Source organism: Ochotona curzoniae, unplaced genomic scaffold, assembly GCF_017591425.1.
Source record: "Ochotona curzoniae isolate NIBS_2020 unplaced genomic scaffold, NIBS_Ocur_1.0 patch35, whole genome shotgun sequence".
Taxonomy (NCBI): Eukaryota; Metazoa; Chordata; class Mammalia; order Lagomorpha; family Ochotonidae; genus Ochotona; species Ochotona curzoniae.
The window spans coordinates 726,233-796,719 of record NW_024466917.1 but is presented as its reverse complement, the minus strand read 5'-3'; the positions used below and the strand labels follow the sequence as shown (position 1 = coordinate 796,719).

Sequence of the window (70,487 nt, the reverse complement as noted above, 5' to 3'; positions counted from 1 at the left end):
AGGAGTTGCAGCCTAGCATGGGAGTTCCCCAGGTTCCCTTACCAGGCCTGCTCCCACCTATGGATTTTGTGTATGCAGGTGGCTACCACGATCCAGTCCTGGCATTCACTGGCTGGCCTCACCTGACTGGCCTGCACTCATTCTGGCTCTCACCAGTGAGTACTACATCCTAGCTGAGCCTAGCCCATCTCCTGACCAGCTCTCATGTGAACTGACAGGTACCGTAGCCTAGCCCAGCCTAGCCCACACCAATTTTGGCTCTTGTGAGCATCAGCAGGTGCTAAAACCTAGCCCAGTCTGGCCCACCCCCAGACCCAGCCCACATGCCTAGCAACAGGTGTTGCAGTTTTGATCATCCCTGGCTTTTACACTCACCAGTGGGAGTTGCAGCCTAGCAGGGGAGTCCCCAAAGTTCTTCTACCAGGCCCATTCATAGCCCCAATTCGTATGCATGCTAGTGGGTGCTTCAACCCAGCCTGGTGTGGCTCACTGTGGTCTCAGCCCTTGCTGGCAGGTGAAGCCTAACCCAGCTGAGTGCAGCCCACCGTGTCATAGCTCTTGTGTGTGTGCCAGTGGGTGCTGTGGTCTGTCCCAGCCCAGCCTGCCCTGAGACCCGTCCCATACAAATGCTGAGGAATGCTGCCTTGCCTGGTCTGCCTATCCCACCGACTCCACCCAACTTCCAGCTCCAGCTATTGTGCTCCTCTGTTGTATAGCAGGGCACTTTCCCAAATTCCCCTACCAGGCCTGGTATCTTAAGTGTACCGGCAGGTGCCACAGCCTTACTTGGTGTGATCTATCTTCTACCCTGGCCTTTGCAATGTACCAATAGGTACTGGTAGCCTGGCTCAGCCTAGCTTTCTCCAAGCCTCAGATCCCACAAGTGGCAGGTGAATTCCACAGTCCAGCCTGGCTCCAGCTCTCTATAAATTGGCTGGTGCTACAGGCTCACAGAAGGAAGCCCACCCCCGCCTTTTCCCCCCCACAATCTGCCCTTAGATCTGGTTCTTTCATGTTCCAGTGGCTGCTGTGGCCCAGCCTGATGTGGCCCATCCCCTGTTCTGACACACATGGGTGGGTACTGTGGCCTAGCCCAGCCAGGCATGCCCCTAGCCCCAGCTTTTGTGTATGCCAGCGGGCAGTGGGTAATGCTGTTTAGCCCAGCCCAGGTCTCTGATGCCTTGACTTGGCTTGATATGCCCTCTAATTTCGCCCCTGTAACTGCTCTGTCTCAGCTCCCTTGCCTACCTGTGAGTGCAGTGGATAGTTTGTGGAAGCTTCTAGAAGTCATTCTTCCCCTGTCGAACATGCCCTCAGCTGCTTCTACTCCAACACGTCCCAGACTGCCTTCCCTGGGCAATTGACAGCCCTCCTGCTTGAAGGCTCCAGTAGCCTGGCCTCGTCTCGTGCTCCCCACCTTCCACATATATCCTTATATTTTTTTTATAAAAAAATATTTATTTATTTTTATTATAAAGGAAGATTTGTCTTCCTTTATAGCAAAAGAAAAAAAATGTCTATTCTATTTTTTCTTTTTTAAAAGATACTGGGATGGGAGGGCCTGGCATGATAACTCAGTGGTTAAATCCTTGGTTTGTAAGCTCTGGGATCCCGTATGGGACCTGGTTCATGTCCCAGCTGCTCCACTTCCCATCCAGCTCCCTGCTTCTGGCCTGGGAAAGCAGCGGACGATGGCTGAAGCTCTTGGTGCCTTGCACCCATGTGGGAGACCAGGAAGAAGCTCCTGCTTTCAGATTGACTCAGCTCCAGTGATGATGGCCATTGGGGTGTGAACCAGGGGATGAAAGATCTTTCTCTTTGTCTCGCCTTCTTTCTAAATTGCCTTTCCAATAAGAATAAGTAAATCTTAAAAAAAAAAAAAATTAAGGGAGAAGGGCCAGCACTGTGGCAAAGCAGGGATAGCTGTCTATGGCACTGGCATCCCATATGGGTACTAGTTTGAGTTCTGACCTGGGAAAGCCCCAGTGGATGGCCAAATTGCTTAGGCCTCTGCACCTAAGTGGGAGGCCCAGAAGAAGCTTCTGACTTTGGACCGGCCCAGGTCCTGCTGGCCATTGCAGACTTTGGGGAATAAACAGGTGGATGGAAGACCTCTCCATCTCTTTTTCTCTCTCTGTAACTCTGCCTTTCGAGTAAAATAGATGTTAAAGTTGAGGGAGTAGGTGAAATGGACAATGTAAAAAAGGAAAAGTTGCAATTCAGAAGGTGGTGGAAAGAATTTTAGAAATGAATTTTAGAAAATTTTAAAAAATCGGTCTGTCTTCCTTCCTTCCCTCCCTCCCTCTCTTCCTTCCTTCCTTCCTTCACTCCCTCCTGTTCCTTGGAAGAGGTCCTGTGGCACCCACTGGGATGGGGCCTAGAGCCTAGGGCATGGGGCTGTGCGATCAGGGGACAGGTAATGAGGACAGGATAGGGGACACAGCCATTGGCATGTCTGGAAATTTCTGGCTTATGAGAAGGACCTACTAGATAAGATAGGGAGAGAGTTCCAAACTGGGGATAGGTCAGACCTCCATCCCTAATCAGCAAGAAGTAGCTGTGATGAATATTCGTTTTTCAGCAACCCTTAAGATGAAGGGGGAGAATGAAATGGCAGAGGTAAGTAGCTAATTTAGGGTTATGACTTAGAAGCCACGCCTCTTCTGTCGTAATTAAATAACCCCGTCTCCAGGATGTATTTTGCCTAACCTGGGGGTGGTTCCAGGTAACTATTCCCTTTCCAGACTTGTAAAAGGGGAGGGGTGCTTCTCCCACAGACACCGTTTATGGAACATGGAATCAAACCAGGATAAGTTTATATGAGACTGGTCCAACAGGCTGCAATGGCTCAGCTCTGCAAGACTGTACTGCAGTAGAAACAGCAAAAGATGAGTCAAGGACCTGGGCCCCTGCCACCCACATGGGAGACCCAGAAGAAGCTCCTGGCTCCTGGCTTCTGCCTGGCCCATCCCTGGTTGTAGCAACCATCCGTAGTGGCCGTAGTGGCCGTAGTGGCTGGATCTGGGTGGATCCAAAGCCAAGAGCCAGGCGCTTCTTTCAGGTCTCCCATGTGGGTGCAGGGGCCCAAGCATTTCAGCCAACCTCTGTTGCTTTTCTGGGTGCTTTAGCAGGAAAATGGCTCAGAAGTGGAGCTATCGGGACTCAAACCAATGCAAATATGGGATGTTGACACCACAGGTGGAGACTTGGCTTAGCTTGCTATGCCACAACACTGGCCTCCCTCCCCTGCTCCCACTCCCTCATTTTGTTTGTTTGTTTTAAATTAAAGCAGCTTACTTATCAACGTTTTATTTAAGTGATGTGAACCAGTAAGCCTTTGGGTCCATCTGACTTTTGTGCACCACTCATCTGGATAGAGTCCACTGTTTTTCTGTAGGGACTCACTTTGACATGGTGGCATATAAGCTTGCACACAGGAATTCCTCTGAGCTTTCCTTTCAGAGCTGTAGCTAGAAACCCACTGAGTGTCTGCTCCTCATTTGGGACCAGGGAGGGCTGTTGGCTAAACTGTATGATAGCAAAATATATATATTTTCTTTACTGAAAAAAAATTTTATCAAATATACCCCAGGGGATGCAAGAATAGAGCTGTGCTGACCCGTTTCTGTTTATTGTCAGACTTAGCAACCAAGAAGCAGGTTTGAAAAAATTGTTCTCGGTTCTTCCCTGAGCTGCCCACCTGATCTGTCAGGTGTACTATCTTCATTCCACTTGGCTGGAAAAAAAAAGGCCAGAAACAAGTCCATCAGGTTACAGAGCAGTCTTGCAGGGCCACGATCCCCTTGGCTCCAACAAGTGTCAGTCTCTTTAAACCAGGGCCAGTCACACCCGAGCCAAGAACTCTTCCCTGGGGACCCTCATGAGCATATAGCTAGCAAAAGTATCTCCATATTTCAAGCCATATTCAAATTCAGTGCTGTTTTCACCACGCTCCAAAAAGGGCCTTGAACCAGTGACGCTTGGTCCACAGGTGCCTGAGGCTAACAGGTGTGACCGTGGCTTGGGAGTTGGGGTGCCACTGGTGAGACGTCCCCTGGGGACCACAGTTCCATCGTGGTCAGCAGTTTGTTGTAGAGCTCTCCAAAACATGAGTCTGCTGACCCAACACGCAGCAAGCCAATCACTGGCATTGGAGTGGTGGAAGAAAGTGGGCATTTACTGCAGCAAAGGGCAGAGCAAGGAGCCGGATGGCTGTTCCTTAATGTCCAGGCTCCCTGAGGAGTTTAGGGTAGGGGATCTTGTGTGCCAAAGCTGGGATGGGGGCAGGGAGGGGGCAGTACACGTCCAGCCTGTGCTCTGGTCGCTGGTTGGTCCAGAGGTCTTATGGCCCTTCTTTGATTGGTTAGTGGTTTTATGTTCTTTCGGGAATTGTGATAATGGCAAAAATGGGCTTCGTTGAGAAGGGGGTTACTTCTTGTTGGGGCCTGACATCCCTGGGAAAACTCTCAAGGTTGAAAAAGAAAGTGTTATTGGAGGATGAAGGATCCTGTGGGGCTGGCTGCACCACATCTCAGGGTAATGAGAGAGCTTTAGTAAGAGATGGATTCGCACAGAAACTGTAAGGGAGGGCTGCTGAGGGACTGTGGGAGAGGAGAGCTTGATCGTGCTTAGCGTCTGCATTAAAACCTCATGTAAGGGTCTGGCATGGTAGCCCAGTGGCTAAAGTCCTCACCTCACATGCACCCAGGTTCCCATTTGGGCATCGGTTCTAATCCTGGCAGCTCCAATTTCCATCCAGCTCTCTGCTTGTGGCCTGGGAAAGCAGTCAAGGACCGCCCAAAGCCTTGGGATTCTGCACCCACGTGGGAGACCCGGAAGAGGCTTCAGGCTCCTGGCTTCAGATCGGTGCAGCTTCAGTCAGTTCAGCCACTTGGGGAGTGAATCATCGAACAGAAGATCTTACTCTCTGGCTCTCCTCCTCTCTGTATATCTGATTTTCCAATAAAAAAATGAAATAAATCTTAAAGAAAAACATGTAAGGGCTTTGTTTCAAAGGTGCCTAACAGGACCCTGGTGTGGTAGTTCAACTGGCTACCCTTCAAGTGCCCTGATCTCATATGGGCACCGGTTCATGTCCTGGTTGCTCTATTTCCCATCCAGCCCCCTGCTTGTGGCCTAGGAAAACAGTAGAGCATGGCCCAAAGCCTCGGTACCCTGCACCCATGTGGGAGATCTAGAAGAAATTCCTGGCTCCTGGCTTCAGATTGGTTCAGCTCCAGCCATTGCAACCATCTGGAGAGATGGAAGATCTTTCTCTTTGTTTCTCCTTCTCTCTGTTAATCTACCTTTCCAATAAAAATAAATAAATCCTTTTTAAAATTTGTAAAAAAAATTTTCACAGTTGCAATGAATAAAATATTAAATGCTCATAAAGGCTTCACTGTGAACATTCTTTCCACCCCAAATTATGATTTCTTATTACTGAATGTCTTTTTAAAGAGAAAGAGACGCGCACATTTAACCTTCTGAAATGGCAGCTAACTGCATCTCAATTAGACGAACACTTCGTCCAGAGGTGAGTATTAAAGAAGTAATAAATTTTCCTCCTGGAACAAGCTATCCTCTTAACTAAAAAGCAAAGCCTCTGTTATCTATTCCTTTAAGAAAAAAAAAAAAAAGACAGAGATGTTTCCTATCTTTGCAGGCTTCTGAAAAAAATATTAAGTTTCCATAGAGAGAGTTGAAATCTACCTCCCAGCCTCTGAATGTAGTTGAGTTGAAATGATTTGAATTAAAAGTAGGTAGCCAGTGCCGTGGCGTAGTAAGCTAAGTCTCTCCCTGTGGCACCAACTTCCCATATGGACGCCAGTTTGAATCCTAGCTGTCCCGCTTGTGATTCACCTGCCGTCTGTGGTCTGGGAAGGCAGTGGAAGATGGTTCAGGTAGGAGACTTGAAGGAGGTTCCTGGCTCCTGGCTTTGGATGGGCTCAGCTCTGGCCACTGCAGCCATTTGGGAAGTGGACCAGCAGAGTGTGATACAATTACTCATTGGCAGATCTGGTATCCTCGTTTTCTTTAAAGATTAATTGTTATTTTTATTGGAAAGCCAAAAGAGGCATATGGAGTGTTCCAGCCCTGCAGTACCTGCATCTCCTCCATGGCACTAAGGTATGGCTTTGAGTCTGTGAAGCTAGAATGGTCTACAGACCCTGGAAAGCTGCAATGGGGATATGTCCTACCTGGCAAGCCAGAGGATCTCAGAGAACAGAAAAAAAATGAACCCTTTGACTCCAGTGACCGGGCAAGTCCTGTCTGATGGAAAGCTTAGCCTGCTGCCCGGATGAGAGCTGCCCTGAGGCCCACAGAGGGGTGAAGGCCTCAAGCTGGGGCTTGGGGACTTCTTTTCTTTGCCCACTGAGCATCCTGGAGGTGCCAGATTGGGTCACGTGTTCTTCTCAGTATGTGAACCTGGGGGACCCTTGCTAGGACTACCTCTTTCCAAAGGCGAGACCCAGAGGGATGGCAGAGAAGTCCCTCTGTTTAGCTAGCCATTATTCTGCAATTGTGGGCAGGTTGTTTAACCTGTTTTCTCTTTTTAGAAAAGAGGATGTGGATACGGAACTATTGTGAAATTTAGGTGAGATAATGTCCCTGCAAATCACCAGGGACAAACTCGGGGCATAATCCGTGCTCTGTGTTTAGAAACAGCAGCCCTGGCCTGCAGGGCTACGCCTTCCCTCCATGGAAACCCAGGACAATGGAACATTGCAGACACACCTGTCCAGCCATTTGAGCCCAAGGAGAAGGATTCTAGGGGGTCAGTAGGTACTTTCCTTGACCTGTGCCTGTTGCTTTCCAGTTTCTGGAGTTTGGGCAGAACCCTTGACAGCTCATGGAAAAGCCTAGCTGAAGCATGAATGTTTGGTCTGAGTTTGAGAGTGGGTCAAGAACCCAACAAGGTCCTTTCATTCTGGTTTATGCCCAGAGCAGCAGAGGACAGCTCAAAGATTAAAAAAAAAGAGAGAGAGAGAGACAAGGGTGCACCTGCGGGTGGAGGTGAGGTGGTGATTCTTCTCCATGTTCTCTGTGTTGATGCAGAGAGATGCATTTCTGGAAGCTTGCCAATGCTGGCATTCCCGGGGCAGCAAGATGCCAGCCAGGCTGCAGGAACACAGCCCTGGTACTTCACCACCTTCCTGCCCCGGCTATACCACACCTTAGGAACAACAAAACACCTCACACGTAGTCATTCTACTCCTTGAGCCATGTCACCAGGTCCAAAGTCCAGGCCTTGAAGTGCCTGCCTGGAAGTAGTCATGCTTTATCGCTGCCCGTGCTGTAGGCAGGGCAGTTGTGAGCCCACAGCAGCACTGGGGACACTCATATTTTTTATTCCCCCCCCCTTTTTTTTTAAAGTCAAAGAGACAGAGATCTTCCATCTATTGGTTCACCTCCCAAATGCACCCCCGCAACAGTCAGATACACACTCCATGCCACAACAGGACTGGACCAGGACAGACCGAAACCAGGAACAAGGAACTCCATCCAGTTTGCTCACATGGATGTCAGGGACCCAAGAACTTGAGTGATGATCTGCTGCTTGCCAGAGTACACGTGGGCAGGCAGCAGGAACTGAGCGGAAAGGTGACTCAAACCACACAGCCTGATAGGAGATGCAGGTGTTCCAGGTAGAATCTTCATTTTTTTTTTAAAGAGTTATTTATTTTTTATCGCAAAGTCAGATATACAGAGAGGAGGAGAAACAGAGAGGAAGATCTTTCACTCGTTGATTCACTTCCAGGTGGCCACAACGGCCGGAGCTGAGCCGATCCGAAGCCAGGAGCCTGGAGCTCTTCTGGGTCTCCCATGCAGGTGCAGGATCCCAAGGCTTTGGGCCGTCCTCCACTACTTTCCCAGACCACAAGCAGGGAGCTGGATGGGAAGCAGGGCTGCCAGGATTAGAACCAGCATCCATATAGTATTCTGGTGCGTGTAAGGCGAGAACTTTATCTGCTAGGCTACCACGCTGGGCCCCATTTAAAAAAATTTATTGATTTTTATTTGAAAGATTTTTAAAAATATATTTTTATTGCAAAGGCAGATTTTACAGAGAGAAGGAGAGACAGAAAGATCTGCCATCTGCTGGTTCACTCTCAAATGACTACAACGGCCAGAACTGAGTCGATTTGAAGCCAGGAGGTGCCTTCAGGTCTCCCATGTGAGTGCAGGGTCCCAAGGCTTTGGGCTGTCCTCAACTGCTCTCCCAGGCCACAAGAGGGAACTGGATGGGAAGTGGAACAGCCAGGACATTTACTGATGCCCATAAGGCATCCAGGTGTTTGCAAAGTGAGAATTAGCCATTAAGCCATCACGCTGGGCCCTGAAAGGCAGATTTTACAGAGAAAGGAGAGACAGAGTGAGAAGGTCTTCTAACCACTGATTCACTCCTCAAATGGCTACAACAGCCAGAGCTGAACTGATCTGAAGCCAGGAGCCAGGAGTTCCCTCTGGGTTTCCTTCATAGGTGCAGGTCTCAAGGCCCTGGGCCATCTTCCATTGCTTTCCCAGGCCACAATCAGAGAACTGAATTGGAAGTGGAGCAGCTGAGCACTGCAAGGAGAAGGATTAGCGTGCTGTACCACTGTGCCAACAATGCTCCACCCCTCCCCAGCACCAGGTAGCATCTTAACTGCTATCCACATGTTGGCCTTTACTGTGGTCATTGTTAAGAGGCATCATTGGGACCCAGTGTGATGGCTCAGTGGCTACATCCTCACCTTGCAAGCACCAGGATCCCATATGGGCACCAATTTATGTCCTGGCTGCCCCATCTCTCATCCAGCTCCCTACTTGTGGTCTGGGAAAGCAGTAGGGGATGGCTCAAAGCCTTGGGACCCTGCATCTGCATGGGAGACCCAGAAGAAGCTCCTGGTTTCTGCCTTTGGATCGGCTCAGTTCCATTCTGGCCATTGTGGCCAGTTCAGGAATGAGCCAGCAGATGGAAGATCTCTTTGTCTTTCCTCCCCTTTGTAAATTTGCCTTTTCAATAAAAATGATAAATAAATCTAAGGGGTAAAAAACGAGGCACCGTTACCTCTGGGCACATGCAGGACCTAGAAATGAAGAAAGACTTTTCTGTGCTTGGAAGCCAAATTCCTGCAGTGTGTGACTGGTACGATCACATGGCACAGCTCTGCCATGGGCCTTGGCATTCTCGTTTCTGGCACAGCGATCTCTACCTGAGGATAGGCAAGGCAAGCAGTTCTGCCCAGGGGGAAGCATGACTTACAGGCTATTGTAGGATTCTTACTATGTGGTTCCTATTGCTTCTGCTAGCTGCTCCCAGGAGCAGATGCAAATGTGGTCCCAGGAGCTATAGGAAGGAGTGGGAGTTGTGGGTTGTCCAAAGTTGCCATTCTGGGGAAATGGACCCTGACCAAGTGCTGGACAGACTGGAGCATTGGACCACACACAGGAATGGACAGGGGTGGGGACAGGCCCAGCCAAGAGTCCAGAACCTACAGATTTTTGCATCTAATGTCTTTTGTTCTTAGTCCATGTGGTTTAGATGGGGCTTTCTCGCTTCCCCAGTGCCAGTGAGGATCCTATGACACCTTGATCTCAGGGACTGGGGTGAGAGGGTGGACCAACATCACCCTGGTGGGGCACTCAAGAATGTTCTTGAAGTCATTTCCTGAAACAAGAAAGAAAGAAAGAAAGAAAGAAAGAAAGAAAGAAAGAAAGAAAGAAAGAAAGAAAGAAAGAAAGAAAGAAAGAAAGAAAGAAAGAAAGAAAGAAAGAAAGAAAGAGAAAGAAAGAGAGAAAGAAAGAAAGAGAAAGAAAGAAAAAGAAAGAAAGAGAGAAAGAAAAAAAGAGAGAAGAAAGAAAAAGAAAGAAAGAAAGAAAGAAAGAAGGAAAGAAGGAAAGGAAAGAAGGAAGAATGAAAGGAAAGAAAAGAAAGAAAAGAAAAAGATAAGGCCTGGTGCGGTAGTCTAGTGGCTAGGGTCCTCACCTTGCATGTGCTAGGATCCCATATGGGCGCCGGTTCTAATCCGAGCATCCTGCTTCCCATCCAGCTCCCCGTTTGTGGCCTGGGAAAGCAGTTGAGGACGGCCCAAAGCCTTGGGACCCTGCACCTGCATGGGAGACCCAGAAGAAGCCCCTGGCTTCAGATCAGCTCAGTACCGGCCACTGCGGTCACTTGGGGAGTAAATCATCGGATGGAAGATTTTCCTCTGTGTCTCTCCTCTCTGTATATCTGACTTTCCAATAAAAATACATAATTGAACTCTTGCTCCTACCTGCGTTATCCCACTCCATGGCAAGCACCAATGGAACGGCCACCTGGAGGTGATGGACTATTGCACGAGGAAGGAGAGTTGGCCTGGGAGATGGCAGAGAAGGCAACGAGTTTGGGGACCCCAGTGACATCCTTTGCATGCCTGGACCTGGTTACTCCTGAAGTTATTGATTCCTGGATGCCTCCCCTCCCACTCTGTGCCTTATTTTACTTGAAATGTATCTGAGAATGTTGTCATTTCAACCGAAAGTGTCTGGCTAACTAACAAAATCCACTGAGTTGACTCACTGCTCCAGGAGAGTCGGTGAGGGAAGTCCTTGTTCCCTTACTTTTGGATCTGGCAGGAGCGGGCAAGTAGAGAGAAACTACCAGGAAGAGCTAAGATCTCCCAAGAGCTGAGCAAGGAAGTTGGGAGGTGGTTCACCCTGGGGAGGTGGGGATCGACCCCTCGGAGCTGGAAGCACCCCTGTGTCTTTCTAGGTTTTGTCCTGACATGTGTCCTTCAACATGGTGGGGTGTGGCATGGGGGAGGGGAGGATGTCTTGGAGGTGGAGGAGAGATCTGAGAACTGTAGGAATACCCTTGGGAGAGGGACTCCAAGAATACAGAGAGGTGGGAGGCAAGGCCAGCATCTGGCCCCTCTGGGCAGCACTGTACCTCATCCCCTCCAGGCACTGGCGAGACCACCGCATCAGGTACACCCACAGGCACAGGCCTGCAACCTGCTATGGCTAACACATCCCTTAGCTTTGCACTGGAGACATTGCTCCCCGATTCTGCCATGAAATAGCCCTGGATCTACCGGTGTATACCCATGCAAACATGGAGCTGCTGTAAAACCCATTGCTATGCAGCTGCAACCATTGTTTTCTCAAGAAGTGGATCTTTCTGGGCCAAAGGCTACAAACCTTATTGAGGCTTTTGATTCATGGTTATCCCTTAGCCAAAAAAAAAAAAAAAAGACGTAGAAATTTCCAACCGAGAGCAGGCTGATGGCCGAGTCAGTGCTGGAGGTGACCTGTGTCTTGGGAAAGCAGAGCCATGTTGCAATATCTATAATGAATTCAATTAAGACCCTCACATGTGGTGTTGGTGCAGTGTGCCAGGTGGCATTAAACAGATTTGGCCGTCTGGCTCCCTGCAGACACACAGGACACAAAGGCACCAAATAGATGACATAATGGGGGTTATCAGGGTGCTTCCTGGCAGGCACCCGAGGGGAGCAAGTGTGGCCATTGTCACAGATGAAGAGTGGTGGCAGTGCAAGTCTTCAGCGCCTGTATTCTATTGCTGGAATCTTCCTCTCAGGGGTTTGGAACCACAGGCGTTGCAAGCTGGCTTGCTGCTAGAGGCAGGGATGGCATCCATCCTGGGGAGACAAGAAAGAGGGGAGAGTGTGGCTGCGGGTGCCAAGCCCCAGGCACAGGAGCAGGCCCTCGCCCTGCAGCCGCATGGTGGGGAGAGCACTTGGAGTGAGGAGTCTTCTCCAGAAGGCCGATGGAACTGAAACACCTGCATGAGGGCTGCCAGTCTCCCTGGGGTGCTGTGGAGGAAAGCACCAGGAAGACAAAGCACTCAGCAGGACTCTGAAGTCCCCTTAGGGGACAGGAGAAAATTCAACTGACATATAGACAGGTTTTAAGATCCCGGTAATGGTAATGGCATCAGTCTTTGTCTCCTCCCCTGGGCAAAACGGATCATCTTTGCAGGTGTTCAGTGCTGAGTTTTTTTTTTCCCCCTCTGCTGGCCATCTTTCAGCCCTGGTTGTTTTTTGGCAGATCTGACGAAGACTCGGATTTTCTGTTGGTTTGTGGAAAGGACCAGAAAAACTAGGTCTTCTTCAAAGAGGAAGCTGACCTTCTTAATCTGACAGCAGGGTAGAGACAGAGCAAGGTGCACAAGGGAAAGAGCCTTATGTTCCCTGTCTCCTCCCATTAGCCCCCAGCCCGAGGGCCTGCGTGGGCCTCTCTTCTTTTTTATTAGTGGTAAAATCAAAGGCCTCCAGGGAGGAACGGGCGAAAGCCAGAGCAGCTTGGATTATTTATTACCTGTGTCAGAGAAGCGTGTGTCTAGAGATAAGCAGCAGAAACAGTTATTTCCCAGACATCATGGGCGTTTGCTTGGTCTGCTAATGAAGGGGTATCACTTGCAAGCTTTCCAAAGTGAAAATTATAGGAAACTCTTCTCCGATGGGAAAGGGTAGTGGAGGAGGAGCCCTGAGATTTTTGGTGTGGAGGGCCCGGCGGGTTAGAGACACATTTTCTGTGTCCTATGAAAGCCAAATCAGGATTCTCTCTCTCTGGGAAGCCACATCATGGAGTAGAGAACTTGGGCAGTTCTTCCTCCAGCTCCACTTACTAACAGGCCCAGGCAAGACCCAGCCACCCCTTGCTCAGCTGCTTTCTAGCAACCGAAGACCAATGAGATGATTAGGTGTAGAACAACACACACATAACCAGCCACCCACGACACCTTACAGCTACTCCAGGCCAACTGGTTGAAGGTGAAGTCTGCGCTTTCCTTACTTGTTTGTGACAAGCTCAGGCAGTCTTAATCCCTAGGCAGATAAGAAAGTAGAATGAAACCATTTTCATCGGGCTTTATTTCTAAGCAGGGCTAGGTGCGGTTAGAAACTGATTAGATAAATATATTTAATCCGAAAGTGTTCAGATCTGGCGTCAGGGCTTGGCAAGTGGTTCTCGCTTCACACCTGCATCTCTCCAGTTCCTGAATGGCATCTCAGTGGCAGCTGGGCTACCCAGAGCGTCTTTTATTTAAATAAATAAATAAATATTTATTTAAATGTTTATTTAAATCAATACGCGAGAGAGAGAGAGAGAGAGAGAGAGAGACATATCTTCTATCTCCTGGTTCACTCCCCCAAATGACCACACAATAACGAGGTTTGGAACAAGTAGAAGCCGGAGCTTCACCTTGGTCTCTCATGTGGTTGTAGGAACCCAAGCACTTGGACCGTCCTCCACTGCTTTCCCAGGCACAGTAGCAGGAGCTTGATTATTAGAAATGGAGAAGCTGGGACTGGAACCAGTGTCCACACGGGATGCTAGCACTCAAGGTGGCGGCTGAGCTACAGCACCAGTCTCAGTTCAAACATCTTCATTGTGATTCCAAAGAGGGGAGAGAAGGGGCCTGCCATCGGACCCATCTTCTGCCTCGGAGCCTCACTTGCTCCGGAGCCAGGTGTGGCCAGGCACCATGTCACCAACTTCTATGGATGATGATGACGACAACAAAAGGAGGGGACTTGGCTTTCGTGGCGCTTCAGCCTTCCTCCCTGTAATGGGAGGCGTTCCAGGCTAGCAGCATGCTGCTGTGAACAAAAAAAAAAAAAAAATTGTCTTCCTTGGTCTCCTTAGATAAGCCATAACTTGGCAAGGCTGAAAGCAAACCACACACCGGCAGAACCTTTTTGGCGGGACCCCCTTTTGCCTTCCTTCCATAGGAGGCACTCCCAAACTCCAGTGCAAACAAGTCCTCAGTAAGCTCGCTCTCGGACATAACACCTTTTTCCTCCAACTTTCTCTTGGATAGAGTAGTAAGTAGAGGGACGTGAAGAAACAAAACCAGGTGTAAGGTGAAGCTGCAAACTGGGAACTACGTTGTGCTCAGTAGGTAACAGCCACTGCTTGCCACGCTGTTAACCCACATCGGAGTGCCAGTTCAAGTCTGGCTGCCTTGTTTCTGGTCCAGCTTCCTGCTAATGCACCTGCCGGGCTGGCTGAAGATGGCTCGAGTAGTTGGGCCCCTGCCACCAGTGGGAGAGCCCAGGTTAAAATTTTTGGCTCCTGGATCTGGTACAACAGTTCAATTGAGTAATTATCTACCTACAAGCAGCTGGGATCCCATATGGGCACTGGTTCTAATCCTGGCAGTCCACTTCCCATCCAGCTCCCTGCTTGTGGTCTGAGAAAGCAGTTGAGGACGGCCCAAGGCCTTGAGACCCTGCACCCATGTGGGAGACCCAGAAGAGTCTACTGGCTGCTGGCTTTGGATTGGCTCAGCTCTGACCAGTGTAGCCATTTAAGGGAGTGAATCAATCAGCAGATAGAGGATCTTTCTGTCTTTCCTTCTTTTCATAAATCTACCTTTCAAAAAAAAAAAAAAGTAAAAAATCAAAAATTGTTCCTGGCTTCAGTTTGGTCCAAAACTGGTTGTTGGAGCTTTTTGCAGAAGTGGATCAGTAGGCGGAAGACCATTCCTTCTCTGAAACTCTGCCTTTCAAATGAATAAGCAAACTTTTCTAAAAAGGGAGCTAGTTAAAGGCAGGTAAAGATTAGGACCCCTCTCCTGTGTGGCTATTTTCAGACAGTTTATTTTTGTAAGATTTATTTATTTTTAAAAGGTTTATTTATTTTTTTATTTGAAAGGCAGACTTATATAGAGGGAAGGAGACATAGAGGCTGGCTCACTCCCCAAATGGCTGCAATGGCTGGAGCTGAACCAATCTGAAACCAGGAGCCAGGAGCCTCTTCCGGGTCTCCCACACTGATGCAGAGTCCCAAGGACCCAAGCCTTCCTCTGCCACTTTCCCGTTGGAGCTGGATTGGAAGTGGAGCAGCTGGGACTATAAATGGTGTCCATATGGGATCGTGGCACTGCAAGGCAGAGGATTAGTCTGTTGAGCCACCGTGCTGGCCCTCGGTTCTTTTGACAGTTTAAACAGAGCCAGGGACATGGCACATTGTTGGAGGAGTTAGGATGCTCTTAATGGAAATGTTTGCAATTACATGGGAACATTTTCTTAGATGTTTTGAATTTCTCACATTTATACTTTTTAAAGCAGTCATCACTCTTCATGAGGACTTCCGGTCAGTGATGGAGGTGTCCGGTAATATGCTCTCACCCAGCCTGCTGGAGTTTCTAAACATGCTCCCTGAGGGCCGTGTTTCTCAGCACACATTCCTGCCTTCAGCGACTGGTGGACTGGCTGTGCGACATTCTGGGTGCTGTTGAGAAGCCAGTGCAGAGATTTCATGATCTCTTCCGGGGGTTCAATACCAGTCTCCTTCCCCAAGGTGTGGAGAGCAAGATGCACAGGGGGATTCATTTGGCTGCAGAAGGGTGTGGTCTATGAAAGTTGGAGGAGGGTGGAATCCCCAGGCAGCTGCAGGGGTGGAGGCAGCAGGGTGATCAGACTCATGCACTGTGGACTGACACACATCTGAGCTCAGAGCCCAGCCTCTCCATTTACCCATGCTGGGGGAGGGGGATGTATGGCTTTAAACTTCAGTTTTCTCCTCTGTAAGAATGGGATGCTAGGACTTACCCAATGGCTTCTTTGTTGATCTGATGGCGATAATGATGTGTGGCCACTGTTTCTTTACATCTATTTTACATTTTCTTGCCCATTTTATGTCTTCTCCCAGGCCCCAGACATTTCTGAGTTCTGTCTGGTTATTTGATTGTCCTGGCTTCTTTAGAAAAAGAAATCAATGCACTTGACTGAAGACTTGGCTTCTCAAGGCCTCTTTGTTGACCCAGTGGAGAGCCAGGCATTTGCACTTCTTCACTTTTCCACCCTGGGTAGGGGGCAGCAGACTGTAGGGGCCTACCATCTGAGAGGCCGCTCCAGGACTTGGAAGACAGGGGCCATAGAGGATGCGTGCTGTGGCCCACCTTCCTTTTGTAATTTGCACAACAGGCCAGAAGATGGGGCTCTTGGTCCTGGAGTCTGGGGCCAGAGGCTCCGACTCTATCCACGAGGGACACTGTAGGAGTATCATGCCCATCAGAGCTTCAGGAATAAGCTCTCCCTCCTCGTCCCTTTTTAGTATATGTGCTGCCAAAGCAAACACTCCCTCCTCGTCCTTGCCCCTACCTTGCCCATTTCACCTGGACCTCGGCCAGGTCTGGTCACTGGGGGAATGGAGAGGGTGGGCACATATCCCCTTTGGCCATCATCCTTGACCCCTCAGCCATCCTGCTCCCAAGGTAGATTTTGATAGCACAGAGAGGCGTTGTGGCCATGAACTCAGGACTCAGGTCCACTGGGGCTGGACTCACCTCCCTAGTTACTCAATAGGAACAACCCTAACGTGGACTGTGCCATTGACTCACTTGTTTATTGTCTCCACACTGCACTTTAAGGCTCAATTCAAGGCAAGCACACCTTGGTGCTTGGTGATGGAGCCCCAAAGAAATGTGTTTCGAAGTAACAAATGTTTGAATTCCAGCTTTAATTGGTTGTCTGACCTTGAGAAACTGGCTTAACTTTCTCCGTGTTTCAGTTTTTTGGATTAAAAAAAAAAATATGTGAAAGGGAGAGAGATCTTTCATCCACTGACTCACTCTCCAAACCAGGCAGCAGCTAGGAGCTCCATTTGGATCACTCATTTGGGTGGCAGGGACCAAATACCCAGCTCATCACCTGCTACCTCCCACCGTGCACATCGCAGGGAACTGGAATTACCAATGGACCAAGGCCTTGAACTCAGGCATTCTGATACGGGATGCAGGTGTTCCGTGTGGCATCTTACCTGCCCTATGTTGTATTTCAGGATTTGTCTATGCCTTAAGTGTTCTTTGGGCCTGAACATAGTTGATATTCAAAAAATTTTTAATCTAAGTATTTAGATGAAAGCCAGGGTCACGGAGGCAGGGGGAGTGGGTGGAGGGAGAAATAAAAAGAGAGAAATCTTGCATATGCTGGTTGACTCCCCAGATGGTTGCACTGGCCAGGACTTAGTGGCCAGCTGGAAACTAGAAGCCTGAAACTTCATTAGGGTCTCCCACATGGGTGGCAGGGACCCAAGTGCTTGGGCCATGCTCTGCTGCCTTCCCAGCCACATTAATAAGGAACTGGATCAGAAGTGGAGCGGCTGAGACTCAAACTGGAGCCTGTAAGGGGTACTGGCATCACAGGTAGCAGTTTAACCTGCGGCACCACCATACCAGCCACCACGATCAAAACATTTTTATTAGATTGTGTTGAAAGCACCCAAAGGGACTCCAAAAAGCTTGCAGAAAATGCAATTAAAAATGTTTATTGTTGCATAAAAACTTTGAATATTTTTTCCTAGTATGCACTTCACAGCCTCTTTGAAGACCCCTCTTATATTTGCTAACCACTTTCCATGAGTTCAGCATTCTTCAGGGTTCTGTGACGTAACACTCCAAATCACAGGGCCCTTGTTTGAGCCCTACCCCTCTGTTCCGATCCTGCTTCCTGCTATTGTGTGCCTGGGAGGCAGCAGATGATGGCTCAAGTACCTGGGTCCCTGGGTGGAGTTCTGGGATCCTGACTTGGATCCGGTCCAGTCTTTGTCCATTGCAGCCCTTTGGGGGATAAATCAGCATATACAACATCTCTGTCTTTTTCTGCCTTTCCTACAAAGAATGAAACTTAACCTTAAAAACCAGTGCCTCCAGGGCCTGGCGCCGTGGCCTAGCGGCTAAAGTCCTCGCCTTGAACGTGCCAGGATCCCATATGGGCACTGGTTCTAATCCCAGCAGCTCCACTTCCCATCCAGCTCCCTGCTTGTGGCCTGGGAAAGCAGTCGAGGACGGCCCAAAGCCTTGGGACCCTGCACCCACATGGGAGACCTGGAAGAGGTTCCTGGCTTCGGATCAGCGCAGCTTTGGCCATTGTGGCCACTTGGGGAGTGAATCATTGGAGGGAAGATCTTCCTCTCTGTCTCTCCTCTTCTCTGTATATCTGAATTTGCAATAAAAACAAATGAATCTTGAAAAAAAAAAAAAGCAATGCCTTCAGATACTTGTATGGCTACAGCCCAGTAACCACTGTTAAGAAAGGTACAAAGGATTCAAGGAAGAGACTAGAAGGATGGTAAACATTAGGAATGAGGGAATTAGCGATGAGATGGACGGGGAGTGTGGCTATACACTTTAAAAATCTGGTTCTGTTCAGAAACGCTGACGTTCGGCCTTGGTATTTACCCATCTCATGGCCAAGGTCAGCAACAGCATGCGGGAAGCAGAACTTGCACAGGTGATAATGTGTCCCTACAGGAGTGAGCTGCCTGGATTCCCTTTCCGAGAGGGGCTGGCTGGCTGGCTGTCTTTGCGCCACCTTTTCTGTAGTTGTATGCGGTTAAGCAATATTTTCTAACCTGGCCCTGGCTCAGCGGTTCTGTGGACCAACCGTGACCGGCTTTCGGCCATTTTTCCGGAAAAGTTGGAAGTGCTTGGGTGCAGTTAGTTCCACCGGTCCTCCGGAGCTGGAGTCTAGCTGCGGAGGAGTCAGGTGGCGGAGCCGCCAAGCTACAGCTTGCAGGCAGCTCCTTGATGTTCATTCTTCTGGTGGCCGGCTTGGGGCTTTACCAAGGCCCTCTCTGGCTCCCTCCATCCCCTCTGGCTTCCCACCTAAGAGGGACGCTGCCTCCCTGTCCCTCGTCCAGAAGTTCAAAGCTCTTTTTGCAAGGATTACAATGAAAAGAGGCAGCCAACACCTTCAGCAGCTTGCAAGCGTCAGGTGCAGCCGCCAGCAGCAGCAGCAGCAGCAGCAGCAGCAGCAGCAGCACCCAGAGCTGCCCAGGGCCAGCCAGAGGCGGCCAAGGACCTTCCAGCCCTGAGGCCCCTGAGGGGAGGGAGGCGGTTTCCACGGCAACCGGGCCCGGGCGGTAGCTCCGCCCCCATCTCCTGTGGTAACCCGGGGTACCGCCGGACGGCGTCCTCCGGTGCTCTGCGCCCTGATTGGCTGGCCGGGCTGCTCGCTGACTGGCTGCGGCGGACGCCTCGCGGGCCCGTGGCGATGGAGTCGGCGGCGGTCGAGGGGTGACCGCGGGCTCCGGGACGCGGGGGTCGCCGTCCGGGTGCTCCGCTCACACCCGAAGCGAGCGCGCCGCGGGCCGCTCGGCCTGGGGCGGCTGGCGAGCTCGGCGCCGCCATGCCGGCCGGCAGCAGCGAGGCGGACGGCGTCCTCAGCTATCAGGTAGGGCCCCGCCTCCCGCCCCTCCCCGGGGTTCGGCCTCCCGGTCGTCGGGCCCACCCCTCGTTGCTTCAGCCCGGGAGCCGGGGCTTGCCGGGCCACTCCCTGAGGGCGACCCGGGAGGGCCGGTCCGCGACGTCGGGGGGGCGCAGTGAGAGGGTGACCTTGGGCCGCACCGGGAGCCTGCTCCGTCTGTGCCGCATCCCTGGGTGCCGCCGAGCTGCCCTGAGGGCCGGCGGGCGGTGACCTCGTCCTTCCCGGCTCTTAACCGGCCAGGAGAGGCCACCATGCCTACCCGGCACGCGGGGGCCAAAGAAAGGGTAGACAGGGACCTCGCTCCGGTGGGGGCAGTCTGGTCTTTGTTTTGTTTTGATTTGATTTTCCCTTGGGTGCTTCCACAGAGGAGCAAGTGGAAGGCGGCCGAGGCTGGGACTCGCATTGCCCCAGAGAATGCAGACCAGGACAGGTGCCGGGGAGGGGAGCGCGGATGGGGCAGGAACAGGTGTTTATTTAGGGAGTAAGAGTCGGATTTCAGTATCTGGTAGGTAATGCAAGGGGGAGGGGAAGGCATGGCTAATGTCAGGAAGCGCAAGGGACCAACACAAACAGTAGGTTCTCTCATTGGAAGTGAGCCCTCCTGCAGACGTGGTGGCCTGGTGCTGGTGGCTGGCCCAGACTGCTAAAATAGGAATGGTAGGTAGGGTTGGTTTTGCTCCCCCACGGGGATGCTTGCAGGACCACAGAGCTTGCGTCTGTGACTGGTCATTCTCTGCAAAAGCACCATTCTTGTGTGCTGGTGATGGGGGTCAAATTCTCTCACTCTGTGCCCCCTTCCCTGTGCTGAGGAGATGGTGGGATTGCTGACCTGGGAAGAGGGGCTTGCGGGAAGGGTGAGGGGAGTCGAGGTTGAGGTAGAGGCTAGGAAAGGGATGATGGACCCGCTCAGGGAGGATGACAGGTTTTTGAAACAAATACCAAGTTGACGTCACCCATGGTTTCCAGGAGGTGGCAGGGAAGACTTGCAGAGTTTGTAACAAAGTGGGCATCGGACGCCAGTTTCTCTCCTTTTCTTCTCGTTCATGATTTGTTACCGTGCTGTTAGGACACCTTTTCTTTGCTCAGTTGAAAAGGAAATGATAGTCAAGCTTTTATTATTTGCCTTAGCTTGAAAGGCAGAGAGAAGGAGAGCTAGAGAGCTCCCTTGGTGGGCCCATTCCCCAAAATGCTGACAACACCCTGGGCTGGGCCGGGCCAGGTCAATCCAAAGCCAGGAGGTGCGAAAACTCCATCTGGACCTCCTAAGTGGGTGGCAGGCACCTGTGTCGGTGACCAGCACCTGCTGCCTCCCAGGGTGCAGGATTCTGAAAGTCCAGATCTGGACCCAGGCACTCTGACACAGGACTCGACAGCAAGCAGCACAGCGCACGGCCACCCTGGCATCTCAGATCTTAGACAGTCTTTCTGGATCTAATCCTGTCAAGGCCTGCTGTGTGTTCCTCCCCTGGGATTCGGTGCTAGGCAGCAGTTGGTAGCGTTCTTGCCTTCCTGAAGCTTCCCGTCTAGTGGGAAAAGAGAAAGAAGAACCAGTTTTGAAAATTATATAATCACCCAGTCATAAATGGAGACGTGCTTTGAAAGAAAGAGAACCAGTTCTGTGTGTGTATAAACACTGGTTGCAGCTTTACTGTCGGATCAGAGAAGGTTTTGCTAAGGAAGAACTTCTTGGCAGAGATCTGAAGGATGACTAAATGCCCACAGAGGGAGAAGGGAGGTGAAAGGGCTGTGGAAACGGCAAAGTCAGAAGTGCTGCGGCAGGAGAGGGCATGTCTGGCTGCAGGACCTGAAGGCCGGCCATGCCAGGGAGCCCACACCGAGGATTCTGGTTGTTCCAGGGAACATCAGGGATGCTATTGGAGGGGGTTAAGCAGGAGAGAGAAACAGGGCAGGAGATGGAGGGTGCAAGACAGCATGGATGAGATCACCAGCAGATTTGCCCTTTCGAAGCTTTCCTTGGGGCTGGCATTGTGGGCCAGTAGGTGAAGCTGCTGCGTACAACGCCAGCATCCCATATGGGTGCCGGTTCAAGTCTCACCTGCTCCACTTCCAATCCATTTCCTTGCCAATGCACATGGAAAAGCAGTGGAAGATGACCCGAGTGCTTGGGCCTCTGCCAGCCAGGTGGGAGACGCCGAGTTCCTGGCTCTGGCTGTGGCCCAGACTCAGGCAGCCATTGTGGTCATTTGGAGAGTGAACCAGCAAGATCTCTCTCTCCTTTCCTCCCTGCCTCTGTTCAGAGAGAACAGGCTGGAACAATGTGCTTCACATGTAGAAAGTATGCAGGCTATGTTCCTGAGAACAGTAAGACCTGCAGGCTTCCACGGGTTAGCAATAGGTAATAAGCTGCTGTTATGACCCCACTGGACCCAGTGGCTTCACTTTTGATCCTGTTCCCTGTGAATGAAGTGTGTGTGTGTGAGGGGGCGGGGAGGACAGGGTGGGACTTTGGTGCAGCAGATAAGTCACCACTTGGGAAACCCTGTCAAGGTGCTGGGCCTAGTCACAACTGCTCTGCTTCCGAATCCGCTTCCTGCTAACGCACCTGGGGAGCCGTGGATGCTGGCTCACACGCTCGAGTTCCTGCTGCCCCTGTGAGATATCTGGATGGAACTCCCGGCTACTGGCTGTGGCCTACCTTGGCTCTGGCTGTCACCACTGTTTGGGAAGTAAACTGGGTCTCTCTGCTTTTCAATTAAAATGAAAATCTTGAAAAAACAAACAGCCAACAAACATGCGCATCAGATTAATGTCCTAGCCCGTCTTCCCTGCATGTTTTAAAATAAAATTCAAGCGGGCCCAGTGCAATGGCCTAGCAGCTAAAGTCCTCACCCTGAATGCGCCGGAATTCCATGTGGGTGCTGATTCTAATCCCGGCACCTCCACTTCCCACCCGGTTCCCTGCTTGTGGCCTGGGAAAGCAGTCAAAGACGGCCCAAAGCCTTGGAACCCTGCACTCACGTGGGAGACCCAGGAGAGCTCCTGGCTCCTGGCTTTGGATTGGCTCAGCTTCAGCCATTGCAGCTGCTTGAGTTGTGAATCATGGAATATCTTTCTCTCTGTCTCTCCTCCTCTCTGTACATTTGACCTCCTCCCCCATCCATTCCTTCATATGGTCCTGTTTTCTCTTCTGAATATCAAAATAGCTAAAACCTTCTTGTTTTAATTTTCTTACCTTCTGACATAGAAGTTCCATGAGGGTTAGGGACCAAGCTCAAAATCTTGTCTGTCGCAGTGTGGGCTGCTGGAAGCCACATCCAGAGCCAAGGTGCCCGGAGCAGCCGTCACTCATGCTTGGTGGCACAAGGCGCTGCCTTCACAGCTGCTCTGCCCTTGCTCAGGTGTGGCCGCTGGACAGTCCCCACCCATCCTCTCCACCCTGAGTGCGCTGAGACGGCATGGAGTTCTGTCGACATTCATCACTCCGTCTCGGCAGCTCACAGCATCTCCCGGGTCCAGTCATTTCTCCCACTCCTGTCTTGCGGGCTGTCCACGTCTGTCTCCGGGTCGCTTGTGTTGTTGCTGGTGAGCTGACGTGTTACCTCCTGCTGCTTGTGCTGTGCTGTTTGCTGTGCAGCATCCCACTTGTAGATGTTGCAAATGCATCTTGAGGAAACCGAGACGTACAGGGGTTAGTAGTGTCTTCCAAGTGGCAGAGCTGTCTGTGGCTCAGCTGGACCGCCTCTCTCCAGAGGACATGCCCTTCCTTGTGTGCGTTGCAGCAGCCATGTCTTTGGCATCTCAGTCTGTGCCCGGCAAGTGCCTGAGAAGTGCTTGGCAAGGTGCACCAAGGCTGTGTTAGACTGGGAAGAGACCCGGCTGAGAGAGACCAGCTAGGGAGCTGGAGGTGTCGTTTTGGCTGAGCTAATGACCTCTGGAGGCGGTTATTTAAATTTGGAGTCCGTGAACTCTTAGGGAGAGAGTAGAGTTAGGGAACTAAGCTCAGGCGGTTGTCAGGGGAGTGCTGTGCTTTAGACTGGAGCTCGGAGCCCCTTGAAGCTTCGCGATTTGCTCAGTCAGCACGTTGAGAAGCAAGCAGAAGGAAATGCTGGCGGAGAGGATGGAGAGATTGACATCCTCTGACTCTGAGCCAAGCAGTTCTGGGAACCAAAGAGCGGTTCAGGGAGCTGCAAGGGGCAGAGGGGAGAAAAGTAAGCGTGGGAAGTTCCCAAGGCCTTTTGTAGGCACCCCAAATGGAAACTCCTGTCGAAATCTCCAGCTCTGGTGCCTGGTGACTGGGACCTGCTGGAGTTGAGCACGCACTTACCGAGTCATCAATGACTGACTTGCAGAGAAAGAACAACCTCTGAGGGTCATGGTCCGTGAATATCTGTGCGATGTTAGGGAGAAGAAGCAATAACCAGACACAGCAGGGTGTGACCCACGGTCTGCCACCCCCTGTTGGCACTCAGCGGGTGTTCTTGCGAGGATTGGGGAGTTTAGGGCATTCTCTTCCTCTGGCACCACCGGCTATTCTTGGGAGCAAGACTTGGTGGGCAGTGCGTGCTACAAATTTACTTCCTTCCTATCCTGGAGATAATGGGTGTAGTTTATGGCTCGCCTTGGCAGGGTTCGCAGTAGTCAGCCAGGTGCAGGAAAGCTACTGTATTTGTTCTGAGGGCGCTGCTAGGTAGCAGCAACAATTCCCAGGCAATGGTTGTTTCCCATAATGTAGCAGCAAGTTTATTCTGGTGTTGATAGTTAAGAAGTCATAATGTATGCGCAGTACTAGCCTGTATTGCTTCAGTGACACATTGACCACAGGTTTACCGGCTGACACGGTGCACATTTGGCATCTGACCGTTGCAGGTGCCATTCGGGCCTCACTGCAGGGCTGTGTCCTTCTGGAGGGTTGTTTTGGCTTTCCATCTTTGAGGGAATGCCTGCATCGCTTGACCCATGATTCCCTGCCTCCATCCTTCCTTCTCTCCTCATGACCAGAAACTTAGTGTCTCGTAGTTAATTTAGCATCTCCGGTTCCTGCCTGTGTCCCTATACATCTGTCCCTGCTCTTCTGCCTGTCCCTTCCATTTCGAAGGCTCCTTGCGATTACGGAGATTGCCTGGTGTTGACATAATCCAGGATAATCTCTTTATTGTAAGGTAACTGAAGAGCAAACATTTCCTTCTGCAACCTTCATGCCCCCTTTGCCCTTCAAGGAAATACTCACAAATTCTAGGGGTGGGATGTGTACTGCTTTGGGGGACTGCTGTTCTCTCCAGCACAGTGTACTAACCACATAGTGTTCAGTGGCACTGTAGGCCGCGAGCAGGCTGCTGCCGGGTCAGCGTGGCAGGCTCCTGGGGACGCGGGAGCTCCAGACTGCCGAGCAGAGGCAGTGTGGGGCGGCGGCGCAGGTTCTCATGGAGTCTGCTTTTCTGCTGTGGAGTGCCTATACTCAGGGAGCGACGGGGGGCATTAGAAAGTTGGGGAGCCGTGGGGCAGGTTCAGGGGCTCTGCTGGAGGCAGAGGGAGACGGAAATGAGTGAGGAGATGGAACATGAGGGTTCCGGAACACTAAGGATCGAAGCAGGTACTGGTAGGGATCTTGGGCTGTTTTCACCGTGGGTGTTAATCCATGGTGACGTGACCGGAGTCCTCCACAGTTGCCCGGGTTCTTTCAGTTTGCAGTGTTAGCATGTGGTGTGAGGAGCAGCAGACAGGTTTGAGTTGGAATTTTTCCCTGAGTGCTTGTGAGCAGTTACAAACCCTTAAGATTCTTTTGAGGTTTTGGGCCCGGCGCAGTGGCGCAGTGGCGCAGTGGCGCAGTGGCGCAGTGGCGCAGTGGCGCAGTGGTTAAGGTCCTCACCTTGCACGCCCGGGATCCCATATGGGCACCAGTTCTATCCCGGCAGCCCCGCTTCCCTTCCAGCTCCCTGCCTGTGGCCCGGGAGAGCAGTTGAGGATGGCCCAAAAGCTTTGGGACCCTGCACCTGCGTGGGAGACCCGGAGGAGGCTCCTGGCTTCGGATCGGCATAGCATCAGCTGTTGCGCTCACTTGGGGAGTGAATCATCGGACGGAAGATCTTCCTCTCTGTCTCTCCTCTCTGTATATCCGCCTTTCCAATAAAAAAATAATAAAAATAAATCTTTAAAAAAAAGATTCTTTTGAGGTTTTGTGAAGCACAATGCTAGGTATGCAGCAAACGCTCACGAGGTATTTGTCGGTACTGTCGTACTAGTTGTATTGATTTATATTTGCTGCCTAGACGCCCAGGACATCATCTCTGTATTTGCTGATTTAAAAGTGGTTTGGGGCCCAGCGGCGTGGCCTAGCGGCTAAAGTCCTCGCCTTGAACGCACCAGGATCCCATATGCACGCCAGTTCTAATCCCGGCAGCTCCACTTCCCATCCAGCTCCCTGCTTGTGGCCTGGGAAAGCAGTCAAGGACGGCACAAAGCTTTGGGACCCTGCACCCGTGTGGGAGACCCGGAAGAAGTTCCTGGCTCATGGCTTCGGATCGGCATAGCATCGGCCGTTGCGCTCACTTGGGGAGTGAATCATTGGAGGGAAGATCTTCCTGTCTGTCTCTCCTCCTCTCTATATATCTGACTTTCCAATAAATAAATAAAATCTTTAAAAAAAAAAGTGGTTTGATGGGGCAAAACATTGGATCTCTAGGGAAATGAATGCAAGGGATCTTTGAGGTAAAAAGTCAGGAACCTACCGTCAGAAAAGAGGTGGGATTGAGCTGTGCAGGTGCGCATTCCGACAGGTCCAGGGTGGATGTGCAGGAGGGGTGTGTGAGAGGGGGGTGCTGTCCACTCCTCACTTTTCCACTCCTCGCAGCTGTGTCTGCCTCCAGGGCCTGGAGCCCATGGGGAGGACAGAGCTGCCCTGCCTCTTCTGATTGGCTACTCAGCCAGAGTTCATTCATTTTTCAAGGTTCAAAATAATACTTCCTCAAGGCCTATCTTGCAGTTTCATTGTCGCATGTGCCTTTCATCCACTATGTCTAACTTGACCTTGTGAAGTAAGGTACCCCAAGTCAGTGTGCGTTTAGTAGTGGGTCATTGTCAGCAAGACAGAAGGAAGAACAGAAAAGAGGATACATAGAAATAGCACGTTTTTCTCTGCGTTTCCCTTTTCATCGCTTTCCTCCTATCTGTCTTTTCCTTTTTCTTTTTAGATTATATAATGTGATTCTCATGATTCAAATCTTTGAGTCACAAGCCTTTTCAGACGAATTTTATGCGCGCTGTTAGAAAATGCACATTCGCATATGTTACCACAGATCCTTGAATGTCACCTGCAGGTCCCCTGGAAATCCGCAGAACCCAGGGTGAGAAGCCCCCTGCACCAGAGGAAGTACTAGCCAATAAACAAGGACTCGGGGCAGACCCAGATCAAGGAAGCCTAACGTTCCTTTATTTTCAGTTTTAATGATTTCAAACAGACTTTGCATATGCTAGAAATGTATGGAGCCTTTCCAGCAAAGCAGACAGATTTGCAGAATGACTCATGTACCCATAGCTCGGCTTCAGAACTGAACACGTCATCTCGTTCCATCTGTGTCTCCATTCATCCGCCAGATCCCAGACATCTTAACCATTTTATCACAACTTCAGTGTGTCACTCAGGATTAAAAGCCTTTTAAAAATATCGTTAACTGCTATATCACAAGATTATGCAGCTTTTAAAAGTAACAATTATCCCTTAATAGAACCAAACATCGCTTCAGTTGTTTAAGTTTCTGTGCCATATAATTCTTCTTCTATGTGAATGTTTGGTTTATTTGAACCAGGATCCAAATAAGAACCATACAGTCACTTTTTTTTTTCCAAGCCATACTTTTTCAGTGTTTTGGCGAATGGCTCCCCTTACCCAATTCCCTCCCGCTCTTTTTTTTTTTTTTTTTTAAACAAAGAAGATACAGTTATTCGGAGGTGTGGGCTTTCGTTGGCCAATCTAAATGAAAGAGACTAATGAAGTCAGTTTGCCAGGTGAATATTTTTGACGCTCGACCTCGCTTGCTCTTTCTTGTGTGGCTTGCTTATTGGTGGACTCAGCCCACGTTTGGAATCCCAGCATGCTCTGCACTGTGTCAGGTGTCTGAGGACATAACCAAGTGTTGCGAATGGTGGAGCCCTTGCTGTAAAAACAAGTGGGAAAGCCAACGTGAATGATTCTTCTTATGTATTATATACTCAACATAAGGTTTTATGAGAAAGTAATAAATATCAAATAAAAAGTTCACAAAACTATGCATTCACCGACATTTATCCATGATGTGTTGAGTGCAAGATAAATAGTCTATGCATGAAACTCAGTTACCTGCCTTCCTGGGACATAAGACAATTGGAAGCTACTGACAGTGGGTAAGCTACCGCGCTGGGCTGTGAGAGAACACAGGGTGGCATATATGTGGTTGCTGCTGTCAGCAACTGCATGATCTAAAAGGTAAGCAAATACTGAATAAATCTGGAACGAAGCCAGATTATTTTCCACTTAAAGCGTATATCTTAGAAAGCATGCCAGAACGTAGCTGGGTATGCTCCGTCCTGTTGTGTTGACCCCAAGTCCCTAAGGAGGAGAGGGGCACACTGCTGCCAGAGGGGCAAGTGGCCATTTTGCATAACAGCGTTTTATAAATGTGAGAAAAAGTAAGATTCCCATTGTGATATTTTATATATGCAATTTTCACTTTCATTTGTAAACATTTCAGTATGTATGTCCGAGGGATGATTCCTTAAAAATTAAATATATCACCTAAAGGGAAAATGAATTTTTAAGTATCCTGAAAGTTCTAGTTAGTGTTCAAATTTACAGTTGTCATATAGGTTTCATATGTGTATATGCATATAAATATACATATATCCTTTGTATGTGTTAGTGTGTATACATACACTTTATCTGTTTAGAACAGATTTGTGTTCACAGTGAAACTGAATGGCGGGTACAGAGGTTTCCCTCCTCTTGCTGAGCCCACACCTGCGCTGTCTCTCACTGTGAGCGTCGTCAGCAGAGTGGTCCCAGCCATTGAAGGATAGGCATTCAGTCACCACTGTAAGGCCCAGCCGGTGTGGGTGAGGGGCGGCTCCCTGCCTGGCCAGCAGGGACAGCTCCACCAAGGTCGAAGGGAGCCTGTAACACCCTAGAAGGCACATTTCTTTTGTCCCCCAAAATCCCACCTCCACAGCCCCCTAATAAAAGCAATCCCTCACATCCCCTGGGTGCGTCTTCCCTGGCCTGCTGTCTGTACCAGACCAGCGAGCCTCGCCCAGGAGTGCTCCCAATAAAGCTTCTTTTAAGCTGAGCTCTGTTCTGTGTGGATTTCTGGTTCTGAACATGAATTCCAACCTTACGATCATTCTCGCCCAACATCCACAGTTTGCATCCGGGTTCACTTTTGGTGTTGGGCGTGGTCAAAAGTATCTTGACATACGAATATTCATATGAGTATTTTAACTGCCCTGGGAAATTCCCCTTCCCCCTGGGAACTGCTGATGGTTTTACTGTCTCCGTAGATTTGTCTTCCAGAATGCTGTGCAGTTGGAAACACACACAGCTTTTTCAGATTGGCTTGTTTTACTTCATGGTATGCATTTACGGTTCTCCCAGGTTTTGATGGCTTATTTGTTTTCAGTCCTGAGTAATATTCCATCACCCTATGGCTCCAGCACAGTCTGTCCACTCACCTTGCTAAAGGATACCTTGATTCTTTCCACGTTTTGGCGATTATGAATAAAGCTGCTCTCAACATCTGTGTTCAGGTTTTTGTGTGGACATAAGTTTTCAGTTCTTGTGGGTAAATACCAGGGAGCTTGATTGTCGGATCATATGGTAAAAATGTGTTCCATTTTGTAAGAAACGTCTGTACCGTTTTGCATCCCCGCCAGCCGTGAGCAGGAGTTTGTCTTCAGCCTGTGGTGGAGCTGGCGTCCTGGCTCTTGGCCACCATAGTAGTTGTGCGGCTAACTGAAAGACAAACAGCAACCAAAAAAACACCACACACTTTTCCAGTTGGTTTCTTGGGATCAGGATCCAAATGAAATTCACATGCTGCAGCTGGATCGCCGTCTCCTTGAACCTAGCTCTACTGAAGATGGAGTTTTGAAATGTTGCCATCTAAGTGTTAACGCTAAGTAGCCCATGCTACTGGCTGGGCTTTTTTTTTTTTTGCCTAGGCCTTTTGTGTGGCCAGAATCTGGATTTTGTTGATTATTTTTCCACGGTGCTGTTTTTCATGGAACTCTGTTTCACTGTATTTTCAGTAAATTAGCATTTCGAGTTAGAGACTTGATTAGATTGAGGAACAATTTATTTGATCATATTGTCTCATGGTTGATGGTATGGTCTCCCATGAGGAGCTGTGTAATTCTTTTATTTTTTTCTGTGATGTTAGCAAGACTGTTAAAAAATTATTACAACCCATTAGGGTTTGCAAAATGACAAGGCTCTGTGACTCCTTTTTTTATTTATTTTCTTCCATTGTGAGAAAATTTTCTCATCTAGTCTGTGGTACCATTTTGTGGTATAATTTAAGCTGGCAAGTCAAGGTAAATTATTTGCTAGCTTTCAAACGAATGAATTGGTTTATTTATGTTATCCTCCAGTGGTGACTAATTAATTTTTGTAGTAATGTGAACTCATGAATCTAAACATATTTGATATACCCAATCTCTTGCAGATATTACCATTATTGTCCTATTTTTGGCAGAGTATCTCTTTAAATTTTCCCCTGAGTTCTTTTAAGAATTTCACGCGTTTTGTTTTTATTTGAAAGCCAAAGGGACAGATGGCAACTTTTCTCACCTGTTCACGCCACAAATCTGACAGCAGCCAGGAATTGGCCTGTCTGCAGGCAGAGGACCCACTCCAGCCGGCTCTCCCTTGTGGATGGCAGGGCTCCAAACACTTGAGCCTCCCAGGGGGCGCGTCATCGCGAAGCTGGAGCAGAAGCCGAGTAGAAGGGATTCACACCAAGCCACATGCTCCCCTAAGGGATGCAACTGTCCCAAGCAGCTACTTGACTCCTTGGTCCTTCTGACATGACGAGACACTAGCTGCCTTTGGGAACCTCCTTACTACCTGATATATCAGCAGATTTAGTCTCCTCTTGTACAGCTGCTGACTCACACCTGAGATGCCCCCATCCTTCAAGGAACAGCATTTTAAGAGACCACAATCTGGGTGCTGATGATACTCAATGCTACTGTTTTTTGTTTTTTTTTTTTTTGTTTTTTTTTTCACTAGGCTTTATAAGTGCACACAGCAAGAAAATATAAATTCATACATTTAAAAGCTTTTAAAGATAGAAATATTATTTCTTGTTGATATTTCCAGTGTGAATTCAGGACTCCCTGGCTTTTGTTTTCCTCCTATCTTGAAATTGATTCCTGTTTCTGTCCTGCTGAGCATCCCAGTTCCACAACAGAATTAGGGTGCAGAGTGAACTCATTTATTCTTTTTTTTTTAATTTATTAATTTTTATTGGAAAGGCAGATTTACAGAGAAGAAGAGACACAGAGAAAGATCTTTGTCCATTTATTTACTCCCCAAGTGGCCTCAACGGAGGAGCTGAGCCAATCTGAAGCCAAGAGCCATTAGCTGCTGCTGCTTCTTCTTCTTTTTTTTAATGTATATATTTTTTTAAATTTGAAAGTCAGATGTACAGAGAGGAGGAGAGATAGAAAGGAAGATCTTCCATCTGATGATTCACTCCCCAAGAGGCTGCAAGGGCCAGAGCTGTGCCGATCCAAAGCCAGGAGCCAGGAACCTTCTGGGTCTCCCACACGGTTGCAGGGTCCCAAGGCACTGGGCCTTCCTCTGCTGCTTTCCCAGGTCACAAGCAGGGAGCTAGATGGAAGTGGAGCAGCTGACACAGAAAGTAATGTCCATGGGGGATGTTGGCACTTCAGGCAGATGACTAGCTTGCTGTGTCACTGCACTGGCCCCTATTAATGTTACTTTTAATGATTCAGGGTCTTGTAAGGGCTTAAAATGTTAGATGCCATGGTAGTCCTTTTAACAACGCTTTGTTGAGTACTTTGTGAAAAATCTGTGCTGAGTGCTGGTGAAGAAGGCACATACAGTCCCTGACTCAAGGAGCAGAAAGAGTGCTTCTCACTGAGGGAGGGTTGCAGTGTGATGTGTAGATGCAGAAATATTGGGGGGCGGGGGACCAGGCTTAGCTTGGGTATCTGGGATGGGGCCAGTTAGAGGAGACTGCCTAGGAAGCGCATTTAAGCTGAGATGAAGGAGGCGATGTGTGTCAGGTGCTGCTGGTGGGAGAGTAACGCTCAGTGAACGAGGTAGGGGCGGTCCCACATCTGGGAAAAACGTCCAGGACAGTCGACAGGGCCAGAGGGGGTGGGATAGAGGGGATGAGAGGTGTTTGAATTTGGGTGAAATCTCAGAGCAAGACCGGCAGGTTCTTGGTAGACATTCAATACGTGTGGAGCCAATGAATAAATGAGCTTGGAATTTCAAACATGGGCTAAGAAGTGAGGGTTCTTGGGGCTGGTGTTGTGGCCCAACAGGTCAGGCTACTGCGTGACACGCCGGTACCCCATGTCGGAGTGCTGTTCTGTGTCTAGTTCAGCTCCCCTGTTACTCACGCGGGAGGCCCAGCTGGAGTTCTGAGCTCCTGGCTTTAGCCTGTCCCCACCCCGGCTGTTGGGGACTGAAACAGTGGTTGGAAGAGTTCTTCCACTTTCATTTGTTACTCTGCCTTTCAAACAAATAAGTTTTTTTTAAAGTGTATTTATTTTTATTGGAAAGATAGATCTGTAGAGAGAAGGAGAGACAGAAAGAAAGATCTTTTCACTGGTTCACTCCCCAGATGGCTGCATTGACTGGAGCTGAGCTTATCTGAAGCCAGGAGCCACATCTCCCATGTGGTTTAGGGTCCCAAGGCATCGGGACTGTCCTCCACTGCATTCCCAGGTCATAAGCAGCTTGCTGAATGGAAAGTGGGGCAGCTGGGACACAGATCAACAGCTGGGTGGGATGTAGACATTTAGAGGAGGGGGATCAGCCAGCTGAGCCATCAGGCTGGGCCCTGGCTGCAAGGCATTGGAGAGGTTTAGTAAAGGAATGACGGTGCTGTGGGTGGAAATATATGAACACAAGGTATTAATTGTAGAAAGAAGATTAGTTTGATTTTAGACACAGAGATCTTGGTCTAGTGTCTACCGAGAACTGAGCCACACAGTTCCAGATGCTGTTTGAAATGATGAGACTCAAGCAAGGGAGACAGCAGCTGGAGAGCTGTTCCCTGGGCCCTGCAGTCACAGGAGGGTGAGCGTGGAGTGAGGCTAGAAGCCCTGATCAGAGGGGCAGAACGGGGGATTTCATGAATGCTGTGGTCAACAGCCTCAAATGTGCAGAGGGTCACAAATGACAAATGCCACCACCTTCTACAGTCTTACTGGTGGAGTGGGGGCAGTGAGGAAGGTGTGTATTTTGTACTCACAGGCCCTGGGCTCAGTCCTAGCTTAGCCTTTTACCACTGTTGGGACCTTGTGCAGTAGTTCCGGAATCGGAATGTTCTCTGCCTCTCAGGTTCATGACTGATCACTTGTATTTGCATCTCAGAAGTTATTGTATCTCTCTTTGTCTATCCTTTTCTCTGTACATCTGCCTTTCTAATTTTAGAAATAAAGTTACTGTGAGATTCACATTTCAAAATACAGGTAGACCATTATTTCCTCCCCTCCCAACCTCCCACACACATGTCCAGTGTCTCTAAAGGGACTTCCTTGGGTGTTTGTATGTGTTACTGCGACTTATGGTTTATTCGTGTTTCAACAGAGAGCAGACGAAGAGGCTGTGGTGGACCAGGGCGGCACCAGTACCATTCTTAATATCCACTATGAGAAGGAGGAGTTGGAAGGTGAGTCCTGGGTAGGGGTCAGAGGATGGGGAGGGGAATGGACCCGGGTGGGTCTGCCTGCAGTCCTCGCTCTTCCCCAGGGCAAGGATCGTTTTATCTCTGTTAGCCTCAGTGTCCTCATCTGCCAAATAAAAATGGAGCTATGATACCAGCGCTGCCTGACAGCGCTGTCTTGTTGCCTGGGAGGCAGTGCTGTGAGCAGTGTCACGTCCAGTGTGGACACTCACGAGTAACTCATTCCCTGAGGCTGTGAAGCACCTGACCCTTGACAACTGCCTGGAAGTGTAACTATAGATAGAAAACCACCACTCATTGTAACATCTCAGGTTTGCTGTATAACCATCTTATCCCATGTCCCGTATTAGCTCTTCCTAGCCTGATCTCATCTGAACAAGGGAAGGGATAACAGAAGCCCATCTGTAACATACTCTTTTTATTTTAAAGACTTATTTTATTTTTATTGGAAAGTAAGATATATAAGAGCAAGAGAGAGCGGAAGATCTTCTGTTCTCTGATTCACTTGCCAGTGCCTGCGATGGCCCGTGCTGCACCAATTCAAAGCCAAGAGCCTGGAGCTTCTTCCAGGTCTCCCACGTGTGTGCAGGGTCCCAAGGCTTTGGGCCGTCCTCGACTGCTTTCCCAGGCCACAGGCAGGGAGCTAGATGGGAAGAAGGGACTCTGGGATTAGAACTGGCATCCATATGGGATCCTGGCTTGCAAGGTGAGGATGTTAGCTGTTAGGATACTGCACTGGGCCCATGTGACATAGTCTTTCAAGAACTCACAGTGCAAGGTTCTGTCAAACTCTAGCCAGTAAAAGGGGAGGAAGTAGCACTTTGATTGACAGGCCCTGTCCAGTTTACCCTCTTAAAGACCCTTCCTACTGTCTGCACTCCCCAACCTTCCTGCCTAACCAGAGTTTGGTAGCCTGCTTCCCCATTTCCCAGGGGACCTACTTGGAGCTCTTGCTGTGGCTTCCTGGTTTGATTAGGGAAGGCATGTGTCTAGCCCAGGTGGCCAGAGAAGGCACGTTGGGCCCCAGAGCCTTGCTCAAGTCCCTTGCAGCAGCCCCTGGATGGTTGCTGACCAGGACACAGCAGCACTGTGCTACCTGGGGCTGCGGGCGGGCCTTCTCTGCGCTCTTGCTTATTCCGTGGTGGGTTTGTCATCCAAGCTGCAGGGCCCCCGGGGGGAGGCACTTGGCCTTCAGAAGGGGAGCAGCTGCAGAGCTGACTCAGCTTCCACAGTCGTTACCAGAACTGATGTGGGTGGCTCTGGGAAGGTCACTGGTGTTTGGGTATATCAGGGTTAAGTTTTCCAGAGTATTTTGAACTGATGTGGGGTTCAGCCATGAGGGCAAGTGGGGAAAAGAAAGGATGTGTGCTGATAGGTTCCCATTTATCCAGTGCCCCCGTGCATTCGGTGCTAGAGTAGTCCCCTTTTACAGGCTGCCTTCTTCCTCTTCGTAGCACCGCCACTGAGCAGGTGCCATCACTGTTCTACACGGGGGAGTCTGCACTGGGCTTCTGCTCTGCCCATCCTGCAAGCACTGCTCACGGGGAGGACACCCTCCCGCGCTAACCACCCATCCTTGGGAGTCCTATCTTGTCATGTCAACATCTTAAGTGTCTTCTTAAAGATTAATTCAGTCGTGCTAGTTTTGTGGCATAGTGGCTAAGGCCTGCAGTGCTGGCACTCTGTGTAAGCACCAGTTTCCATCCTGGTTACTCCGTGTCCAGTCCGCCTCCTTGTTAATACCCTGGAAAAGCAGTGGAGGATGGCCCAAGAACTTGAGAGCCCTTGTACCCATGTGGGAGACCCAGATGAAGCTCATGGCTTTCGCCTGGCCCAGTGCTGATCAGTGCAACCATTTGGGAGTGAACCATTTGGGAATAGAAGACCTCTCTGTCTTTTCTTCTGTGTATGTGTATGTAGAACTCTGCCTTTCAAATTCAAAAATAAAATATATATTTTAAAAATTAATTCAAGTAGTTTAAGCATTTATTTTCTTATTTGAAAGGTACAAATAGATATGTAGAAAGAGACAGAGATCTTACTGATCCTTCATGCCCTCAAAGGCAGCAGTAGCTAGGACTGGGCTGGGCTGAAACCAGGAGTTAGAAATTCAGCCCAGGTCTCCCTTGGGGGTGGCAGGGATGTCACTGCTAACTCTTAGGGTGTACATTAGCAGGAAGCTGGGATTGGGAGCAGTGCCAGGACTTGAAGCAAGGCCCTCTGATGTGAAATGCAGGCATCTTAACCACCACCCCAGGGGCTGGTCCCCATGGAAACATTGTAATCTGTTGCTTCAGCCCTTCTTCCTGTCTGGATAATTCTGTGTGTCTGTCTCTCCCCATCATTACGCCTTTAGGGCCCATGTTCTAACCTTCATTTTTGGTTTTTGTCCTCCTGTGAACACCCCCTGGACCTTTGCTCCCAGCAAGGAAGTAACCATTCATGAGCATGCTTGTCTCCTTGGAAGTAGAATAATAAGCCTGGACAGGCGCTTCTGGTTCCCGCAGTCAGGGTTCCATCCGCAGTAGCTCCTGAGTCACTGGCAGCAGGACCAGCTTCTCCTGGTGACACAGTATCTACCTTCCTGGAAGCCAATCAGATGACACCTGCTTCTGGGGACTCTGGCACCAGGGGAACTCAGGACAATTGCTTTAATCAGAGGAATGGCTTTTTCCATTTTTTTTTTTCTGGCAGGTCACTAATAGCTGATTAACAACTTGATTTATGATTCCTGTAGGAAGCTTAATGCCTTCTAATATTTTCTTTTTAAACAAAGGTGAGAGCCAGTTGACCATTTTACAGCTGAAAAAAAGAAAGACTTGCATCTGTTCCACGTGTTAGATTCGCCTTTGTGGTTGTTGACTGACCCAGCCGCTCAGCTCAGAGGAACCTTGTGCCCTTTGGCAGGTTCTAGTGACGTCTGAGTGAGCGCCTGGCGCGTGGTGCCCGGGTACTGCGCTGGGCCTTGGGCACCCAGTCACCATACGCAGGGTGGGGTATGCTGTGATTATTCTCCTGCTTGGTGAGGTTTGGCACGAGTTTACTAATGATTGTTCTCTGTATGGGATAAAATCTTGCCTTCTAAACATATACACCCAAATTATATCTTTCTCATCAGTTTTACTAAATCAGAATACTTTATTTATACAGAGCCCAAAAGACTAGGTTTGACACTCTGACTGCAAAAAGAGTGGGAAATTGTCTGGGAGGAGATGGGGTTGGGTAAGTTAGACGTAGGTGAGACAGCCCGAGCCTGTGACTGGCGAAGTGACCACAGGGTTAAAGGAGTGAGGTCACTGGCCTAGAAATCAGGGTCGGCTTCCTGACAGTTGCTTGGACCTTCTTAGAAGAAAGCATCTTCAGCGGTACCTTCAGAACTGGCAGACGTCTGCAGGATGACTCCAGCTGTGGCTCACTCCTGCCTGGTGGGGATTTAGAAAGCAGAAACACAGCTGCTTCCTTGGCGGCCATTGACTGAACCCCCTCTGTGGTCCCTGTCTACAGCAGGAAGCAAGGACAGTGACAGGATCTGAACCACTCTGTCTCCTCTAAAGACGGGCCTAGCACAAACCTTCCCTAAGGACTCCAACTTTAGAACCTGGACTCGCCCAGTGTCTAGGCACTAGCCCAGGGTGCCTCTTGGTCTGACTTCTTTGCTTAAATCTGGTGATAACAATGAGGCCGTTAACCAATAAGGTGGCATCTAATAAAATGGGTTCAATTAACCCATGCATTGCCTCTCTAAGCTCCCAGCCTTCTTGGCAGTGTGAACCAAAGGAATAGTGGAGGCCGTTGGCTGAGTCTTTATCCTCTGGGGATTTGCAGGGGCGAGGGAGCAGGCTTGGGGGGCTGCATGGAAAGCTGAAGATCCTTCCTCAGGGAGCCATTCAGTAGCCCAGTCTAGCTCAGCCTAGGTGCGGCGAGTGTTACAGCGCCCAGGACACCAAGTGGAGGCCAGTGAGGGTTCTTCTCTAGGATGCAGGTTTCTCGTGGTCCAAGGATCCTGCATGCTCTGTCCTTGCCTTTGTAACCCCTTCCTCCTCATTTCCTTCTCCGCTTTTCCATCCTGCTCTAGCCCTGCTTGCTGTCCGTGTGCCTTGGAACCAACCCTACCTGCACTCACCAAGGGGCCTGTGTGTGTGTGCATGTTCCCTTCCTCTCCCTGGATTCCCCTTCTCGCACGCCCTGCCCTGGTCTCTCCTTCTCAGGTGTCCTTCTAAGCATCTTAGCTCAAGTCTCCATTCTCCAGCCAACCCCTGCCCACATACTCTGACATTATCTTGTTTGATTCACAGCATACACTATTTGATGTGATTTTGTTCTCTGTTTTTTCTGACTAGAAAATGTGTCCTGGGGCCCTTGTGCTGCCCGCTGCTGATCCCCTGCCTTTGGGACAGAACCTGGCACAATTAGTTGCTACTGGGTTGCTGCTGATGCCACCAGAGTTCCTCTCCACAGACATAGATAGTGGGCCATTATTGGCTACTGAATGCTAATGTGGGTCCTTGATTAAGGTGATATTCAGTGTACTCATGCTTGAATTGGATGTACTTTATAGTTCACATGATCATGTCAGAGGTCAGGAATCTTGCATCTTAGCTGGTGACCTCCTCCAGCTCCAAGTTTCTGTTTCTGTCCGTTTGTAAAATGGTTATAGTGTGTTCAGAGATCTGCCTATCATAAACGCCCTGAGATGTGAGCAAGGCAGCCCAGGGCTGCCCTGAGGCAGGACGAGGGTCAGGAGTGTGACTCCATCAAAAACCAGATGGAGTTGGTCCTCCTGTGCCTGTCAGCGCTCCAAGAAATCTCTGATCATCTCCTTTCCTAATGCTGATTCTGTTCTGGAGGGCAGAACACAGCAGCGGGGCTGGGTGGGTAGAGGGGTGGAGAAGCAGGAGTTGAGCCGCACCCAAGGCACTGTGACCCCATTTGGAAGCAGGTGCAGTGTCGGGAAATCCTGTAGCAGGAGAAGGAAGGAGAGGAAGGGGTGACAGTCCCTGCTTGAGGTCTCTTTCTCTGGGCTGGCTTCCTGTGTCAGCCTTCCACCCTCGGCTTGTTCAGAGCCTTCACCTCATACGCCCTGCTCAGAACGCCCTACCCCGCCCTGGGCTCCACATGGGCTCTGTGTTCCTTCTGTGGCTGGTTCAGGTGAGAGGCCCTCTCAGGCCAGCCGGGGTGCTCCTGAGGTGGTTTCTCTCCCAGGAGAAGCCATCTGCTGATTACTGTGGCATGATGGCTGTGTGATCAGACGCTGGGGACCACATGGGAATTCTGAGAGGAGGCCAGGACACAAGGCTTGGCGCTAACTGCCAGTGAGTAGTGGGAGGTAACACAGACAGCCTTTCCTGCAAAGTGGTATATGAGAGATGTGTTTGCCTAGGGCCCTGGGGTTTTAGGCCGAGGAGATAACATATCTGATGACGGAATCAGAAATAATACTGAGAATGAAGATGCATTTGTAGTGAATCTTGGCTGAGTGGGCCAGGTCAGCCTGCAGAAAGCACAGGTACATTGGGGGATGGCAGTGTGGTTCCACCAGAGACATGTGAAGTGATGGTAGGCGTAGCAGCCAAAGCCGTGAGGAAGAGATGGGGTTCAAACCAGACTGATTCATTGTTAGGGTACATGCAGATATACCTGTCTCTAGATTCTCCCCCACTGCCCGATTGTTTATTCTGCACACACATGTGGTGTGTCCACTTTTATCTCTTTTGAGCTGATTACTGAGGTTTTGGGGAAGTCTTTTCACATTGAGGTAAAATTTGTCCTAGACTAGAAAAGAGGCTGAGGACTGAGCAAGCGCGTAGGGTCCTGAACTCATTGGAATGAGCTGTGACTAGCAGTGTTAATGTGGGGCAGAAAGAAAGCCCTGGCTTTGTCAGAGCAGAAGCGAAAGGTGTGACATCCCTACACAGTGAGTGACAAAGGGGTGCAGCTGGAGTCGTAGAGAACTGGGGTTTCATGGTTGGAAAGTTGAGAGAATGGCAATTCCTTGGAGAGAAACATGGAAGAAATGGATCTGAATATGATATGGGATGGAGGATGGTGAGTTGGCTGTGGGACACATTGAATCACTTATCGGTCAGGATTTGGGAGTCTTGTAAAAGCTTTGAATTAGAAGAATGATTAGCAGTTAAAGCAACGACTGGGGATAGAAGCACAGGGAACCTTCATTTTGTGAGCTGTGGAGGGATGGAGAAGCAGCACAGGGAGAAGGAGTTTGAGCCAGGAGGCAGAGTGGGACAGGAGCCAAGGGTGGCCAGATCACCCAACAGGCAGATGTGCTCAGAGATGGTGGCAAGCTTGGGGTGGGCTCTGGGAAGTGAGGTGGGTAGAGGAGGATGAGAGCTGATGGTTAGGGGCTGTCTGGTCCCTAGTGAGGTGGAGTCAGAAGCCACTTGAAGAGGTGGGCATTTGGCCTACTGATTATAATGCTGTTTGGGACTCCTTGGTCCCATGCCTGAGTTTGGTTCCAGTCGCCGCTCTTGACTCCAGCTGCCCACTAACATGCACTCTGGGAGCTGACAGCAGTGTCCTTGGGTCTCTGCTGCCTTGTAGGAGACCTCGGCTGAGTTTTCAGTTCCCGGATTCAGTCTAACTCTGCCCCGCATATTCCAGGCATTTGGGTAGTGAATCAGTGGGTACCACCTGTGTGTGTATTATATGTCTGCCTCACCAATAAAAGTAAGCAAATGAATGTAGAGGATTAGCACAGCTCTGGGAAGTTATCTAAGTCAGGAGAAGCCTATGAAAGGAATGTGTGGAAAGGAAAGACCAAGGGTAGTAGATGCAGCAAGAACTCCAGAGGGGTGGGAGGTGATGGGGCTGGAGCCATGCTTGTGGCCTGGCAAAGAGGAGGCACTGGGGGAGGAGAGCCAGCCAGATGGAGCTGAAGGAAGTTCACCTGAGAGGGCCCAAGTCTTCTCCCTAGAACTGAAAGCAGGCTCACTTATTCGGAGGAAGGGATTATGGGTAAGCTTGTGGATTTGAAGAGTGTGGCTAAAAACTGGGATGGTGTTCTGATGGAAGATGTGGAGAGTGGATCTGAGGCCTTGGGGACAGAAAAGCAGCAGTTGGGTAGAAACGGGGCAAGCCCAAGGCTCTGGTGTTGGGGCCCTGAAGGTACTGATTCTGGGCCTCTGGGTTGGCAGGAAGGCAGGTGCAGCAGGTGGAGGATCCAAGCAAGTAGGCTGATGGAGGGAAGAGGCATTAGGAGAGGAAGAGTGAAGAGTGATACCAGGTCACTTTTGCTTTCTTGTTCTCCTTCACGGCACAGTATGTAATTTTTTTTGGGGGGGGGTTGGTTATTTGGCCTTGTGGATAGGATACCGATTTTCCACATTGGAGTACCTGGGTTCCATATCCTGCTGTGTCTCCTGACTCTGGCTGGCTTCCTGTTAATGCAGACCCTGAGAGGCATCGATGACGGCTCTGGTAATTGTGTTCCTGGCACCCATCTGGATGGCACGCCCAGCTCCTGGCTTTGGCCCTGACCCAGCCCTGCTGTCCTGGGCACTGGGGAGCTGAAACAGCAGAGGGGAGTGTGTGCACGCTGCCTCTCAGATTAATAAAAAGTATTTTTTTGACACTAGCCTCATGTTCCTTTTTAAAAAAGATTCTTTTTATTGAAAAGGCAGATATATAAAGAAAAGAGATACAGAGAAAGATCTTTCATCCACTGGTTCACTCCCCAAGTGACCGTAATGGCTGGAGCTGAGATGATCTGAAGCCAGGAACCAGGAGCTTCTTCTGGGTTTCCCACACAGGTGCAGGGGCTCAAGGCTTTGGGCCGTCCTCGACTGTTTTCCCAGGCCACAAGCAGGGAGCAGGGTAGGATGTGGAGCAGTAAGGATATGAACCAGTGCCCATATGGGATCCTGGCACATGCAAGGCAAGGACTTTAGCCTCTAGGCTATCATGCCAGGCCCATTCCTTATGTTTTATAACTGGTCATTCCCTGTCATTCTAGATTGTATATTCTATAATACAGAAAAGAAAAAGCAAATAACAGTAGCTGATCTTAGAATATGCTTGCCGGCTGCCAAAAATTTCTTCTGGTTATTGTTTTAAGCATTTACATGCAATCATATTTACTGCTTATAAAAACCCTGCAAGTTTAGTTAGTAAACTTTTAGTATGCCTTTACAAAGACAAGTCCCAAGGGTAGGTGTTTGGCCTGCTGGTTAAGATGTTGCTTAAGGTGCGTGCATCTCAGTATTGCAGGATTGGGTTTGAGTCGCAGCTCCACTCCAAGGTGTTGGGTTAGGGTTGAGGTTAGGGTTGAGGTTAGGGTTAGGGTTGAGGTGCCAAGCGGTGGCTGGGGCACTTTGGTTCCTGCCATCATCATTGCCTCTCAGGTCTGCACTAGTGGGAAGCTAGATTGAGTTTCTGGTTCCTGGTTCTGTACCTGGGTCAACTCTGGGCGTTTGGGGAGCAAACCAGCAGATCGGGACACACACTCTTTCTGCCCTTCCTCCCGTATCCTGTCTTCCTCTCAGGTTTTTGTTCTGTTGTTGTTTTTAGAATTGAAAAATGGAAAAACTAGATGATCTCAAGAGCATGCAATTAATAAGAAGCCTGGGACCCAGGCAGACTGATTTAAACTTGAAGTGTTCTTACTCAGTTTTCTAATCTGACATTCTGCTAACACTGAGGACAAGTATCACAGAGCAATGGCATGGCCTTTTTAAAAAACCACTCAGCCACTGTGTCCTCGCAGTGCAACCGTGAAGAGAGTAAGACTTCTGTAGCCTGAAGATCACTTTTGTGCACATTATGCCAATCCCTATGAGGTTTGCTCCTGCACGCAAGGGACGAGAACTTCAGTCTGGGACCTGTATGCCTTTAGTTCCAGAAGTCTTTGAAGTTCCGTCATTGTGCACCTGTGATCAGGCTGAAGCGCTCTTGTCTTTTTCCCCGTTAACGGTGTGATGCTCCTTGGCCTGAAAGAGCCTCTCCATGGACCTTCTGTTCCTTTCCAGGTCACAGGACCCTGTATGTGGGCGTTCGGATGCCCCTGGGTCGGCAGAGCCATCGGCACCACCGCACCCACGGGCAGAAGCACCGGAGACGAGCGCGGGGCAAAGGAGCCAGCCAGGGGGAGGAAGGCCTGGAAGCCCTGGCCCACGGTAACCCCCTTGCTGGAGAGGGCAGGTGTCTGTGCCTGGGAGCTTGGGGATGCAGAAGGAGAGTGGGGTGCACTCCTGTGGTAGGGTCTTCAGAGCTTCTCTCTGGGAACAAGAAGAAATGCTGTTGATGAAAACTTAGCAGCTCTTGCCCACCCAAGTCAGTACCATGGCCAGTGAAATCATTTGCCAGAGAATTAGCCATTCTTTTTCTTTAGACTTGTTTCCTGTTTGTTGCAGGTTTTCTTTCAGGTATGTGTTAGTTATTTGATCTCTATTGTGAAATGTCCAAAGCAAGCTAATTTACAAAAGGAAAGGGTTTATTTGCTTCACGGTTGTGAAGGTCCAAGCCCAGAATCGAGCAGCCCCACTGATTTGGCCTCTTGGGAGGACAGCAGCTCGCAGTGGTGGAGCACACGCAGAAGGCTCGTGCAGCAAGTCGGGAGCAAGCAGAGAGACTGCTCCAACTAGGGCTTTTGTAGCAGCTGTTTCGTGGGAAGTCCAAGGGCAGGGACCGGCAGCCTAAGGGACCTCCCACTCGGCCCCGCCTCCTGACACCCTCCCTGGGTTAGGCTCCCACCCTCGCTTGTGGCTTTGAAGTTGAAAGAGCTCAGGCGGTGAGAAGCCAAACCACAGTCCACCATACAAAGTGGACTTAGCTCATTAACTTTTCCTCCCTTGAGACTGCTTCCACAGAATAGCTTTTTCTCCGAGAATAAAGAAATCTTTTTGATCTACACTCAGGATTTCTTTTATACAGCCCTGAAGTGAGTTGGCAGGTAGGAAACTGTGTTTCAAGTCCAAGGCTAGACACGGACCTTCCCCTGCTTGATTTCCTAGACACACCATCGCAGCGTGTTCAGTTCATTCTTGGCACCGAGGAAGATGAAGAGCATGTGCCTCACGAGCTGTTCACAGAACTGGATGAGATCTGCCTGAAGGAAGGAGAAGATGCCGAGTGGAAGGAGACTGCCAGGTAAAAGAACCGTTAGAAGTGGCCCGGCTGCAGAGCTGCTGGGGAGGGCACGGGTGTGTCTGTCGGCAAGGGACACACCCGCCGGCCTCGTGTTCTTGGGAGAAGCACAGGACTGATGCTGAAGACTCCCCTGATGGAATCTTGGTATTGATTCCATAGCCAAGGTCAACAGTGCCATGTTCAGGGTCAGTGCCATGTTACTGGTCTGCCTTGGAGACAAACAAAGCTAAATTGATTGGAGCCTAGTCTTGAAAAGGTCCACGCAGGTGTACCTTAGGACCATTTGAGTTTAATTCACTGACAGCTGCAGAAGCCTTGAGATTTTAACTTCTCTTGGACAGTGCAACACGACAGAGACTCTTGGATTTATGCTAAACTCCCTGGGGTCACTGTGTGGTAACTATACTTACCTGAGATTCAAATCCCAGAAGGGCCTCAGTGTTAACCAGAGCTATGTCCCAGCTCCTGTAGGGACTGACCAGCGAGCCTTACAAATGCTTCAAAGCCAGAACCTTGGGGATGGAGGCAATATGGGCAACTGTCAGAGCAGACTTCCAGTTGGTACGGACACGGGTCTTCCTGGATGCCCGCTGCCTGATTGATGTTTTGTAAGGGTTTGTTTGAACACAGAGGATTAAACAGGGCAGCTGCTTACTACCTGACGCCCCACTAAAACGCAATTGGTCTTTTGTCATTTGGTCTTTGCAAACTTCTGCAGGTCACACAGGTGTTGATAAAAAGAAAAATATTATCCTTTTATTACTGTGATTTGTCAGTGTGTCCTACTGATAATATCTATCTTTGATGATATATATAGTTTGATTATCTATAGAAAGTCCGAAAATAAGTGAAAAGAAAGTGAAAGTTACCTGTAATTCCACTACCCCATGGATAATGAGTGTAATATTTGGGGTCTTATGCGTATAGAAGCCAAGAGAAGAGACTTTTGGCCTTTTAGTATCAGACCCTGCAGAGGTCAGATGACACGAGCAATGGCAGCTCCCGTGGGGTGATCCGCTGCAAACCCAGTGAAGATTTTGTCAGAAGCACTCCCATTGGGGTAGCCAAGTTGCATGAGGGCTAAGACATTTTTCTTTCACAAATTTTTGTCTGAAAGTAGAAGAGAAGAAATAGGTACTGGGAGATTCTCAGATGGCCATGCTTTTCAAATTTTCTTTAAATGAAACTGGAATTGGGGCATGCGTTTGGCGCAGTGGTTAAGCTGCCTCTTGGGATGCTGGTGTCACATATTGGAGTACCTGGGCTTCAGTTTAGGCTCTGTTCTCAATCCCAGGTTCCCGCTAATGCGCACGCGGGGAGGCAGCGGGTAAAGGCTCTAGGCCCTGGATCCCATCATGGGAGACCAGAACGGAGTTCTAGACTCCCGATGTTGTGGGCATTTGGGGAGTGAACCAGTAGACTGTAGATCTCTGTCTTTGTGCACCTACCTACCTTTTAAATAAAGAATAAATAAATAAAATTTTTAAATGTCATTTTAAAAATAAACAAAAAATGGAATTAAACTGTACTGTCTTGCAGTGTTCTGAAACTCTCTTTTTTCACTTTCCAACGTCCATTGAATATACACATTACATTTTATGATGTTCAGTGCGGCTGTTCAGCTGTTTTTCTCAGCAGTGTATTTTCAAAATGTCTGCTGAAAGTTCCTGTCTACCTTTAGCATCCAGTTATTTGTAATGCTTTCAGGTGGCTGAAGTTTGAAGAAGATGTTGAGGATGGGGGAGAACGCTGGAGCAAGCCTTATGTGGCAACCCTGTCATTGCACAGCCTCTTTGAGCTAAGGAGCTGCCTTATTAACGGAACTGTCCTTCTGGATATGCGTGCAAACAGCATAGAAGAAATTTCAGGTAAGGTTAGGTGACGGAAAAGAGGAACTTCTGGGCAAATTAGAGGAAAGAAGGAAGTGCTTGTGTGTCCTCGGGCGAGTCACAGCCTTTCCTCACCTTCCAGCGAAGCCCCGCCTCACCTGTTTCACTGGCTTATTATGGACGACAAGGGACATGCCCTTAGATTCCCTTTTGTCTGCTGATTTAGTAAACAGTTGGTGACTACTATGCGCTTGATACTGTGCTAGGCACAGGGAGCAGAGGAGCGGATCTTCAAAAAGTGGAGAATGTGTTAGAAGCAGTGTATAAGGTTTCAAAACAGCTTTTTGCCTCAGAATAAACTGATTTTTAAATTTGTTTCACCGGCAACTTTTTGCAGTCCCCTTGTAGGGATGGGACCGTTGCTGCCTTCAGGGAGCTCTACCTGCTGCTGGGGAAGTGGGCCTACCTGCTGCTGGGGAAGTGGGCCTACCTGCTGCCGGGGAAGTGGGCCTGCCTGCTGCCGGGGAAGTGGGCCTGCCTGCTGCCGGGGAAGTGGGTCTGAGAACAGCAGTGAGAGCAAGTGCAGCAGAGATGTGCTGGGCGATGGTTAGAGAAAGGAGTAGGTGGCAGTTTTTGCAAAGAGGAGAGTCAAGGAGAATGAAGATCTTTTAATAAATTAATTTTTAAATATCATTTTATGACACAGTTTCATAGGTTCTGGGATTCTTCCATCCCCTCCCCAAGTCCTCTCCCCATATTGAATTCCTCCATATTGTTACAGTAGTACAGTTCATATCCAGTCATGATTCCTTCATTGCGGGCATGGACCATGCAGAGAGTCCAGCATCTTATTGTCCAGATAAATTCAACAGTTTCATTGGGAGACCATCCTTGGTCTGAAAGTAGAGCTGGCAGAATATCATCTCCTCCAATGAGATGTCACTACACAACTTCAACAACAGGAAGAAACATTGAAATTAACAACATCATGAAGTTAATTAACATGGTATTGAGTGACCAATATGTTAGAAAATGCAAGTTCTTAACCACATCCTGTAACTACTTCCTTGGCATCTCAATTTTAGTATATACACAACCAGCTGCTATAAACCTTTTTTTTTTTTTTCCATCTCCCAAGCTAACATGTTTTTGAGTTTAACCTAAATCAGAGTGGCACAGGAACAGTGGAAGGATCAACATTAACATCATATATATAACAGCTGAGTACAAACTTAACATCAAAGTTTCTATGCAGTTACATCTTGTTTAGCATTAACAGTCATAAATTGATAAAGTTTTTTGGGGAGAAAATTAAGCCACAATTTAAACTTTGCAGTATATAGTGATTAAGCATGGTTTTACAGAACTTTGCATTTTAACAATTGAAGAATAGAAAAGTTTTAGGCAGGTGAGCAGGGAAAGCTCCAACAACCCAGTGAGTGAGGAAGAATTAAAGATCTTAAAGGCAGATGGGCCTGGATAGAGCCATAGTGCTCACCTGGCTTCAGCATGACGTTCAAGGCAAAAGTGTGTTGTGATGTGAGGGACTGTTGAAGGATTGTGTTTTAGGAACAGGGTTGGAGCAACACTTGTGTAGCACATGGGAACTTCTCCTTTCACTTGGCTGTTCAGCTGGGCAGGTTACAGATATTTCCATTTCAAGTATTGAAGCTATTCTGCCTCTCCAGGGGCACACAAACACCCAGGGGAGGAGTCAGCTGATGGGATCCTGTGTCCCCTCCTTTTCAAGATTTCCAAAGTCCCACTGATTGCCTGGGAGAGGCAGAACTCACGGGGATCATAGCCATAGTTTGGTAACTTTTTTTGTGTGGCTGAAGGAAAGATCCTTGTGTTAGGTAGAAGCCCTGGGAGATTTGCTTTTCTTCTTCTTTTTTTAAAAATTTATTTTTGAAAGGCAGAGTTAGAGAAAGAGAGAACTACCACCTGGCAGTTTACTTCCTAGATGCTCACAATGGCTAATGCTGGCCCAGGCTAAAGCCAGGAACCAGGAGCTTCATCCAGGTCTCCCACATGGGTGGCAGGGGTCCAAACACTTGGACCATCCTCTGTTGTCCTTTCCTGGCCATTAGCAGGATGCTGGATCAGAAGTGGAACAGCTGGGACACAACCAGCACCCGCATAGGATCTGGCATCACAGGCAGTGGCTTTACCCACCACGCCACAGTACCCAGCCCCTAGCTTTTCTTTATAAAAATACTCACCAAAACTTTAAAAATTTTGATCTTAATATTGTTTATAAAGTTGGAAGGGATACATGCTCATGTGGGCCTCCAATTAGGGTGGAGAGGATCAAGGTATGGAGGAAGGTGAGTGAGACAAATGTTCTTCTCTTTTTTATTCTCCTGACCTTCTGGGGGAAGGAAGGAGAAGGGGCCACTCTTTGCTGTCAGACTACATCAACACCTGGGGATGGGTAACAGTCATTTGATGATGCCTTAGAATGTTCTGAGGGTGTTCCTTGAATAGTTATGATAGTTCTGAGATATTGTTGGCTTTAGTGCACCACGGTTGAGGAAAGTCTTTCTCAAGTCTATTGGCGGACCAAGTCCACCTCAGTGTACATCTGTAGACCCAGATACTTGCTGCAAAGCTTGGCCAAGAGAGTTGTCCAACCTGTTCTGCTTTCCATCCTCTGAAGAGGCACTTGATGTCCTCTGCTGGCCTAGATGAGCTGGCCATCATGTCCCCCTTGTGCATCTAGTGATGCACCAGCAATCAAGGAGGCCTAGTTCCAATACATGCACTCCAAGGTTGGACCACATAGCTTGTGACTTTCCCTATGGCTGAAATTTGAATCCAGTGATCTAGTTGGGGAGTCCCTCAAGAAATACTGCCTATGGTGACTTTAGACTTGACTCTTGTGTGTGCACCAGCTAGTTCAGAGTCAGGTCCACTCCGTCTCCTGCACCAGCCAACGCACATACTGGTGATGCTGCTGCCTCGTTAGTTCCTCCCCAGCCCCATCTCTCATGTGAACTGACAGGTGCTATGACCTAGCCCAGCCTAGCCTGCCATAGGCCTGGTCTTCACACACATTAGCAAATGCCATGACCTAGTTGGGGTGACCTCCAATAACTCCCACTAGACCTGCCCCCAATCTTGGTTTTTGCTTGTACCAGATCTAGCCTGGTCTGTCCCACGTCCCATCTGGCTCTCTTGCTCACCCGTGAATGCTGTAGGTTAGTTCAGCCTGCCCCAACCCCAGATCCGGTCCACATATATGCTGATGGGTACTGCTGCCTTGACCAGCCTGGCCTGCCCCCAGCCCTGGCTCTCATGCTCACCAGCGGGACCTGTAGTGCAGCAAAGTAGTACCCACAGTTCCCTTACCAGCTCCCCTTCCAGCCCCGGATCTTATGTCTGCCATGGGGTAGTGAGGTCCAGCCTGACGTGACAGGCATCTAGTCCTGGCACTTGCCGTTGTGTGCTGCTGCCCAGTTTGAGATGGCCTACCCCATTCCCAAATGGTTACAACAGTCAGGACTCTGAGCTGGGCTAAAGTCACGTGTTAGGAACTCTACCCAAGTCTCCCATTACGTGGCAGGAATTCAAGTACTTGAGTCATCCTCTGCTGCTTCCAGGGTGCATTAATAGAAAACTAGATTGGGAAGCTCAGCAGCAGCTAGATTGGGACATAAACTGGCAGTCCAGTATGGGCAGCATTCCAAGCAAGGGCTTACCCACTGCATCACAACACCTGTTCTCCACTGCCCCTGCAGCCTTTGAAACTGTTTATACTTATGTAAACAACAGGGAGCCACTGGTGAGTTGATGACAACTAAATTTGGCATGTTAGAACTAGAATGATGATCGCAAATACAGAGGGTGGGTGAGTTGGAGGGGAAGTGGGCTGTGACAGTTGACTATACCATCAGCGGCTGTTGACTGTAGCAGGTAGGAAGGAGCGGAGACAGATCCCAGTGAGATTGAGGAAGTAGAATTGTTGAGAATAGTCTGGCAAATGTTTGGGGAAAATAAAAGGAAAAGAGTCAGGGATTCCAAGTTTGGTTTTGTATGTGCTAAATTCTAAGGGTCTGCGGACATCTCGATGGAAATCTGTTGGGTAGTTGGAGCCAGCACTTAGAAGACTGTAGGTAGCTGATACTTACAGTCTTGAAATAGTTGATATTATGAAGGGAGAAAGATCAGAAGGCTGTGACAGAAAAGGGGAACTGCGAAGTTTCAGGGTGGCTTTGGGGGGCTTGTGGTTAGGTTGGAAGAAGTAAGAGTGCCAAGGACATGGAGAAGGAGTGCTCATAGGGGTTGGAGGACAATCAAGGAATGGTCATATAATCTGAATTGCTTCCGATGACTTCCCATAAACTTGGCGATTTAAAACAACAGCTTTTTTTTTTTTCACTCGTACAGTTCTGGAAAGTCAGAAGTTCAAAATCAAGTTATTGGCAGGACCTTATCCTCTCTGCAAACTCCAGAGAGAATTAACCCTTGTTGGGTTCAGCTTCTAGCTTCTGGTGGCCTCAGAGCTTCTTGGTTTGTGACTGTATATCTCTAATGCCTGCCTCTGTCCGCACATGTGTTTCTTCCAAGTCTCTCCCCTGGGCATCTTCTTAAAGGATATTTGCCATTGGATTTAAGACTTACCCTGATAATTGAGATGCTTGATTTAATCACATCTGCAAAGACTCCCTTTTTACAAATAAAATCACATTCACAGGTTCTGGGGTGGACATTAGGATGTAGACATACCTGCCGGAGGCCACCATTGGGCCAGCTCTAAAAGCCGAGAGAAGAGATTTCGATCTACCAGAGTCAAAAGCTCATAGAGGTCAGGTGAGAGGAACACTGGAAGCTCCATTGGATTTAGCAACAGGAAGGTTAGTGATGGGTTTATCACAAGAAGCCCCGCTGCCATAGTCAAATTGCAAAGAGCTAAGGATTTTTTGTGTGTGTGTGTGAACTTTTAGATGGTAGGAGAAAGAAAAGGAAGATCTGGGGTGCTGGTTCATTTGTTTCCTCAAGACGGAGGATCCTGAAACACTGTCATAATGTGGAAGGAAGGAACCAATCAGTAAAATGGTTAAAGAAACCTAATTGAAGTAGATTTTCCTCGATCATTGATTCTAGTACTTGGATAGTCATGGGAGGGGTGAAGTTAGAAATTGAGAATAGGCAGAAGTTTGGGGAGAAGTGTACAGGATTGAAGTGGAAGTTTAGTTCTCACATCAGATTCCTAGCGTTTTCCCACAATGTTAGTGATGAGGAGAACTAACCTGTGTCATCAGCTCATCTAATTTTCCATAGCAGTCTTCCAAAATGGGATGATAATATTGGCACTCCACATTACAGATGAGGAAACTGAGTCTCGGAAAGATTATGTAACTTGCCCAAGGTTGCATAGCTAAGAAAAATTGTAGGACTGGGGTGGAATGTGTGCCTTTAGCTAGCTGCCTGTCAACACCAGGCACTGGGGTTTCCCCCTCTCCATTCTGTGGGACATGACAAGTTTCTTGAGAGCTTGTTTGGAGGTTCTAACAGGGCAATGCAGCTACGCGTATACCCTTGACCGAAAACTGGTCCTGCTCTAGCGGGATGGTCATCCTCTTCAAACGAGCATGCAGCTTTAGGAGGGACGCACATGGAGCAGTGAGGGAGGAAGGGGACACCCCCGTAGCCAACCAGATCGGCCGAATCAGCCCTGGCGATCAGTGGGGTGACAGATATTGTAGCCAGATCGCCATCACATCCAGGAAATGAGTTTCTTAACCAGAGTCTCAATGGCCAGGCTAAAATCCTGCCCCTGTCATTCCTCCTGACAGTCACACCAACGTTAAAATCTTGGGGGAAGGGCCTGTAGGGGGCTTTTGGGAGATGATAGAACTAAGCAGGTAATATTGAAAACTTTCAGCTTAGTCCTGGGTTTGAATCCCAGCTCTATAGCCTATTAGATATGAGACCTTGGAGGAATTTTGTAGGGTTTCAACCCTCATTTCCTCATCTGTAAAAGTTGCTTTAATAATATCTACTTCTCAGTGCTGTCAGGATTAGACTAGATAATATATGTATTTTAGTTTCTGGTGTATATTAAGTGCTCAGTAGTTTTAATTCATAATAATAATAATAATGATTTATTACATGAACAAAGTGTAACTTTTCACAGCCATGGTCTCAGGCAGCTGTTTCAGACCCTGGGGCTGAAATCATGCCTCCCCCTGCCTCGCCTCTTGCCCAGGCCCAACCCCATGTTGGCCTCCGAGGACTCACCAATCCTCAGGCTGCATGTTCATGTGAGTGCCTGCTTTGCAGACCTGATCCTGGACCAGCAGGAACTGTCCAGTGACCTGAATGACAGCATGAGGGTGAAGGTGCGGGAAGCCCTTCTCAAAAAGCATCATCATCAGAACGAGAAGAAGAGGAACAATCTCATCCCCATTGTCCGTTCCTTTGCCGAGGTCGGCAAGAAGCAGTCCGACCCACACTTGATGGATAAACACGGTAGGGTGACTGGGAGGGATTGTTCTCTGTATTAATGTAACATTCGGGCACTAGTAGGAGGTGCTGAGTCATGGGGAAGTGGGGGCTGTATCTGTCTAGTATGTTTCTACATCACCTTAGACACCTAGGATGTTTGGTAAGATGACTGGCTGGCACCGGTGCACATCTCTTGCAGTGCTGCATTTCTGTGGACCTGACACATGAGATTTGTCCCCCCCTCCCTCAAACGATGTGCCCTTTGGGAGATATTCAGGGTCAGGATAAGTTGGGCCAGAGAAGGTGATTCTAGGAGGGGGAGGTAAAATCTTATTGTGTGAGCCCTTGAGTCACTCATGAGCTTGTCGTCATGGCTTTACCACCTTGAAAAGTGTGACGTCAGGTGGCCTACCAAACCTCTTTATCACCTGTGATATAGGGGTAACTAAAGGACCTACTCCCCAAGTTTATTGTGAGGCTTCCGTGAGTGAAGCCATGTTAAGGCCATAGTGCAGCATGGCAGGTAGACACTCCATGAAGCTTGGCTGTTGTTGTTGGCTCCATTTCAGGGAGGGGCCAGCCAGGCTCTCCTCTCTGTTCATCCACCGGCCTCCACATCTGCTGCATCCCTGGGCAGGGGCATGCCCAGGTGTCCACAGGGTGGGACATGCCCAGGTGTCGGCAGAGTGGGGCATATCCAGGTGTCCGCAGAGTGGGACACGCCCAGTGTCCGCAGAGTGGGATAGCCCCAGGTGTTCACAGAGTGGGACATGCCCATGTGTCCACAGAGTGGGACACGCCCAGTGTCTGCAGAGTGGGACACACCCATGTGTCTGCAGAGTGGGACATACCTGGGTGCCCACAGAGTGGGACATGCCCAGGTGCATGGGGGTCTCTGCTCCATCCTTCAGGTTCAGGCTTGCGGCTTTGCCGGAGACCCGAAAGAGGCTTGCGAATGTGCTCAGGAAGAAGAGACACAGTGGCAGGACCCTTAGCACCGAGTGTTAGGCAGGAAGCCAGGGAGGAGCAGAGCTGGCTTCCTGGCCGCCAGTTCTCCGTGTGGACTGTGGGAGCAGACGTGGCTAGGTGATGGTGGATCAGGTGTGGAGGGGAAGGCAGTGACTCTGGGGTCTGTTTGATTTTTTTTTTTTTCCAAATAGGTCAAACTGTGTCTCCCCAGCCTGTCCCGACTACACATCTTGAAGTAAAAAATGGAGTGAATTGTGAACACAGTCCTGTGGATTTAAGCAAGGTGAGCAGAGACATGGGTGGTAGACATTGAGGCTTCCATTTCTCTCCAGTGAACTCGGGTCCAGTTGCTGGAATCTGGCTTAGCTTTAGTGTTGAGAGGCTCACATCACAGAGAGAGCAGATGTGGCCCATCTGCCTCTGCACATGCCAGCGTCCTGGGCAGGGCTGACTCCCCACGCTGCAAACACACGCCAGCCCCTGACCTCCTGGTCTCCTGCAGTTCCTCCCACCTACATGGATTTTGCCAATACAGTATTTCGGCTGCTGTCTTCCCGGCTGCCTGTTGGTTGAAACCTGTGGACTCTGAGGCCCAGGCCATCATAGAAGCTTGCAGAGGCTTCTGCTCCCAAGCCCCTCCTCACTCCAGTGCCCATTCAATGCTGTCTCTCTTGCCTTTTTTTAAAGTTTTATTTTATTTGAAAGGCACATTTACAGAGGTAGAGAAACAGAGAGAGAGAGAGAGAGATTCACTTCCCCAGAAAGCCACAGTAGCTGATGTTGGGCCATGTGGAAGCCAGGAGTCCAGAGCTACTTCTGTGTTTTTCATGTAGGTGCCATCTTCTTGGGTCATCCTTTGTTGCTTTCTCAGGCCCCCTAGTAGAGAGCTGGATCAGAAATGGAACAGCCAGGACTTGAGCCAGCATCTGGATAGCTAGCGTCACAGGTGGTGGCTTCACGTGCCATGCTACTACACTGGCCCCCAGTGCTGTCCTTTGGAAACACTGTAGTGTCGTGCCTCTTCCTCTGCTCAGAGAGCTCCACGATCGATTTAGAAAACCTGAAACCACTGACAGAGCATGTGAGTATTTAAAAGGGAAAGACTGGGACGCAGCGCTTCAAAAGCATCTGTTTGGGAGGAAGCGGGGGGCAACGGAGGCAAACCAGAATATCTGGATTTTAATTCTCTCTCTCTATATATATATATATAAAGATTTATATATGTACTCTACAAGACAGAACAGTATTGGGAGAGGCAGTATATGACCTTCTGTCCACTGATTCATTCCTCAGATAGTTGCAACAGCCATAGCCAAGAGCCTGGAACTCCATCTTGGCCTCCACATGGCTGGCAGGGGCCCAGGTACTCAGGCTGTTATCCTCTGCTTCTCCAGGGATGTTGGCAGGAAGTGAGATTGAAAATGGAGCAGCTAGAATGGGAGGCTTGAACCTGCACTGTGATATGGGATGTGACATTGTAGGCAGGGGCTTAAACCCAGAAAGTCCCAGAGCTGACAAGACCCAGCTGCTCCACTTCCGATCCAGCTCCCTGCTAATGTGCCTGGGAAAGCAGGGGAAGATGGTCCAAAGGTTTGGCCCTTGCTGTGCAAATAGGAGACCTGGATGGAATTCCAGTCTCTGCTGGCTTTGGCCTGGCCCAGCACTGGCTGTTGCAGCCATTTCAGGAATAAACCATCAGAGGGAAGATTTCTGTCTCACTCCCCCCCCTCCCCCGGTAACAGTGCCTTTCAAATAAATAAGATAAATCTTTAAACAAACAAAAAAGCTCTTTGATTCTGGGCAAGTCGTTTTCCCCTTTCTGGGTTTCAGATTGTTTCATTTAAAGGGAAAATATGAGACTAATGCAGTGTATACCTTATAAACCTTATGGAAATTTCGTAAGGTTCCAATAAAATAGCATGAAGAAACATGTGCTGGCCAGTGTGACGTGTGAATGGGAAGCCCGAGGAGGGTGACTGAGGGTTCAGGTGACTGATGGATACAGCTGTCATGGGGCTCTTTTGGACTTCCAGGTAGACCTGCATTTCATGAAGAAGATCCCCACGGGGGCAGAGGCTTCGAATGTTCTGGTTGGGGAGGTGGACACCTTGGACCACCCCATCGTGGCCTTCGTGAGGCTGTCCCCAGCCGTGCTTCTCTCAGGCCTGACGGAAGTGCCCATCCCAACGAGGTGACGACAAAGATGAAACTACTTACAGGAACAAGTGGAACAGACAAGCTGATGCCAGAATTTAGTATTCATGATAGTAGGAATGGTTTTTGATTTTCCCAGCAATCTGGAAAAAACTGGAATGTGTTTGATTAATTGCCATGCAGAGGAATTCTAGGACTCGGGGGCTGTGAGTGCACGGCACCTGTAGCTTGGGCACGGAGAATTACTGCAGAGTACTAACATGGCAAAGGCCAACCATGTGCCTTGCTCAGAAGCCCTGGTCTTGCTGACCCAGTTGCAGATCTCCAACCAAGGCAGAGGTGTCCCCCCTCACAGTTCTGGTGGGATCTGTGCTTTGCAAATATGCCTGCGTTGGTCCCCAAGACTGGCCCTGCACACTGAAGCAGGGGACGCTGGTGACTCAGGGCCCACTGGTGAAAGACACAATGTCAGTTCCTCTACAAGGCTTCCTTGCTGTTAGAAAAATGGGAAACAGATAACCCTGACTCTACGCGATAAGGCCAGCGGGAAGGAAGGAAAGAGAAAGTGAGATTTCTTACTGGTTCACTCCCTGAAGTAGCTGTGACTTCCAGGCTTAGCCCAGGTCGAAGGCAACGGCCCAGAACTCTGTTCAGGTCTCCCATTCATGAATGATACCATACAGATAGCTACCAGTGCCCGAAATAGAGGTGTTAGGTTGAGGCAATTCACAGTGTACCATCATTCGTATGTCTCCTTTCTGTTAGACAGGAAAGAAGAATTTACACTGTTTAGACAGGATTATTCTGTTTGCTCACCCTAATCTCCCTCCTTTTGTGTTTTGCCAGGTTTTTGTTCATCTTGCTGGGCCCAGTAGGGAAAGGTCAGCAGTACCATGAGATTGGCAGGTCCATGGCCACCATCATGACCGATGAGGTACATGCCCTTCGTTCATCTTGTAAATGTTGATTGAGTGAGTGAGGCCCTGTGATAGTTTCATGGCGATTGCAATGCCTGCTGGGTGGCAAGTGGCCGGGGCGCTTCTCTGAGAGCCTCCTGTGGCAGACTGAGTCTGCTGGGGGAGTTTGTCATCAAGAATGCAGAAAAATCGTTTTGTCTGGGAAAATTATCATTGCGACGTGTGATCTCTGCAGAGTTACGTTAAGGCTGACCTAACTTTCTAGATAGGATGGTTAACTAACTGTATCCAAGCAATTTGCTTAAGAAACTTGACTTCCATCCCAAATGAATAACCAGTCTGCATGGTGCCACGTGGGGTCGTTTGGATGCCCTGGTGGTCTGTGCTGAGGCCACGCCAGTGTTTTGTGTTGACTTGCAGTAGGGTTCTCCACGGGTGTGCCTCAGTCAGTATAATGTTGTGTGAACTGTGTGTCACCAGTTCTTTTCCACTAGAGAGCTTATCTCCTTACTCATTAGCAAGTTCATCTAGTTTTATCAACCATTAAGATCAAGACATTTTTCCACGTTTTTCCTTTTTTTTTTTTTACTTCTTTGTGTAGATTATAGAACTGTACAACTTTAGTATCATGTCTTAACTCTGTCTTTTGAAAAATATTTATTTTTTTTAAAAGATTTATTTATTTTGGGCCTGGTGCGGTGGCGCAAGTGGTTAAGGTCCTCACCTTGCATGCCCGGGATCCCATATGGGCACTGGTTCTATCCCGGCAGCCCCGCTTCCCTTCCAGCTCCCTGCCTGTGGCCCGGGAAAGCAGTCGAGGACGGCCCAAAGCTTTGGGACCCTGCACCTGCGTGGGAGACCCAGAAGAGGCTCCTGGCTTCGGATCGGCATAGCATCGGCCGTTGCGCTCACTTGGGGAGTGAATCATCGGACGGAAGATCTTCCTCTCTGTCTCTCCTCTCTGTATATCCGCCTTTCCAATAAAACATAATAAAAATTTTAAAAAAAGATTTATTTATTTTTATTAGAAAGTCAGGTGTACAGAGAGAAAGAGAGACAGAGAGGAAGATCTTCCATCCACTGGTTCACTCCCCAAGTGGTCGTAATGGCTGGAGCTGAGCTGATCCGAAGCCAGGAACCAGGAACCCCATCCAGGTCTTTCACACGGGTGCAGGGTACCAAGGCTCTGAGCTGTGCTCGGCTGCTTTCCCAGGCCGCAAGTAGGGAGCTAGATAGGCAACAGGTCCTCTAGGAGATAAACCTGCGCCGATATGGGGTCCCGGCACATACAAGGCAAGGAATTTAGCCGTTAGGCTTCTGTGCTGGCCAAGATTTATTTATCTTAGTTAAAAGTCAGAATTACTGAGAGAGAGAGAGAGCGAGAGAAAATCCCTTGTTCACTTTCTCAAATTTTCCACAACTACTGGAACTGCAGCAGGGCCGGTCTGAAACGGGGAGCCAGGAGCTTCCTAAGGGTCTCTCACATGGGCCCTCCTTTGCTGCTTTCCCAGGCCACCAGTGGAAACTGGATAGGAAGTGGGACAGCTGAGACAAGAATTGATGTCCATATGGGGTACTGGCACCATAGGTCGTGCCTCAGCCTGCCACAGCACTATCCTGGCCGTTCCCATATTCACTTTTAAAGTTCTTTTATCCTGGAATTTCTCTAACATTTTCTTCCTCTTACATCCCCATGGCAGAGTTAAAAATTCATCACCATATCCATTGATGAGAGTTTTAAGCAAGATTGCTTTGAGCTTCCTAAGGGTCTTTTCTTTCCCCTAGATCTTTCATGATGTGGCGTATAAGGCGAAAGAGCGAGATGATTTACTGGCAGGCATTGATGAGTTCCTAGACCAGGTGACGGTCCTTCCGCCAGGAGAGTGGGACCCATCCATTAGAATCGAGCCACCCAAAAATGTCCCTTCCCAGGTAACGTGTGCGTGTTACCAGTAGTGGCTGGTAGTGCTTATTGAGCGCCTCTGTAGACAGAAGATGGTGTTGGGTGTGTGCTGAATAAGCCAAAATGGCTTTTCAGGGCACCTGTGACATCAGAACAGTTTAAAAAAAAAAAAAGAAGAAGAAGAAGCTACAGGAACAGAGATTGGCTCAGGTGTGACAGGGCAAGACAGGACTGCTGGAGATGAATTTGAAGCCACAAATTGAAGGATTGATATGGAATGAAGGCAGGCAGGTGAGAACATCTGACGTAGTGTGTCTAGTCCGAAGCCAGCTGGAGGGAAGGGCAACTTGTAAAGAAAGAGCGTGTGGAGTTCCCATGTGCTTTATGACACTTGGCAGGTGGATAGAAGACTCAGGTCACACACTGCAGGTGTCTGCACGAAGCCTTCCCAGCAACATCTGCCTCCCCCCCCACATACTGCTATCTGTTTTGGACACTTGACCCACATCATCCCCCAGGGCTGTGTGTTCGATGAGGTGGAGTGAGGACCACACAGAAGCTAATCTACAGCTGAAATAGGTCATTGCAAATGCCCCCATTTTTCTGTTTCTGCACCAAATACGGAAGGCAGCTGCTGTTGAAGAGCAAGATAAATTAGCCCTCCCCCCAAGGAAAGTCCATAAACTGTATCACATTTGAAAGCGGCAGGCAGTTTTGGTTGCTTTGGGTCACTTCTTCTGCGCTCCTCTCTGATGCTACTAACTTTATGGTCCTCTGTTAAAAGGAGAAAAGGAAAATGCCTGGGGTTCCAAATGGAAACGTTTGCCACATAGAGCCTGAACCGCATGGGGGTCACAGCGGGCCGGAGCTGCAGCGCACTGGGCGGTAAGTTTGCCATGATGTCACTTACTGCCCACAAGTTGCACAAAGGAACACGGCATCTTTGCAGCCTTCTCTCTACTTGGTGATTTTTTTTTCAAGTGAAACTTATGACTGTGCATATATTATACCTATGTCAGACACTGTATTCATGCATCGGAGTTTCTCAGACCAGCAGCATTTTCTGCCTCACTTCCAGTTCTTCCCGCATCCTCTGCTCCGATGTGAACCCTGTTCGCTTTACTCGTGTTCTGACTCCTGATAGCATCCTGTGACTCAGCCTAGGTGGCACTTCCTTTGGGAAGCTGTCTATGACCCTGTTGATGGAGTCAGGCATCTCCACTGGCTGGTCCCAACGCTGAGCGCTGACCCGTCTTGCCCATGACTGCCCCGATCCTAGGTTATTATTGTCATTGTCTTTCCTGGTAGCCTGTTTGCTGCCATGGGCAGGGCCTGCGACCTACTCCTGGCACCTGGCACAGTAGCACGGGCAGAGCAGGTACTCACCATCTGACACATGAATGGGTACTTTTGAAGCAATGCCATTCCGTAGCCTAGACTGGACTAAGTGTATGTAAATGTTGGGTGATCATTTCAGATTGGGAAGATAGGAACATTTTAGATGTGTGTGTCTCTCTGAATGAATAGGCAGCCTGTTCTTTTAGGCCAAGATATTGTTTTAAGGTTTTTTTATTTTTATTTGAAATACCAAAGAGAGAAATACACACACATGTAGAGAGACAGAGACAGAGAGAGGTCTTCTATCCACTGGTTCACTTCCCAAATGGCTGTAACACGCAGAGCTGAGTCAGTCTGAAGCCAGGAACCAAGAAATTCTTCTGGGTCTTCCACATGGGTACAGGGTCCCAAGGACTTGAGCTATCCTCTACTGCTTTCCCAGGCCATCAGTAGGGAGTTATATGGGGACATAGAGCAGCTGGGACTAAAACTGGTACCCATAGGGAATACCAGTACTGCAGGTGGAGGATTAGCTTGCTACGCCACTTCACCAGCCTCAATAGGGCAGGGTTTTAAGGACAATTATCCAAGGAAGAGGCTCTCTGTGGAAGGGGAGGGAAGCAAGCCCCAGACTAGAAGGTTTTGTTCCCAGGAAAGAAGGTGGTCAAGGCATGTAATATGTTGGGCTGGCATGACCTTCCAAGGTGTGGGGCACCGTGGGAGAAGGTAGGGACTGTGGCTGTGGCTCTGTGAGTGGGCTGCCACAGCAGGACCTGCAGGACACGGCTGAGACCATGCAAACAGTGTCACTGTCTCTACTGGCTTGCTTCCGCCTGCCTTTTTTCCTCCTCCCTCAGCACTCTGCCTAGTGGAAACTCAGGGTTGCCTTGGAATTGTGGGCAGCAGCCCTTTATTTTCCCCTAGTCTTGGGAATTCCAGAAGCCAGGAGAGGAGACTGAGACCTAGGAAGTGTGGTACATCACTAGCAGGGTACTGATGGGAATATATGTTCTGGTTGGAGGAATATATTGGAGAATAGAGGCAGAGAACTGTTCCCTGGGTGGGAAGATTGATGGAAAGAAGGCCACATGATGAAAGGGGTCTTGGGGAAAAAGCGAACAACCTTCAGGGGTGAGTGAGGCCTTTTCTTCAAAGTTGGGAGAGGTGTGGATTTGTTGGGGAAGCCTGCTACTGAGAGCAAGTCAAGGGCAACATCTGCCCTTGGATGGATTCCAGGCAGGAGTTCACGTTTACTTTGGCATGGACTGGTAATCCTCCAGACACACCCAGGATTTCATATGTTTCAGAGCAGTGCAATCGGGCCCAGTGTGATGGCTCAGTTGGCTAATCTGCTCGCAAGTGCCAGGATCCCACATGGGCACCAGTTTGTGTCTCAGCTGTTCCACTTGCCATCCAGCTCCCTGTTGTGTAGGACGGCCCAAAGCCGTGGGACTTTGCACCCATGCGGGAGACCCAGAAGAAGCTCCTGGCTCTGAATCAGCTCAGTTTCGGCCATTGTGGGTTCACTTGAGGAGTGAACCAGCGGATGGAAGATCTTTCTCTAAGCCTCTCCTTCTCTGTAAATCTGCCTTTCCAATAAAAAGAAATAAATCTTAAAAAAGAAAAAAGTAATGGAGTTGAGGGAAAGAGGGTATCTCCCAAACAGAAGCCCGTGCAGAGGTGGACTTTGAGGGTCACAGGCCTTGAGGGAGCTCGTTTTTGCCCGATTACACAGGAGGGTTGAGAAGGCAAGTAGGCTGGTTCCCAGCGGCTGCTGGGCCTAAAAAATAGTGCCTGGTGTCCCAAGACCACCCACAAACCCTAAGTACCTTGCCTCACAAAGTCAGAAAGGGTTTGAAGCAGTTCTGCCGTAATGTCATGTCAGAAACTTCTGGAATTGACGAAGATGACAGGATAGGTTGGATCCTCTTCTTGAGCTCCTGGCGTTTGCTCTGAGTGCCTAGTAAAGGACCTCAAGATGTCTGCCTCCCCTTGTAGCTCCTTGGACCTGGTTACCCACTGCCTGTGTCAGGGATCACAGCTCCAGGCCAGCTCAGGAGCCTTTTGCAGCCTGCCATGTGAACCTTCCTTCCCTGTAGATGGGTGTCCTAGAACTTTCTGGACCTTCCTAAAATACATTAGCCTGGGCTTTGCAAATATTCAGACCTTAGTTGTTATCTCTTTGAGATGCAGAACCTACTGTATACATATCATGTTGTATGACCTTGGGCAAAACTTGAGTCTCAGAGCCTTGGTGAGGTACAGCTCCTGTGGTCTGGGTCAGACCCTGCAGGCAGTTCCTCTACCTGAGCTGGAATACAGGACAGGCATACTCTAATGCAGGTCTCAAGGCTGGTTTCAGCTGTCTCCTCTAAGCCCAGAACCAGACTGCCGCTAAATGCTGCTAAGCTGAGAAAAAGTGAATGCCAACTGCACCTGCCACCACCAGAGGCCAGGAGTGTGATAGAAATGTAAGACAGTGGCTCCCTGTGTCCCTGGACACCGTGGTACCTGGCTAGGGAACAGGGGCGTGGCTACTGGGAGGAAGCCCACTGCCTGAGCCTCCTCGCCCGATGCACACATCCCAGGCCACCTCACACTCCTCCAGCCTCCTGACTTCTTCTTTGGGTCACTTCTGGCTTCAACATATATTTAAAAAAAATATATTAGTATAATGAATTCAGCAATCCATTAACTGTTGCCAACATTTTTGCCAAGCTTGTTTCATCTGTTTTTTTTTTTCTACTCGTATTATTATTTTTTTCTAGGTTGTTTTAAGCCAAATCATCAATACTGTAACCATTCACATTGAACTCTGACTGGTTAATATCATATACATACACAGATGAATTCTTTTTATGCTTGGGATAATCATTAAGATTTCCTCCAAGTCACACTTTTGGTTGCAAATAGAATGCTTGTTGGCTCAAGAGAGCTCTCCTGTACTTGGTGACAAATGAAAGCCAAAGCATTTCTTCATTGCATAGCACACTTTAAATGCTTTTATGAAGAGGGACTGCACTCTGCCGTGTCTCCACAGGCTGTTTGGGGGCTTGGTGCTGGACATCAAACGCAAAGCCCCCTGGTACTGGAGCGACTACCGGGATGCGCTCAGCCTGCAGTGTCTGGCCTCCTTCCTCTTCCTGTATTGTGCCTGCATGTCACCAGTCATCACCTTTGGGGGTCTGCTCGGAGAAGCCACCGAGGGACGCATAGTAAGAGCTTTGAGTCACTCTTAATGGTTTCCAACAAGGCTATTTAAAATATGGGGGTGGCAGCCATGCCCTTAGAAGAGCTGGGAGTGGACTGCCCTGGGCTTGCACTGAGATCGTGTTTTCATTCCTAAAGTTGCTGTGGCCTTCTGACCTCCTACCAAACAGCAACACACTCCTTTTCATAGAACCAACTCTTCCCAGGATGATCATTTTCGCTGGCTGCCCGGTGAAGTGGCCGTGGCCCCAAGGATAGCAGAGGGATCTAGTGCTACTATTTGAAAATAAGATTTAAAGTAACTGTGCATGATAAGTTGTAGTGTAGACAGGATCCTTGTCCTTGCCGTATATTTTGGAAATTCTCAATGGAGTCACTGCAGAACAGTGGTAAGGAATTCAATGCAGATGGGTTTGGGCACTTGAATGATTAAAGAGGAATGATTAAAGAGTGTTACGTGGCGTATGCTCATCCCTCTTGCTAAGACAAAATGCAGGCGAATCACTGCCAAGGTACACGTGAGAGCTAAGGCAGGAGCCCACAGAAGCCAGCGCTCTTTGCTGATGGGCCGTGGACTCATTGGTGGCTTTTGTCTCCCTCCCAGAGTGCAATTGAATCCTTGTTCGGAGCCTCCATGACCGGGATCGCCTATTCCTTGTTTGCGGGACAGGCCCTCACCATCCTGGGGAGTACCGGACCAGTGCTTGTGTTTGAAAAGATTTTGTTCAAGTTCTGCAAGTAAGACCTTTGCTTCTGTGAAGAGTCTAACTGGATGTGGTTGTTGATGTGGAATGCCCGGGTTCAAGGCGGGAGTGAGCAGGCAGGCAGTGCTTGGAATCATCCTGCCTCCCAATATCTGAAACATTTCTAAAATAACAAGTTAAAGAACTTGAGCAATGTCACCAGCCGCTACTGAAGTCTTGACTTTAAAATTTTAAAAAAAATTTTTCCCTAGCCAATTCAAACTCCTCCATTTCCATTGGTGAAGAAGTATTCTATTATTTGAAAGATGTATTTAGAGAGGGAAGTATAGATAAAAAAGGAGAGGTTTTACATCTGCTGGTTCACTCCCTAAATGGCCCTAATGACCGGGTCTGGCCCAGGCAGAAGCTGGGCACCAGTGGCTTCATCCAGGCCTCCTGTGTGGGTACAGGGCCCAAGCACCTGGGCCATCTTCCATTGCTTTTCCGGGCACATTATTACGAAGCTGGATTGGAAGTGGAGTAGCCAGGATTTGAACCAGCATCAGTGAGGGATGCTGGCACTGCAGTAAGTGGCTTAACCTGCTGAACCGCAATGTCAACTTTTAAGTCCGATTTTTATTTAGAAAAAAAAAAGATTTATTTATTTATTTTGAAAGAGTTACACACACACAGAGGGAGGGAGGGCTACAGATCCTTTCTGTGTTCATCTAGTTCCCTGATAGCCACAGCTGTCAGCGCTGGGCCAGGCTGAAACTAGGAGCCAGGAGCTTCATCTGGATCCCCCATGTGGGGTGGTAGGATCCAAGTTCTTGGGCTGTCTTTTCTGCTCTCCCAGGCCTTCAGTGGGGAGCTGGACCAAAAGTGGAGCAATGGGGCTCAAACCAGGGCTCCCATGGGATGCCAATATCACAGGGAGCAAGCTTTATTTACTATGCCACTGTGCAGACACCGTACCTCTTCATATTCTGGTTGCTAACGATAATGGGAGTTCAGCGATGTCCTAAATTGACATTTTTTTTGGTATAATTTTTTAAACTAGAAGTAGGAGCACATGGAACTCGGTTTATCCCCTTTGCCTTACTGCAGGAATGACACCTTAATTATATTTGATGTGAATGGCAGCAGTGCTGTATGCGAGACGGTGCTTGCTGTGGCAGACAGCACTCATGGAGCACTCATCTTCATCATGGCTGTCCCAGGGGCATCAGCTAGGAGGGAGTGCAGCCAGACCTGGGGATAGCCCGAGTTGCGCGGCTACCCTGGACACCGAGAGCTGGATTAGCCACGCTTCCCGGGCAGGCTTCCTGACAGACTCCGGTCTTGTTTCAGAGACTATGCGCTGTCCTACCTCTCCCTGAGAGCCTGCATTGGATTGTGGACCGCCTTCCTGTGTATCGTCCTCGTGGCAACTGATGCCAGCTCTCTTGTCTGCTACATCACCCGCTTCACGGAAGAGGCGTTCGCCTCTCTGATTTGTATCATTTTCATCTATGAAGCAATCGAAAAGCTGATCCACCTGGCCGAGACCTACCCTATCCACATGCACGGCCAGCTGGACCACCTCAGCCTCTATTAGTAAGTATGCTTTCTGCTTTCTCTGGTCATGGGAAGGGCCAAGGGCTTGAATTTCACTGCTGATGTCCTGTGCCCGGCAACTTCTGATAGGGCATCACCCCGGGCCTCTGGGCATCCGGGTTCCTCTGGGGGTGAGCAGACCGAAGGGCCGCCAGGGAACAGCGGTTGGACGTGATGACAGAGTAGTGCTACCCAGCGCTTGTCTTCTGGGTTTAGGCGTTCAAGCCCAAACAGACTGCAAAGGTAGCAGGGAGAATTTGAATTACTCACCAGGATTGCTCTTTGCAAGGACTTGTGAGCCCCTCGACTATGTCCCTGCCCCCAAAAGCACGTATGGGCAACTCTTTAGATGAATAGATCAATCATATCTAAAAAAAAAAAAAAAGATTTACTTTAATTATTGAAAGACAGTTACAGAGAGAGATCTTCCATCTGCTGGTTCACTCCCCAAATAACCAGTCAGGGCTGAGCCAGGCCAGAGCCCAGAGCTGAGAACCCAGGCACTTTGTCATGATCTCCCACCTTGGTGCAGGGGCCCAGGGCTTGGGCCGTCTTCTGTTACTTTCCCAAGCACATTAGCAGGAAACTGGATTGGAAGTGGAACAGCCAGGACTAGAACTGGCATCTCTATGGGATACTGATGGTGCAGTCAGTGGCTCAACTTGCTATGCTACAGGGCCAGCCCCAACTGTGCCTTTCTGAGTCAAAAGTTTCTCCCACTGTATCCTGCACACCTAGAAACATGTATTCTTCACAGATTTTAGCTCCAGAGATTATTCTATTTCAGGATGCAGCACAATGCTGGGTCAGCTGGAAACCCGAAGCAGTCTCTGGCTGGGTTTTCAGCCATGTAGGTGAGTCCAGTCCTGCAGGACATTTCTTGTCTGTGACAGTATTCTCCAACTCCCGATGGGAGATCCTTGTCCCATAGCCCTGTCTGTCCAGCTCTCTCCCTCTGGCCGGCCAGCCCGATGTGAAGGATCTGATTGCAAAGCACAGAGTGTCATCCTGAAACTGCTGCAGAAGAGCGGGTGTGTGGCGAGTGGAGCCATCCGCCCACCAGCCCCGTTCTAGCCCCGATGCGTTTGGTAGCCTTTGAATGTCCCTGGATAGACCCCAAGCATACTCAGATGGGTAACCGCTCTAAGGAAGCAGTGGTTAGGATTCTCTCCAAAGCCTTGTCAGTGTAAGGCGCATCTCATTCGTCGTTAGGCACCTGCTGTGTGTCATGCACTGTTTTATGACCTGGAAATGCAGTGGTGAGCACGACCAAGAATCTCCCCTCATGAGGTTTCTATTCTTGGGGAAAAAGATAGCCAAAGGTGACCAGTCCAGCATGGGGTAGGCCCTAGATCTAGAAACTGTGATTCTCAATGAGACCCATGGTGGTATTTCCTTAGTTGCATTCTGTGCTTAGTTTCTGTGAAGCAGGCATAAAGCCAGAAAGAACCCTTCGATTGTTTAAGTGATTTTATATTACTATATGTGCAATATATGTGATTTTTAATAGATTTTTTTTTCAAAGTAGATTTTAAAAAAGTAAATAAAAGTGCATTAAGGTTCAAAGCAAAATTGAGTAGAATGTCTGGTTTCAGTACATCCCTGCCCTTGCACCCGCACAGCCTCTGCCGTCATAGACCTCCTGCCCCAGCGTGGCGTGTTGGTTATGGGCAGTGTGCCCTGTCACAGTCACTCACAGTCCAAAGCCGATGCTGGAGCTGACACTGGGTGCTGGGCCATCTGTGGGCAATGACAGATGCATACTGTGCTGTCTGCCATCATTGCTCTGAAGGCCTCCGTCATTCTCCTGTTTAACCCTCTGTCTCTCCCCAGTTCCTGACAGATGATGACTTTTTTTTTAAACTGTCCCCATAGTTTTGCATTTTCTGGAGTGTCATATCACTGGAATCACACAGCTAAGTGACCTTTTCAGATTGGCCTTGCCCCTTACTGAAGTATGCGTTTAAGGATCATTCATGGCTTTTCATGGCTTGACAGCTCATTTATTGATTGATTCATTTATTAAGGATTGTTTCTATTGGAAAGGCAGATTTACAGGGAGAAGGATGGAGGAAAAGATCTGTCATCTGGTTCATTTCCCCAAATGTCGGAAACAGCTCAGCAAAGCCAGGAGTGCCGAGTCTCTCTTCCAAGGCTTTGGGCCATTCTCTGCTGCTTTCCCAGCCGTGAGCAGGGAGCTGGAAGGGAAGTGCAGCAGCTGGGACTCAAACCGGTACCCATATGGGATGCCAGTGCTTGTAGCTAGAAAATTAGCCTATTGAGCTGCTGTGGCAGCCCAGTTTATTTTATAAAAAAAGAAAAAAAAAGATTTCTTTCTTTATTTAAAAAGTTGGGTTATGGGAAGAGGGAGACACACAACACACACACACACACAACACACACACACACACAAAGAGAGATTGAGAAAGAGAGAACTTCCATTTTCTGGTTCAATCCCCAAATGACTGCAACAACCAGAGCTGGGCCAGGCCAAAACCAGGAGCCTGGAGCTTTTTCCAGGTCTCTCATGTAAGGTCCAAGGTTCAAGTACTTGGGCTATCTTCCATTGAATTCCCAAGGCATTAACAGGGAGCTGCATCGGAAGCCAGGACACAAACTGGCACCCAGGTGGCATGTTGGCGTTGCAGGTGGTGGCCCATTCTACTGTGCCACATTACCCACCCCAGCTCATTTGTTTTCAGCAGTGAATGATATTCCATTACCTGGTGTACTACAGTTTATTTACTCTTTCATCTATCTAAGGAAATCTTAGCTGCTTCCAATTCTGGAACTGATTTTTAGACCTAAATATAAAGCTTTGTAACTTGCCCAGATTGATTTTTATTTTCTTATCTCCCTCTGTTATTCCAACCTGTCAATATGTTTTTTGAATGTTCATTCCAGCGTTGCATCCTAGAAGGTAAATTTGGTTAATATCATTAAATTCACAGATGAAATAAAGTTGATAATAGTGGCTCTGTGAGTTGACCACACAAAGAGGCAGTTCAGGATTAAAGCATGCCAGGATTGGGAGGCAACATGGTGGTCAGTGAGTCCGGTCTGGTCTAGTCTAGATTTGTATGGAGGAGGAGGATGGGGAGGCGAAGGGAACTGCTGGACACTACAGGCCTGGCTCCGGTATTAGCAGCTGGGAAATGGCCAAGGATACTGCAGTGTCAGGAGGAGCTCCCATCACACCTCCAGCGAATCCCCACTTTGAGCATTCCCACTTTGATGGAGTCTGAAGGGAATGAGATATCCCAGGTTGGAGGAAGTTATGGAGAACTGACTGGGGGTGGCAGGACCTCTTTGCTAGACCGAATGTCACAGCAGGAGCCTGAGAGATGGAAATCCAGCAAGACAACACCTGGGCACATCACAGGCCAAACATGGCTGTCAGCACATTGGGCTGATTCGTTGTCCATCTATCAATGACTAGCAAAAAATTGAGGTGTGGTTGAGTCTACAGGTGAGCCTCAGGTTAGGGGTATAAACTATGCAAAGGAGAAGTGAGGCGGGGATAGACAGTGCCTTGAATCCAGTCAAGGCTAAAAACCTTTAGGTGCAGCCTATCTGGATCTTCCCTTAGAAATCTGCTTCCCCTCCCTCCCCTCAGCTGCAGGTGCGCTCTCCCAGAGAACCCGAGCAATCTCACCCTGCAGTACTGGAAGGACCAGAACATCGTGACGGCGGAAGTCCAGTGGGCTAACCTGACTGTCAGCGTAAGTCTGGGAGGTGCAGGTGCCCGCCCTTTGTGACCATGTGACTCATGGGGGGAAGGAACCCCTATTCTTATTGACTCTTCTTTTCCCTTCCAGAAGTTCTGTTGTACATAAAAGGAAAAGAAAACTCATCATTCCCCAGATGCCCTCAATAGCTGGGGTTAGGCCAGGTTGAAGCTGGGACCTGGCAGCTCTCCCACACAGGTGACAGGAACCCAAGTACCTGAGCTCTTGGTGCTGCCTCCTAGGGTACACACTGCAGCGCACCCTTGCTCTACCCTTGTACTGCTTGCTGCAGCGGGCAAGCAGGGCTGACTTTCCAATCCAGGTGCTCCCATCTGAAAGGCAGACCTCCCAAGCACATCCTAACCAGCATGCGAAACACCTGCCCCTGAGTCCATCCTGACATGTCTTAGGATTGTAAATGGTCCATGCTCCGGGGGCCCCAGGGATGCTGTGGGCCCACGCTCCCAGTGACCATCAGGTGACAGTGAGTGGGGAACTCAGAAGGTGGCAGCTTTTACTCTCTCCCCTCTGCCTCTCGTCACCCAGCATGTTGCTGCTCTCTCTCCAGGAGTGCCACAAGATGCGTGGAGAGTTCGTGGGGTCTGCCTGTGGCCATCACGGCCCCTATGCTCCGGATGTGCTCTTCTGGTCCTGCATTCTCTTCTTCACCACCTTCATCCTCTCGAGCACTTTAAAGACGTTTAAGACGAGCCGCTATTTCCCTACCAGGGTAGGTGGCACACTCAGATGCCCCGATAGTGATAGGATTCTGATTTAAGAGGGAAGCCTGCTTGCACTGTGCGCTGCCTGGGTGCACATAGGCAGGCAGGGAGGCAGCCCACGTTCGCATGAACCCCCTGTGGTGAGGCAGCCCCTTTCATAGATGCACTGTGTGGAATGAGGATACTTCAGAGCTTTTTCTAAAAGATGCCAAGCCTCATTTCTGGAGGCTGTTAAGTTCTACTTCCAGAATTCTGAGACAGTTAGCATGCAGTCACTGGCTCCTGAATATGGGAATATGGTCAACTGAGGTGATTGTCTCGGTTGCGTTAGGAGGCTGCAGAGTCTGTTCCTAGGAATGGCTCCTGTGACCATACTGACCACAGCCGCCAAGCTGCTCCTGCCCTGGTGTGCATGGCCTTGGCCTCGGTAACCTGCTGATGCAAACTGTATTGCTTGTGTTATGAGCAGGACTTTTGCTGGTTGGGGTGAGGCAGGGCTTGAGGCCTAGTTCGGGGTAGCTGGAGGACGCACTGCTTGAAAAGGGAGCCCCGGCTAGGAGGAAGTAGTGGCGTGTCCATGAATAAGGTTTCAGTCAGGCACATTTGCTGAACAAGGTATGTGAATGGGGTATGCCCCATGACGGATGCACATGCGCAGCTGAAATGCATTCCAGCTTTCAGGAAACCCACATGATAGTTAACGAAGAAACACCTTCAATAAGCTCCTTCTTTTTCCTCCCTTGTCTTTTTTTCTTGGCTGAGCAAGTGGTGGCTGAATTGCTCTTGTACTCAGGCCTGGCTTAAGGTTTATGAGAGGAGATGCAAATGGTGAAAAGATGTTATCTGCAGTCAGATGGGTAGGGTAGGAGAGACATGAGAGCATCAGCGGCCGTCTAGACAGCAATCGTAGGTAGTCGCAAAGGCAACTTTGCCATAGAGGTGTATTCTGCTCTGCCTGTTGGAAGGTACAGGCCGTTTGCTAGGTGTTGCATTTTATCCGGGCTGCACTAAACCTTGGAATAGAACAGCCCATCCAGGGCGGGTTAGACATGGAATGCAAATCAACCTACAAAAATGGACATTAAGTACAGTGGAGAAAATCAAGCAGGGAAACAGTTCAGGAATGTTGGGGTGGAGGGTGAGGGCGGTTTCCAGAAGGATCATCCGAGAAGAGCTCGTGAGGACTACGGTGTCTGGATGAAGGAGGTGGGAGGATCTGTCCAAGAGGTTGCCTGGGGAAACAGCTTCTCGGGTAGCAGATAGGTGGCAGTGAGCCTGGCACGTGGAGGCAGTGAACCTGTGTGACTGGAGAGCATCAAGAGCCGGGGGCAGAGACCCCGGTCCGCCTGGACCTCCCGGCCAAGGAGGTCTTTGGGCTTTGGACTCAGCGACAACTCTAACAGGAGTGATGTGTGGCCCTTGCCTTACTGCTCTTCCAGCTGCAGTGGAGGAAACTGTGTTCAACAAAGGTATCACCAAGTTGGGGGGGCTCCTGCAGTTACCCCAGCAAGAGCCATGGTGCCTTCGACATGGGGGAGGTGCTCCTGTTTTCGGTGAGCTACAGGAAGAACTGAAAGGACTCTCAGTGGGGGTTGGACCCTGCTCACGAGGGAACAGTGGAGTTGATGCTGCTGCAGAAGTTCTTGGCTGGCACCATGGACCTCAGCGGGTCCCAGGAAATCCTATTCCAGGTGTGCAGAATGAGGGGCCGCCCCTGAGCCGGTCTGCCCAAAGCAGGAGCCGTCAGGTAGCCGGGTGTGCTTGCTAACACATGGTGCCTGGTTTCAGTCCGCGGGACCGTGTACGCATCC

General features: G+C 49.3%; 1 protein-coding gene across 1 annotated transcript; it reads left to right on the top strand.

The window, feature by feature from the left end:
* Window positions 1-19,119: 19,119 nt before the first annotated feature.
* On the top strand, window positions 19,120-67,987 carry LOC121167243 (electroneutral sodium bicarbonate exchanger 1-like). The gene is made up of 15 exons (XM_040996652.1): window positions 19,120-19,172; window positions 32,980-33,061; window positions 42,058-42,204; window positions 43,042-43,177; window positions 44,885-45,045; window positions 51,292-51,480; window positions 52,617-52,708; window positions 54,459-54,616; window positions 55,426-55,513; window positions 57,282-57,428; window positions 58,184-58,284; window positions 61,778-61,952; window positions 62,552-62,685; window positions 63,981-64,226; window positions 67,843-67,987. Exons 1-15 carry the CDS (start codon window positions 19,128-19,130, stop codon window positions 67,982-67,984), a joined length of 2,043 nt encoding a protein of 680 aa, XP_040852586.1. The 5' UTR covers window positions 19,120-19,127; the 3' UTR covers window positions 67,985-67,987.
* The last annotated feature ends 2,500 nt before the right edge of the window (window positions 67,988-70,487 follow it).

Excerpts from the sequence above, each read along its gene's own strand:
- LOC121167243 (XM_040996652.1), top strand. The coding sequence starts at position 19,128 with ATGCCGGCCGGCAGCAGCGAGGCGGACGGCGTCCTCAGCTATCAG. Across the intron at positions 33,062-42,057 it reads TGAGAAGGAGGAGTTGGAAG|GTCACAGGACCCTGTATGTG; the intron begins GTGAGTCCTGGG and ends GTTCCTTTCCAG. Across the intron at positions 45,046-51,291 it reads CAGCATAGAAGAAATTTCAG|ACCTGATCCTGGACCAGCAG; the intron begins GTAAGGTTAGGT and ends CCTGCTTTGCAG.